General features: G+C 41.1%; 1 long non-coding RNA gene across 1 annotated transcript; it reads right to left on the reverse strand.

Moving 5' to 3' along the window:
- Nucleotides 1–569: 569 nt before the first annotated feature.
- Nucleotides 570–47,939, reverse strand: LOC144341414 (uncharacterized). The gene is made up of 6 exons (XR_013418333.1): nt 47,813–47,939; nt 44,326–44,462; nt 9,694–9,758; nt 8,592–8,752; nt 2,862–2,971; nt 570–1,814 (listed from the first exon to the last, which is right to left on the reverse strand). It is a non-coding gene; the product is annotated as an uncharacterized LOC144341414 (long non-coding RNA).
- Between the last annotated feature and the right edge of the window lie 24,150 nt (nt 47,940–72,089).

The following is a 72,089-nucleotide window of genomic DNA, read 5'->3' on the forward strand; positions in this document are numbered from 1 at the left end:
TCCATCAAAAAATTGTTAACACTAATACATGAATTTGATAAAGTTGTAGAGTACATTTGAGCTAAATACACTGTGGTATCCTGACTGAATCCTAGATATAAAAATAGGCATTGATGAAAACACTGTTCACATTTGAGTAACGTCTGTTGTTAATAGCAAAATACCAATGTCAATTTCTCAGTTTTGAAAATGGTAGCATGGGCCGGGCGCGGTGGCTCAAGCCTGTAATCCCAGCACTTTGGGAGGCCGAGACTGGCGGATCACGAGGTCAGGAGATCGAGACCATCCTGGCTAACACGGTGAAACCCCGTCTCTACTAAAAAATACAAAAAACTAGCCGGGCGAGGCGGCGGGCGCCTGTAGTCCCAGCTACTCGGGAGGCTGAGGCAGGAGAATGGCGTAAACCCGATTGGCGGAGCTTGCAGTGAGTTGAGATCCAGCCACTGCACTCCAGCCTGGGTGACAGAGCGAGACTCCGTCTCCAAAAAAAAAAAAAAAAAGAAAATGGTAGCATGATTATGTAAGATGTTAACATTAGGAGAAACTGAGTGAAAGGCATACAGAAACTCTTTGTACCTTCCTTGCAACTTTAATGTAAATCTAACATAAATTATTGCAAAATTAAAATTTTTTAATCATATGGAAATTTTATATACAATTAATGATCTTATTTTTATCTGTGACATGAAGAAAATGATACATTTTGAATATGTTCTTTTATGGGCCATGAGAACTCAACTCAGTTCACTTTCAAGCACTGACACAAATATTACATTTGAAAGGAGAGTAGTGGGGAACAGTATCAGATAAAAGTTATGTTCTTATAAAAGAAAACTTGAAGATTGTAGAAGAAATGTATTTCCAGTCCCAAATCAATTGACTGGCATTGCTAAGTGGCAAAGAATCATAGAAAGAGTAAAATAAAATGGGCTAAAATGCTTAGTTGCTGGTGCTGTTTCTCCTTTTGCAACGAAATCTCAGTATGCCCAAAGCAGTGAATGCCATGTGGAATCCCATTCCCTTCTCTTCTATAGAAAGAAGAATGTGGAAAAAAGCAGGGGTAGATTCTGCTGGTTCTAGGGCCATAACACGTATTAGTCCCAATAAGAACATCACTTCCTGTCACTGGACAGGCAATGCCACTGAACCATAAGAAAAGCTACTTTGCAAAAGCAAAATTTCAGGTGAACACAACAAGTCAAAATAACCAGGAAGTCAACATTTTCCACAAGCAAGAAGCTGTATATAGACAACTAAAATCCTTCAGGGTATTTGGTTTAGAAAAAAATTCCACCAGCACATATTTATATAACTGTTTTAAATGAAGTCAAAATATTTCTGGAGCTCTTCGCTGGATAAGAAATTGTTTGTATTTATCTGCTATTCCATATCATGTTTTTCATTTAAGAATATCAAAAGAGTTCCATTTGTATGTCTTCATCTATTCATAGAGCAGGGGGAAATGTATTCAGAGAGACTTGAAGCTAAGTGGGCAAATCTTTACAAGCTGGTATATTCCTACTGTTTGAAAAAGATTACCCAAACAATAGACTCCACACAGCCCCACATCTACTTTTTACTTGCTAGACTGCCCCTTTGGAAGTGCCTATGAACTTCATGTGACATTTTAGGGATACAAAATCAACCCTGACCCTCATTGACTGCCAAGAAAGTATGTGGAGAGCCCTATTTTTTTCCTTTGGTCATACTCCACCATGTGAGGCTGAGATTCCCTAGAAAGAAGCTCTGATAACATCATCAATGCCTGTCCCTTTTGATATCCTCTTTTTGAACAGTTGCTTCAGTTTCCTCATCTGTAAAATGAGGATAACAAATAGATCTATCTCAGGCTATCGTGTGGATTAAATAAGAGCATTATCTCAATTTTCATGGTGAGAAAGTATATAAAGTGTTTAATAAGTATTTGTCAAATGCATAGATAAATTAATGAATTCCTCTACCTCTGAAAATTCATAAGTCTCTGCCATGCTCTTCCTAATACCTGGGCCACTCTTCTAAATATTGGAGGGCTGTATAGGTAGCTGGAGTACTAATTCCAGCAATTGGGTAACCAAGCACCTATCCTCAGCCTAAAAAAAAGACTCCAGAATGTTGCCTGGCCTGCAGGTTGTGCCGTAATTTCAACCACTCTCTGCTTCAAATACAACCTTGGTTCCTTTGTCCCCAGTACTACAAAGAACTTTTCCAACTTTTAACCCCAACTGGACTATATCTTTAGAGAAATGTCTAATTAATTTGCTTCCTACGGAAATATCTGGTGCTATTAGATTGCTTAGGTCTCAAGGTGTGTGTGTACAGTCAGCTCCGATTGAAGGGGAATCGCATAGATTCTCCAGATGGTGGGTTGCATGGCTTATTCTTTAATGTGCTAAACCCCAGTTATCAACATTAGCCCCCAAAGCACAGGAAAGAAGAGAACATGGTCATTCGTAGAGTTCTGCTTTTCTCCACTGGGAGAAACACTGGTATTTTGTTATTAACAACAGACTTTACTCAAATGTGAACAGTGTTTTCATTAATGCCCATTTTTATTTCTAGGATTCAGCCAAAGTGAGAGATTTTGACACGTTGCCTTCCTCATCTAGAAAACTGGCATGCTTTTCTCTGTTTACCCTGGGCTTGCCCTGCTCAGCCAGTCGGGCCTCCTGGGCAAACACAACTCAGGGTGAGTCCCTCATCCTCAACCTTCTGAATCTAGCAGAGTCACAAACCATGCCCGCCTCCCTGCCCACACCTCAGTCTTCTCAGACCCTCCCTGTGTTGAACCCTTAGTGCTGCCACTTGCTTGCTCTTGTTCCCTGACCAGATCATATGTCCCTGCCACCCGGTCCTCTCCTCACCCATCTCCTCTTTACCTTCATTTGGTCCCCCGTCTATAAGCAGGCCAGGTTGTAGCCTCCAAAGTTCAGAACTGAGGCCTGGGCATCAGAAGGCTGCTGTTCTAGGAAATCTGAGTTTGATCCAAATATGTGGGGTGAGAGTCAGAGGCAGCTCTGGTTTCATTTTGAAGTTTCATTTTGCCAGCGACAGAAACTATGTCTGACTTACGCAGAAAATACACTTTTTTCAAAGGATATGAGGTAGCTCACAAACTCTTCAAGGACACTGGGCTTAGAAGACAGCTGGGAGCAGAGACCCAAGACCAGTGAGGCTCTCCAGTTCCCATGGAACCCAGGGAGCTGAATGTTGGCAGTATTGCCCCCACTACAACCAAATGGGTTATCTCCTGTTTCTGCTTCTTTGTGCCACTGGCTCCCTGTTCAAAGGCTGGGGTGGTGCATCTGAGGGATCCACCCTAAGGTACACACCTACACTTGAGCTGCAGGGAGGGCTAGTGAAGGGGGTTCTCTGGTCTTTAGAGAGGAAATTTCTCAGACACAAAAGGTAGTTCATATACTAGGTAGCCAAAAATGACAAATGTCAATTGCATTTGTCTCACCATTTTCCATTCTGTTTCTCATTTCTGTTTCCTGAAAACTAAAGCTATCACAATTTCCCATCCACCTCCCACTGCAAAATGGCCTGGAAATCTAGCCTCTGTGCTCCTATTTCCACCACAGCATGTGGTTCCCCAGCTCAGGATTTGTGGCATGACCTCCAATTTCTTCTCCAGAATTTTCCTTGTGCCAGTTTTGAAAGGAAAGGAACATCAGTACTCTCAGTTCATCCTGAAAGATGGGTAGGAAGGTATAAGCTGCCACTCCTTCTCCACTTTGCACATTCCTTACCCTGAAGTTTAACACATGCTACAAACTATGTACACCATCACATTAGCTTCTTCGCTTGTCTAATTCTATGATCACTGCTTTTGGAATATACAGGGTCTAAGTCCAGGTTGCTGGGAAGCCACAGGCTTATTAGAGCTAGGAGAAACCTTTCTGAGTTTGCAAAACAACAAGCCTTTAAAGAAAACATGTGCCCTTAGAGGACACTATCACACAAAGATTCCTTTTAGAGGACATTAGCCCACAAAGGCTCCTTGGATGTCAAAGTTCTTCCAGAGACTGAGAATTCAAAGGTCATCAACTGAGAGAGATATTCCTATCACCCCTCCTTGATGATCACTAGCAAAGGGCTTTGTGTTCATTCCATTCCCTTGCCAACATTTGGTTCCCAAGCTTGTCCTCTTGTATCCGTCTACCCATGTCCTGGAATGCAGCCAGCCCACCGACACTGACAGGATGGATGCGAGCTGCAGCGAGACTGCTTGTCTGCTTGAGAGGATGACAGCAGGACATCAGAACAGCTGTTGGAAGGGGAGAGGAAGTAGGCAGCTGCAAGCAGGGTGGTCAGGAGAAATGCCTCAAAGATGCCCTGAGATGCAACACATCACAAAGCACCACATCTTTAAACAGCCAACCAGGCAGAACAGCCTGTTGGGAAAAGACCAGAAACATAGTTTTCCTTTCTAAATGGAAGTCTGGGTCAGGAAGTGAGTCAAAGAAGCAGAGCAGCCAAAGGAGGTTAGGACTATTGTATGCTGAGAGCAGTTCCAGTGACCAAATCAAAGGTCTTTTTCTGTGTGGGCCTCTGGAAGGTTCTCCAGGTACTCCACAAGCACAGAGTTCTGGATGTTTTTTATTCTAAAGCAAAAGAAGTGGTTTCAGAATCCTTCCAATCCATCCAAACACTTCCTAGCATGTTTACACTCTATATACCACAGATAACATGCAAAGTCTTGATGGTAAGGTCACCACAAGCATTGGAACAGATATATCAGTACCTTGGCATGACCAAGAGCAAGTTCAAAGGGGGAAATCATATCAAGAAGCTCTGGCAAAGAAAGATAACAGCAATGGAGCCCAAATCCTGGCTTTAGATGCTAGCAAGCTCAAGTCTAAGGCAAAACACAGTGGATTCTATCATTCTTGATGTCTACTCAGGGGAGGCTAGACAAACATTTTCTTGCTCCTGAACTATACTTAGGTATGAGGCAGTAAGCAACCTCACTGAGGCAGTTCTGAGTGCACACACACAGACACATATAAAGAGAGAGAAAGAGAGCGGCGTCTTTCTTATACCGCCTCCCTTCCACCCCCACAACCCCCATAGCTTATCTCAAACTTGTCTGGTTTTGGTTTGAGATGGAGTTTCGCTCTTTTTGCTCAGGCTGGAGTGCAATGGTGCAGTCTCGGCTCACTGCAACCTCTGCCTCCTGGATTCAAGTGATTCTCCTGCCTCAGCCTTCCAAGTAGCTGAGATTACAGGCAAGCACGACCATGCCCGGCTGATGTTTGTATTTTTAGTAGAGATGGCATTTTGCCATATTGGCCAGGCTGGTCTCGAACTCCTGACCTCAGGTGATCCGCCCGCCTTGGCATCCCAAAGTGCTGAGATTACAGGAGTGACCCACCACACCCAGTCTCTCAAGCTCTTTTAAAGACTAACTCTGTAAAGTTGAGTCTCTAGGGGTCCAGAGAAATATAATACAAAAATGAAGTTTTCTGGTGATCTAGGTGCTTAACATAGGGATAGCATTTGCAAGCTCCTAAAGTCACTTGTGTTTCAGATTGGGCATATTCACCCTCAAAAACCCCTTTTATTAACTTCTTCAGATCCAACTGAGTCAATTAGTTTGAAACACTTCTTGACAACTAAACAAATGCACTTTTAAATATTTTTAAATGTTCATGTCTTATTATGAACAAATGTTTTACTGCCAACACTTTTTGAAATGTTGAAAGCCTCTCCATTGCATTAAATTCCCCTCAAGAATATCCCTTGACTTATCCTGACTTTTGACAGAAACGATTTTGCCAGAAAATATACATTTAAGGCATCTAACAAATACCATAACCCCCTCAGATTGTTGACTGAAAATCCATTGTTGTGGAGGCCCAGTGTGTGGACCATAAAGGCTGTTTCATGTGAGCAATAAAGAATCCAACTTGTATCAGCAACCTCAGGGAGGACCCCAGGCCCCTGCCTCCAGGCTGGCTAAGGCCTTTTTTCTGGAAGCCCTGCCCCATCTGTTCCTGTCCCATCAAGTTATCAGTTGAAACTTCTAACTTGCCTATGATAAGCCTTGGAAGTCAAGGCCTGGCCTAGAAGATGCTGAGGGCAGGGATGGTTTCCAAATGCCCCCAACACATTTTATTTCAAATGAGCTGCTTATCTGAGGAAGCTATCAAGAAAGTTAAGGGCAAAAATAGCTCAATTCCTAGTAGAGATTTATTGAAAATTATTCAACTGGATGTTACTGCATATTTCAATGTGATTAAAACTAGATGTTCTTTCTGACAATAATTGTCCTGACTATGATTAGGAGAAGGTAAGAAGGGAGCTGAGGGGCGAGCCATGCTCAGAATAATATGTAAAGTAAAAAGAACCAAGAAAGGGAAGGAGCCAGATGATTCTGGATCTGGCCAAAACAGGTCCCTACCCACACAAGATAGACTATAAAGATGGTAGGAGGTGTGGTCATGAAAGGTCAAAATATAGAATGAGGTGGAAGGGAGGTAAAAGAGACAAGTTCTGAAAAATGCAGGTTCTTCACAATCGTAGAAAGAGTTTTAAACAAGTGATGCTGGGCTGCTGGCTTTTCCACTCCCACTGCTTTATTTCTAAATCTACACTGCTTACAACTTTTTTCCTTTCATAATACAAATCAAGTTAAACCATAGATTTCTTTGGAAGTCACTGAGAAAGTTCTAACACTGATATTAAATTCACATATGCCCAAACATACAAATCCTATATGGAGTGATCGAGAAATAATATCTTATTATCCACCTGGAAGGGTCCAAGAGTTTGGTTAGCAAGGTACAGTAGCCCTTTGAGTAGCTGTCAGTGTGAGGGCCTGTGATGAAGACAGAGATGACAGAAGAAAGCTGCCCTGTTTCTCTTCCCTTTCTATGGCGAGGAGGCAATTGTAGCAACCTGCTGTGTAAGGATCTGTGTGGGGAGGTCCACACATGGCAGAGTCAGGCCCTTCACCTTTCTTCCCCAGTCACCAGCAGCCAAGGAGTGATTGCTTTCTCCTTTTAACAGGAAGCAGTACTGGCCCAATTCTGAATTTCTGCAAGAATGCCAACATGTGTTCACACATTTAAAAGCAAAAAGTAGTAGAGGCTGCTCCTATGTAGATATCCTGCTGGCCACCTGTGTCCAGAAGCTGGCTACCTTCTCAGATGCTCATTCAATTCCTTCACCAGTTACCTATCTGGGATCTCCTGTGTCCTCAGTTTGAGATGCTATGGAGTAGATGTTAAGCAGCGTGATCTGCTGGCCCCGCAACCCAGACTGGACTGCAGCCGTACAGGGTGATTATATAGGTTGGCACAAAAGTAATTGCGGTTTTTGCCATTGTAATGGTAATACAATCTTGAGTGCTGGCCCTTCCTAGAGAGACTCTTATCACACAAAGCCTCTGTTAAATTCCTAGACAAAACACCTGGCCTCAGGGTTTTAAGTTCCCTTTGTGGGAGTCCTTATCTTTTTCTTAACTGTAATATTAGAGGGTTGATGATGCTGATACTAGAATTTACATTCCATACAAATACCTAAGTGCTTTGTATAATGAATGCACTAGTCAGGACATGCACATAATAAATTGGAAAATTATTGAGCATCAACTCTATGCACAGTCTTGTGCTGGGCACCTTTTTTTAGCGGGTGTTTATCAAAGTATTCAACAATGGTCAGTTAGGATAAATGTGGTTGCATAATACTGACAAAAGTAGTAGTATTCGATATATATGTCATTATGCCTAGATATAATTATGCCTATTTGTTTCCTTCTGGGTTAATATTCCTTTGAGAAAAGATATTAATACACACAAGAGTGGCACATCTGTTCCCTTGTTCCCTACAGGTGAGGTGAGACTGACAACACCACAAGTCTACCTTTGCATAGTTTTATGCTTATTAACATTTTAATATATAAGTGATGCTATAACTCTGGGTGATGGCCTGGTTCCCCAGGACTGCTGTGGAGGGTGACTTCTTCGATGTAATAAAAGATATTTAAACGAGTCTAGGCACTGTACGGAAAGTTGCCCTAAAACAAGTCACCCAGAGGTCTATTTTATAATCCCTGCACATGGGAAACAGGCTGAGGCCTTGCTGCCAGCAGCCATCTGGGGTGGGGTGGGAGCTGGGGGAAGCACACACCTACTAACAGGAGCAAGATAAAGATAACCCATCCAGAGAGTGATCTATGCTGCTCAAGAATGGGTGATTTGTAACTAAGAGTGTGTGTGTGTGTGTGTGTATGTGTGTGTGTGTGTGTGTGTGTGTGTGTGTGTGTATTAAAACTATATGAGCTGTGAAAGATTTTAGTGAGGCCAGAGTTTCGATTTTGAACGGGATCAGTCTATACCTGCTGGTACAAATCAACCCCAGCTGTAGGAACTGGGCCCACAGCTGTCTCAGACACCTATTGTTGGGGTAGACTCAGGCTGACAGTGATATAAACACCACAGAAAAGGCTTTCGGGGGTAAATAGAAAGGAGGAAAAGACCCTGGCCCCCTCCAGCCAGCAGTTCTCTGAGTTCTGCCTTCAAAGGCAAAGCTGGGTTTCTGGAAGCCACAGGCTTCTCCCACCCCTGACTGCACCGAGAAATGCTCGCCTGCATCCTCAGTCTTGTCCGTCTCGTGGCATCTGCACACACAGCCCCCAGTCAGGCACTCGGCCGTAGCCTTGGAAATCCTGATTCAGCAGGCACTGTGCTTAAGAGTGGCAGGCGGGTCCCTTTGCTCCTCATTGGCGACCTCTTGCCCAGGTCATCACCTGCTTCCAAAGGGATTTAAAATGAGGCATGGGGAAAGGACCATTACAAATTCACACTTCATTCTCTTTATTTGCACCTTCTTTCTTCTTTTCTCTCATCTTTCCCTGCGTTCCCTCCCTCTAGCTTTCCCTCTCTCCTTCCACGCACTGTGTCAGGTAGGTGAAACATCCAGACTACTAGGGGAACACCTGTTTCCTTAGTTGTCTCACGGTCACCCCTAAAGCCATCTCTTCTCAAGGGCAGCTGATTTCTGGGGTCTGTGTGGCACAGCCTCCAGGGAGTGGACCAGCTCCGAACTTGTAAGGAAGAAGGACCCCACCTTCTGCTTCCAGCTTCCTCCAGTATTGAAAAGCAGTGGAATCAGTGAAGATCTGTTTCTGGCCGTGAAAAGAATCCCCTATATCCTAAGAGATCAGCTCAGCAATGAAAGGGTTACTCTCCTTGGTGTGGGGGTTGGGGGTGTAGAAAGTTGCAGGACACTTTTCGCAGCTTGTCTGATGGAGATGCGACCTGGCACCACTGAAAAGCTTTAAGATTAATGGAGAAAAGGCGAAATCTGACAGCTTTTCCACTGGTTTCAGTCCTCCTGGGTGGGCCGATTGGTCTTGAATGTCACTAGCTACTTAATCTTGTGTATCTGAAACAGACTGGCGTGTTTGGGGAGCCCTGTTTGCTCTGTATAGACATCAATTGGAGAGGCAGATAAAAGGAAACTGCATTGAATTTCTCCTTTAAGCCTTTCACCAGGCACTTTCTGACTGCAAAATAATTAGTGACCCTGGCAGACACAACCGTCCTGTGGTAGATGCTCCCGCCACACCCCTGGTGTGACTCTGACTTCCCTGGGCAAGCTGCTCCTGGTCTGTTCAGTGCAGACTCATACCCCTGTATATTCTTCCTGCTCACCAACATTTTTTTTTAACTACATGGGCTTGCTTACCATTGTAAACCATGGGTGTCTGCTTAATCTGATGGCTGAGCGAATGGATCTCCGGAGACACAGATCTATAAGCACAAATGTGGACAGGGAGACAGAAGGACAAAATAAATAAATAGATAGATAGATAGATAGATAGATAGATAGATAGATAGATAGATAGATAGATAGATGGATGTACCCATTTACCTGCATATATGTCTCAAACAAATAGGGTTGAGCTATTTTTTTAATAACTAAAACATCTACCCAGGAATGGAAATTTAAAAATCAAATGATGCTTTCTATATCCTGTTCTGTCAAACTGAACACATAAAAGAAGCCATTCAGGTTAAGTGCAAAGCATTAAAAGAGAAAGAATAAATACAATAGTGTTTGCAGAGGAGGTTACAATAGATTGGCTCCTTATATTCAAAAGATAGGAATGTTTGGTGATTACTGTGTGAAATAACTCTGTCTAGTCTGGTTTGGTCTGGTGTGAGAAGTCTCTGATGCGTTTTACACACACATAGTGGTTTATGAAGAACCTGTCATAAACCTAAACGATAGCACCAATTAGAAATGAGCTTCCATTGATGTATTTCAGATCATTTGCCCTTACCCTTTTCTCACTTTCTGATTCTTTAAACTCATGAACATGGTTGAGTGTATCATCGGGTGATGAATAGCTAGAGATGATTGAGGCCAACAGACTATATATTAATCGTCCTTAGCCTGGCATCTGGGAATCCATAAAACTCTCTGCACTTTCAAACACAAGAGAAAGCCACATTCTCCGATGTCTGAAATTTGCCACATTACAAGCACACACAGGTCTTTGCAGGGCATCTTCCTGCAATGTGCTTTTGGCTATGATGAAAAGTTTCTATGTATACATATGTAACAAACCTGCACATTGTGCACATGTACCCTAGAACTTAAAGTATAATAATAAAATAAATAAAAATAAATAAATAAAAAAGAAAAGTGTCCTTAAGGCAGAACACTTTCCAGTAAACATATACAAAATTCATCATAAACCAGACTAATTCTTCTGTCTACCAAAGGAAGATGGAAGACATAAACTGAGTCTAACACTACAGCAAGGTATCACAGGTCTCTATTATGACTTTGAAATGGCACCAGATATCTGGCTGTTTTTAAATTGCCAGTTTCTCCTCTGTGGTCAAGGATGTCTGCTAAAAAGAAGATACAGGAAGTTACTGATGGCCCTACAATGGAAAATGAAGTGAAAAATTAGTCTTCACTATACCAAAGCAACCTCATTTCAATTATCATTGCAAATATAAGGTTATACTTTATTTTGTGACTTACCTTCTCTTTTAAAGATACAGCCTCACATTGTTGAGACCACCATTGCAAAATTATAACTGAGGCAGTGAAAGATCTGAACTAACTAACTCTACCTTGCTTCTAACCTCCAAGCTGTCCTTGTTCATTTCTGGGTATAGGCCAAACTAACTCTGGGAGAAACTTACTTTATGGTTTAGCTTTGAAACAAAGATGTTAACAGCACCTTCCCAAAACAAGCCCCCTTTCTGCCTGGGGACTAGACTGCCTTTGCAAGACTAACAAATTAGCTAAAAGATTAGAAATTATGATTTAGGAGTCATGCAGCTGGAGGCTACAAGATTCTGAATCTCCCCAAATTGCTCCTGGGGATAACATCACTATTGCAAAACTTAAGATCAGTGCTTGAAATATTTTGCAGACCCTGCACTTAATGGATCAACTGGCACCACAGATTGATAAACTGGCTCATCTGGTCTTGTGACCCTGACCCAGGAACTGACTCAGTGCAAGAGGACAGCTTCAACTCCTTATGAGTTCATCTCAGACCTGACCAATCAGAATTCCCAATTCACTGACCCCCCTACCCACCAAATTATCCTGAAAAACTCTGATCCCCAAGTTCTCAGTAAGACTGATTTGAGTAATAATAAAACTCCAGTCTCCCACACAGCTGGCTCTGTGAATTACTCTTTTTCTATTGCAATTCCCCTGTCTTCATAAATCAGCTCTGTCTAGGCAGCTGGCAAGGTGAACACATTGGGCGGTTACATTATGTCAAAGCCTAAGACAAGAGTTGACTGAAATGATGTTGAGGAGACTGAAGTCAGTCTGCATGGCAGGAGAGAGGAGATGCTTCTCCATACCTCCGAAATGTGACTGGCTGTGTTCTCAGGGGACTGGGAAGTAGTTGGCCAGAGAGCATACTGAGTACAGATTTCATGAACAGGTAGGTACCGGGTACACATTTCATGAAAATCAAGAAGTACAAGAGAAGGAAGGAAATTCATATAAATACAAGGAACTAAAATAAGAGAGACCACTAGACAGAAAGGGTCATTTTTCCTGGGAATTGACTGTAGACATTTTTCAACCTTGTTTGAGATATCTGAAACAATGCCTCTCCTCTTCCAGGTTAAAAAAAATAAAAGAAAAATGTGTGTAGCTATAAACAAAAAACAGGTGAGCACACAGAGAAGGAAATTCAAGTCCCACATCTAAAGTTATTGCTATAGTCTTTGAAACCCAAGTTGTCTCTAAGTCAGTTTTGAATGAAAGGTGTAAGTCACCACAAGGTCACTACATTCATGGAGAACCAAGAGATCCAAACATTAAAAAAAAAAACACTGAAGTCACTCTGGCTATAATCGCTGGCAGATTTCAGGCAGTTTCTCCACAGCCATGTTCTTGCCACTGTCATTTTATCTTTAATGGGCTCTACAAGTGGCAGATACAAATGTAAATTAAACTATGGAATCCCCCAGAACCTTCTCAAGAGAATGAACCCAGGACTCTTTAGACAGGTCGATGAATTTGAGACATAAAGATAAGAGAACTGGGAAGAAATGAATTCAAAATGTGTTCTTGGTGGCGTGCAAGGCTCCTAGTTCCCCACTGTAATCTAGTGGGCATGAAAAGGTTCCTTACTAATTAGCCTACTTTGGTGCTTACAGGTTAGGGTTCTGCGTTACCAAGAGACCCCCATTCAAAGATAAATAACTGAGAAGAGTGTGATATACATTTACTGATCCAACAAATAATTTTTAGCATCTATTGAGTGTCAGATACTGTGTTGCGGATACAGTAATGATCACAACAAACATACCTCTTGCCCTCATGGATCTTAAGGTCTATTGGGAGAGTCAGTTGTTGGACTAGGAACTCTCCATCTGAAGAACATTAAAAAGGGGGTAGTATAGGATGCTGTGGGAGTTTAGGCTGGGGCCAGGGGGCAGTCAGAGAAGGGCTCCCTGGGACAACTGAGTGACAATGCAGGTGATGTTCCAAAGGAACCAGAGATCTGGAGGTAGAGAAGAGTATAGGATACACAAGAAACTGAAAGAAGATGAAAATAGCTAGAACATAGTGAGTGAGTGAAGAGTATTGTGACACAAGGAGGCTGGAAGGGTAGAAGAGGTCATGTTACAAAGGATCTGAAGGGTACTGTTGAAAAGTCTGGTCTCTAAGTGAATGAGAAGTGCTGAAGAATCCACTTTAAAAGGAAAGTGATATGATCAGATTCATATTTCAGAAAGACCCACTGTGACTGCCATGTAAAGAATGTGTTGGATTGCCCTAAGCCAAAAGAACAAAGCTGGAGGCATCATGCTACCTGATTTCAAACTGTACTACAAGGCTACAGTAACCAAAACAGCATGATACTGGTACCAAAACAGAGATATAGACTAATGGAATAGAACAGAGCCCCCGGAAATAACACCGCACATCTACAACCAGCTGATCTTTGACAAACCTGACAAAACAATAAATGGGAAAAGGATTCCCTATTTAATACATGGTGCTGGGAAAACTGGCTAGCCATATGTAGAAAGCTAAAACTGCATCCCTTCCTTACACCTTATACAAAAATTAATTCAAGATGGATTAAAGACTTAAATGTTAGACCTAAAACCATAAAAGCCCTAGAATAAAACCTAGGCACTACCATTCAGGACATACACATGGGCAAGGACTTCATGACTAAAACACCAAAAGCAATAGCAACAAAAGCCAAAATTGACAAATGGGATCTAATTAAACTAAAGAGCTTCTGCACAGCAAAAGAAACTATCATCAGAGTGAACAGGCAACCTACAGAATGGGAGAAAATGTTTGCAATCTACCCATCTGACAAAGGGCTAATATCCAGAATCTACAAAGAACTCAAACAAATTTACAAGAAAAAAACAACCCCATCAAAAAGTGGGCAAAGGATAAGAACAGACACTTCTCAAAAGACGACATCTATGCAGCCAAAAGACACATGAAAAAATGCTCATCATCACTGGTCATCAGAGAATGCAAATCAAAACCACAATGAGATACCAGATACCATCTCATGCCAGTTAGAATGGCGATCATTAAAAAGTCAGGAAACAACAGGTGCTGGAGAGGATGTGGAGAAATAGGAACACTTTTACACTGTTGGTAGGACTGTAAACTAGTTCAACCATTGTGGAAGACAGTGTGGCGATTCCTCAAGGATCTAGAACTAGAAATACCATTTGACCCAGACGTCCCATTACTGGGCATATACCCAAAGGATTATAAATCATGCTGCTATAAAGACACATGCACACATATGTTTATTGCGGCATTACTCACAATAGCAAAGACTTGGAACCAACCCAAAAGTCCATCAGTGATAGACTGGATTAAGAAAATGTGGCACACATACACCACAGAATACTATGCAGCCATGAAAAAGGATGAATTCATGTCCTTTGTAGGGACATGGATGAAGCTGGAAACCATCATTCTCAGCAAACTATCACAAGGACAAAAAAACCAAACACTGCATGTTCTCACTCATAGGTGGGAATTGAACAATGAGAACACTTGGACACAGGGAGGGGAACATCACACACCAGGGCCTGTCATGGGATGGGGGGAAGAAGGAGGGATAGTATTAGGAGATACACCTAATGTAAATGACGAGTTAATGGGTACAGCACACCAGCATGGCACATGTATACATATGTAACAAACCTGCATGTTGTGTACATATACCCTAGAACTTAAAGTATTTTAAAAAAAAAAAAAAAAAAAAAAGAATGTGTTGGGTTGAGTCAGACAGGATTCTGGGAAACAGGAAGGAAGTCTGCAGACATCTGAATGGAGACAATGGTAGATTGGACCAAGGTGGTGATGGTAAGATTGAAAAGAAGCAGAAATATCCTAATATCTGTAGACAGATTAACCGTGAAGATGCCTCAGGTCACAAAGACAGGGCAGAGGCATGCAAGACAGCCATGTGAGGATCACATCCCACCCTGAGAAGGTGGGTCTTGGCACATACATCCCTGACAGGTCTGACCTGAATGAGCAGTGTGAAGTGAGGGTAGTTAGGAAGAAATCCACTGAAGGTAACTGACCAACTTGATGATTTTTAATAGCTATGCTAATAGTTATGTTAGGAGGAATTTCGTTGTAGTAGAAAAGAATTCTGCAAAGGCTTCCTTTAAGAGAGGAGTCTGGGCCGGGTGTGGTGGCTCAAGCCTGTAATCCCAGCACTTTGGGAGGCCAAGGCAGACGGATCACCTGAGGTCAGGAGTTTGAGACCAGCCTGGCCATTGTGGTGAAACACCATCTCTACTAAAAATACAAAAATTAGTCAGGCGTGGTGGCACACACCTGTAATCCTAGCTACTCCGGAGGCTGAGGCAGGAGAATTGCTTGAACCTGGGAGGCAGAGGTTTCAGTGAACCAAGATTGTGCCACTGCACTCCAGCCTGGGCAACAGAGCAAGACTCCATCTCGAAAAAAAAAAAAAAAAAAAAGAGGAATCTGTATATATTTCAAATATGAATTATGAATTTTAGTTTACATGCACATTTAGAAACCTATTACACAGCCCCCTAGAACAGCCGTACATATTGTATTAAAGTCAAAGCCCTATATATGACTATATTATATATAATATAACATATATTCCACGTATATATTTCATTTTATCTCTTAATACTAGTAGCTAGTAGGCTTCTTTCTACTATACTTCTCTACTTCTGGATCTACCAACTGAACTGTAGATTTACCAAGACTTCACTTTTTAGAGTCTGTGTCCTGGCCTTGTTCCTGTAATAATGTAATTCATTTGAAATTATATGAGTGAAACATGAGAGCAAAATGGTAGTTGTTTCTATGAAAGTTAGTTTACGGCCAGGCATGGTGGCTCAAACCTGTAATCCCAGCACTTTGAGAGGCCGAGGCAGGTGGTTCATCCAAGGTCAGGACTTCGAGACTAGCCTGGCCAACATAGTGAAACCCCATTTCCACTAAAAATACAAAAATTAGTCGAGCGTGGTGGTGTGTGCCTGTAGTCCCAGCTACTTGGGAGACTGAAGTCAGAGAATTGCTTGAACACAGGAGGTGGAGGTTACAGTGAGCCAAGATAGCAACACTGCACTCCAGCCTAGGTGACAGAGTGAGCCTCCATCTCCAAAAAACAAAAAACAAAAGAAAAACTTGGAAGGATTCAACAGAGGGGAGTCTCTAAAGAAAAAGTCGCTATCAGATTAGGTATAGACAAGACAACTATAACAGAGAGTCTGGCTGTGGTGGTTCATGCCTGTAATCCCAGCATTTTAGGAGGCCGAGGCAGGAGGATCATTTGAGCCTAAGAGTTTGAGACCAGCCTGGGCAACATAGGAAGACCCCATCTCTGCAAAAATTACAAATATTAACTGGGTATGGTGGTGCATGCCTGTAGTTCCAGCTACTTGGGAGGCTGACGTGGGAGGATCACATGAGCTCAGGAGGCTGAGGCAGTAGTAAGACAAGATTGTAACACTGCAGTCCAGCGTAGGTGACAGAGCAAGACCCTGTCTCCAAAAAAAAAAAAAAAAAAAAAAAAAAAAAAATTAGAGGGGAAAAAACCTAGAAACAGATTCTGTATTCAGATTCTAGAGCAAATGCCTTTAAGTTCTGGTCCACTTCAACAACAACAACAAAAAAAAAAAATTGAAAAAAGTGTAGGTGATGCAATATGGGTGTAGCTGATAATGCAAGTAAAATGGTTTAGGACCCTGATCAGAAAAACTGTATGAAATAAAGATCTTCATTTCAGGTTGTAACCCATGAAAGTTCTATTTGGAATGTCAGAAATAGTAGACTATTCACACCTTCATATGCTTATATGAACCTAATATATTTTAAGTAAAAATAAAATGTTAAAGGTAATACATATATTTTTCTTATGTAATTCTCCTCTTAAACCAATTTTTTCAATTATCTGATAGCCACCATACTAACTATTGGATAAGAAGTATTCTTTGATGGTACCAATGGCCCGGATATATAGAAGCCACACATTCCAAGTACAGGCTGCTAGATTACAAGGACAGTGTGGGAAACCACAGATCATCAGAACTCCAACTCATCCAGAAAAGAGATTATTTTCTCAGCCACACCTGATAAGATTTCACCAGTAACTAGTGAAGAGGAATTGGAAACTCTTGCCAGAACCCTTTGTATATCATTTATAGCCTATTACACAAACATACTGTATGTGTTTATTATATAGTAAACTGCACACAGTTCTTATTTCATAGTGTGTTTAGTCATTCTCATTTAATCCTTTTGTATCTTCCTAAAGTCCATCAAGAACTTCTGCAGCTGTTGGTGGTGGTGGTGGTGGTGGTGGTGTGTACCCAGTGGCCCTGCTTGGACTAGGTTCCCAGGCAAGCTGTCTCCTTACAGATACTGCTTTAGTGGGGCCTATTTTGGCCAGAGTTACACACACATAGAGAGTACAGCACATTGAAAAGAAGTGCCATTTAAAGTCTTGTCTGACTTCTAGAGATACTTACGTTTATACATTTATACTGAGTTCTATGAATGAGCTTCAAGGGATCTAGGAAGCCTTGGAAACTGTTACATATGTATGTTTGCAGGGGGAGGAATGTTTGGCTTTCAGCAGATTTTCAAAAGACCCCTTAATCCCAAGAGAGGTCAAGAATCATTGGTGTAATAAAAAGGAATGAAGTTCTCATACATGCTACCACATGGGTGAACCTTGAAAACATTATGCTAAGTGAAAGAAGCCACAAAAGACCACATACTATATGTCTTTATTCATATGCAAATCCAGAATAAAGAAATCTATAGAGACAGAAAGTAGATTAGTGGTCGCTTAGGGCTAGGTTGGGAGTAGGGGAATAAGAAGAGGTGGGGATGATAGCTAAAAGGTACAGGGTTTTTGATGTGAGAAATATGTCCTAAAATGGACTGCAGTGAGGTCTGTACATATCTATGGATATTCTAAAACCCACAGAATGGTAGACTTTAAGTAGGTAAATTATATGGTATATTAATTATATCTCCATAAAGCTATTTTTTAAAAAAATTAATTGGCATAGACTTATCATTTACCAATCTTGTTCATATTCTTTACTTTATGAGGTATTATGAAATAAGTAAATAAACATCCAAAGTCACTACTAAGTGACTCACTCTTCTGATGCCAATTCCATTTCCCACCATGCTTCGGCTATTGCCTACTGTCAGGATAGGGTGAAAAGAGCATGGACTTGGGAGCCTGAACCACTTAATAACCCCTTGTACAGGCTGCTTAATCTTACTATCTTGTTCTTATTTTCCTGTTCTAAAACAGAATGTTACCCAACTAAGAGTACAACTGTGAGACACTCTATGTAAAGTACCTAGCACTGTGCTTAGCATATGGTAGATACTAACAAACGGTAGCATATGTTTATCATCATGTATTAACACTGATTTGGTTTTAAGTGACAGAAACTCAATCTAGTTAAAGCAAAGAAGGAAATGTATTAATTTATATCACTGGGGAGATATATATATAGTAGATACTAACAAATGGCAGCATATGTTTATCATCATGTATTAGCACTGATTTTGTATTAAGTGACAGAAACTCAATTTAGTTAAAGCAAAGAAGGAAATGTATTAATTTATATCACTGGGAAGGCCATCTAGCTTCAGAAGAAGCAATAGCCAGAGTCTCAAGTGACCTCTCAAGACCCTCCTGGCTTTGTCCTCAGGTGGAAACACATGGAGACAAAGTTGTCAAACTCCAGGCTCACATTCCACCAGCTTAGTGGCTCAAGTGGAAGAACAAACCTCTTTCTAGATAATGCCAAAAGTCCTGGAAGATTCTTGCTGGCCTGGCTAAGATGCTGTGTCCATCTCTGAGCCAATCTCCATGGCCAGGGGAAGGAATTACAATTAATCAAGCCTGAATCATGTTCCATATCTGTGGAAGGATGATGTATTAGTCCATTTTCACACTGCTAATACATACCTAAGACTGGGTAATTTATAAAGAAAAAGAGGTTTAACGAACTCATTTTGAGGCTGGGGAGGCCTCAAAATCATGGCAGAAGGCAAAAGGCACATCTTACATGGCAGCAAGAAAGAGAGAATGAGAGCCAAGTGAAAGGGGAAACTCCTTATAAAACTGTCAGATCTCATGAGACTTATTCACTATCAGGAGAACAGCATGGGGGAAATTGCCCCCATGATTCAATTATCTCTCACTGGGTCCCTCCCATAACACATGGAAATTATGAGAGCTACAATTCAAGATGAAATTTGGGTGGGGACACAGCCAAACCATATCAGAGGATAGATTACTCCCTCCATGCACCCCAACCCCAAACCAATACATGTGCTACATATCTACAGACAATTATTCTCTCCAGGGTGCGATAATCTTTTTAGGCTGAATGGTGAAGCAAAGAAAACTGACAATTCAATTCTGCATTAATGGTCACCCACTCTGGGGGAAGCACCTTCCATGTTGTGTGTGTGTATATGCACATGAACCCTCGAATACATGGTGAGCCTGTCAGATGCCAAGATGAATGAGAATCTCATATATTAATTGTTTACACATTTTATAACAACAGTAATTCCTTCCTGGTGGCTTCAACTAGATGCTGAAGTGTGGAGGAGACAATCTTTGTAAGAAATTTGGATAAAATTGTATGTTATGGGTAATTTTGCTTATTAAATATTTTCTCAGTTGTGAGTTTAGAAAATAGAACAACGTAATACAAATGAATATTTCGGGAAGCCCCTGCAATATTAGGCAGTGACTGAGTAGTGGGTTTACATTTACAAACAGCCAGATCCTGCAGAATGAAGGCTGGTCTAGCTGAGGTCAGCTCTCCTAGGGAGCTGACACGGGTGTAAATCAGATGTATGCCATTGCTCATTCTTCAGGCCATTTTTTTTTTTTTTTGGACATTTGGATTTAATTTGTGGGTGCCTCTTCCTTTTCCAAAAGCAGTGTTTAAAACATAGAGGAAATTTAAGGTTCCAGGATGCACAGCTGGGTTGTGGCCTCCCCTGGGCCATTTCTCGTCTTTATGTATTTTCGTGGGTGATTCTCATCATGTTCAAGACATGTTACATGTATGTGTCTCCCTCACATCAGAAACAGTTCAGACCCAGTTGTTTAGCATCACTAATGAGAAGTTTCTCTGTAGATTTCCCATGGTCAAAAAACTAAATAGAAAAACTATAGTGTAGTGGTTAAGAGTGCAGGTTTTGAATTCCAATCTAGCTTTGAATCCTTATGTTTTTTTATCACCAGATCATATTAAATCACTTATTATGTTTATTTTTTATATCTGTTTTCCTTAGTTAGAATATGAGCTCCAGGAGGGCAGGCATCACTGTTTTGTTCGCTGATATAGGTCACACACCTAAAACAGTGTCAGGTACTTTGAAGGCACTCAATAAATATCTGTTGAATGTGTGAATCGTGTAATTAACCATGTTAATATATTATTTAACACGGTTTCTGTTCTCACCCTTAAGGTTTCATCCTGAGTGTGCTGAATTATGAGATTGACAGGGAGCAATGTTTAATATCAGCATCTGAATGTCCTCTTTTCTTTCCATCTTCTCCCTACTCCATCTGCCCAGAGAAGGGTTTCATCTTTCTGTATGAACTGTACACCCGTACTTGGGTCAGCATGCATTCTTTCCTACATTAAGTTTAATGTATAAACTCTATGTGGTAAGTTCTCTACCTTAGCTCTTGATATAAAAAAACTAGATTTTGGAATCCCAGAGGAAATTCTCTCCCACCAAAGCCTGCCTAGTAATAACAAGTCAAAAGCACTTTGACTTTTAGATTACTACGTCTCTTGTGAACTTAAAAACTATTTTGAAACTCAGAGCTGAGCAATGACTTCTTTTTCTTAGACTATAACTCTTCTCTCCCTGAAACAGGACAGACAAAAAGCTGTCAGTGCTGCCCAGGAAATAGTGACTTCTCAGCATCTCAGCATAGTTCCCTGCTACATCCACTTCCATAAATGATCAACGTCCCTTTTGTTGGGCTCTTCTCTGCCTTGTAACGCCTATATGTGATTACCAAACTGGGGGTTCTTTTCTCATCTTTAAGATGCCATTATGAGTCTTTGCTTGATTCACAATAACTGATTCCCTTTTCCAGCTGTAGAAGGGCAGTGTTCAACTAGAGGCTCATAAGCGACTCCTCTCACGGGAAATGCCACTGTCTTCATGCTCAGATCCCACTATCTAAATCCTGTTTCCTACCTGGTCTCACGTTAGCTGATATTCATCAACAAACGCTTGCCTGGGAAGGACAGTTTACTCTTACGTCATTTGAAACTAATGCAGGTCCCCAAAAGTGTATATGGAGGAGGCATATTGAGTTAAAAGTACAAGTAGAGTTTCTGAAACCACCAATTTCCTTTCCAGTAGTGATAAAAGATCTTAAACATAGTGAGACAAATTTAAAGGAAATTTATCAGAGAGCAAGAGAGAAAATTATTTCTCCCCAAAGAAAGCATCTATGTGCAAGCAAAGCCACTAGCTGACAGTCCAGGGCTGTGGCCCCTGGAGTCAGGGATGGAGGGAGTGGTAGCCTCTCTCTCAGCCCTCCTTGTGCCTCCCCATACCCAGAGTGTGGAGAGCTGGGAAGACAGGTATGTCAGAACCCTGGCCATGGCATCCACCAGACAGAGGAGGCAGTCCTAAATAGACTGTGACTTTAGAAGACTGGGAGAAATCCCTTAGTTCTCAGGGCTTAAATCCCCTCAAAAGATTCTTAAATTCCAAAAAAAAAAAAAAAAAAAAAAGGATTTCAATTTGGCAGTGTGTACTGTGCAGAGTCCAGGGAAAAAGACAGCTCACCGGAAGACTTGACTGTCTGACCCTATGGAAAAATGGATGCATCAGAGATCTATGGACTATTTGCCATTGAAAGTATTCAACTGACTCCCTTCAGTCTGAATATTTGCCCACTTGGCAATCTCCTGATGAGAGTTGGCTTCCTCATCTTTATTTTTTGGCTGTATGTAACAGACTTAACCAAAACTGGCTTAAAAACTAAAGAGTATCATTTTCTCAAAGGAGGAGCAGTCTGAGGTACCGTGGGTCTAGGGTTGGTAAATTTAGGGGCTCGACAACATCAGCAAGGATGAGATTCTTGTCATAATTCTACACTGCAATACTTAGGGTGTTGGCTTTGGTCCTCTAGCTTGTCTCCTTATGGTCAAAAAACAGTGACAACGACCTTCACCATAGCAACCTCGCACAACAAAATGTGAAGTCCATAGTGAGAATGATATTTCTTTGTCAACAAGAAAACTTTCCCAGGCCTCCCCCCATCCCTTTTCAAAAATCTTACCTTTGTGCCTTACGAGTCATAATTGTTCCCAAATATTTTTCTAAGTCAATTGTCAGCAAGGAGAATGCAGTCACCATGATCAACTTGGAGTAGTCAAGAATAATTGCCTTTTGGTCCTGAGGATGGGCCCAGCTTTCCTAAAACACAAAGTCACATGAATGTATCAGAATTCTACTAATTACAAAAATTGCTGTTACACACACAATGCAACCAAAAATATCTACTGCACCATGAACGTTTCCTGCAAGGAAAGACACAGAGAGAGTTCAACTGTCTGGTCATTATGGCTATTTGTCTCCTTATTTAAAAAATAGTATCCAAGGTCAGGCATGGTGGCTTATGCCCGTAATCCCAGCACTTTGGGAGGCTGAGGCGGGTGGATCACCTGAGGTCAGGAGTTCGAGACCAGCTTGGGCAACATGGTGAAACCAACCCCTCTCTACTAAAAATACAAAAATTAGCCAGTGGTGGCAGCCACCTGTAATCCCAGCTATTCAGGAGGCTGAATCAGGAGAATCACTTGAACCCAGGAGGTGGAGGTTGCAGTGAGCTGAGAGTGCACCATTGCACTCCAGTCTGGGCAATGGAGTGAGACTCTGTCTCAAAAAAAAAAAAAAAAAAAAAAAAAAACTCTTTACTTAAACATTTGTCTTCCTCTTCAGAAATAACAACAAAAAAAGCTCCAAGAATGAAGAGGTGACCTATTAAACTTCAAAGTGATGATGACTTATGCCCACTTTCTTAAGGTATGGACAGACAGATGCCTGGCAATCCCAAGGGCTGTGTGGGGTGACCAGGAGTAATGGAAAAAAATCTTATCTAGTTAAAGATTTGGCAAATATCCACTGAGGGATCTTGATGTGCCAGGCATTGTGCCAAGCAGGATACCAAGGAGATAGGGCATAGTCTCTGCTCCTAGGAATCCACAGTCAGCCTCATGACTTTGCCTGGGGATACTCTTTGTTACGAGACCTAGATCCAACCAGTCTGGGAGTCCAAGACTGTCCAGATGGTTTGGGCTTCTGGCTGCCCAATCAGTATGGCTAGCTTGCCACCAGCACAGAGACAGAAGGTAGTCTCTTAGCTGTCCTCCTTAGCTGACCAGGGCCTGGAGGGTATATACATCTCGTTTCAATCCCCGGATCTGTGGTTCTTCTTGTCAGCAGACAAGGCCAGCAGTGTCTGCCTGGTTCTACACTATGAGTTGGGTTCAAGCCTCTGCTCTCCAGAAAAGCACTGAAACTATTTCTTAGGAATAATATCTATATAAGAAAACCCTCAAGGAAGGCAAGAAACCAAGCTTGGTAATGGGCTGAAGGGAAGAACGCAGAGTTCTCGGAGGGAATGAGCAATGCTGTATATAAGAAAGCATAGGATAAGGAGTTGAACATGCAATAAAAGGTAGTGCACCAATTTTCCTTGTAAAGCAATGGTGACGTATAAAGAATGAATTCCACAATCTCAACACCTCAAACCCTATAAGAAGCAATGTGCAGACACCATGACCCCTTATTTAGTAGACATTATGGGGCTCTGTGGGTATATCAGATTAAGCAGATGGGGTAGAATTTTGTTATTGTCACTATGGTTAAAAGTAATTTGGGGTGTCCATTCCAAGATGGCCAAATAGGAACAGCTCTGGTCTGCAGCTCCCAGCATGATTGATGCAGAAGACAGGTGATTTCTGCATTTCCAACTGAAGTACCTGGTTCATCTCACTGGGACTGATTGGAAAGTGGGTACAGCCCAGGGAGGGCAAGTCGAAGCACAACAGGGTGTCACCTCACCCGGGAAGCACCAAGTGTTCAGGAGATTTCCCTTTCCTAGCCAAGGGAAGCTGTGACAGACTGTACCTAGAAAAACAGGACACTCCTGCTCAAATACTGAGCTTTTCCGACAGTCTTAGCAAATGGCACACCAGGAAATTATATCCCCTGCCTGGCTCTGCAGGTCGCATGCCCACAAATCCTTGCTCACTGCTAGCTCAGCAGTCTAAAATCAACCTGCCAGGCAGTGGCCCAGCAGGGGGAGGGGCATCTGCCCTTGCTGAGGCTTCAGTAGGTAAACAAAGTAGCCAGGAAGCTCAAGCTGGGCAGAGCACACCACAGCACCACAAGGCTTGCTGCCTCAATAGACTCCACCTCTGGGGCGGGGCATAGTTGAACAAAAGGCAGCAGAAACTTCTGCAGACTTAAACATCCCTGTCTGACAGCTCTGAAGAGAGCAGTGGTTCTCCCAGCACAGTGTTGGAGCTCTCAGAACAGGCAGACTGCTCCCTCAAGTGGGTCACTGACCTCCAAGCAGCCAAACTGGGAGACACCTCCCAGTAGGGGCCAACTGACACCTCATAGAGCCAGGTGCCCCTCTGGGATAAAGCTTCCAGAGGAAGGATCAGGCAGCAACATTTGCTGTTCCGTAGCCTCTGCTGGTGATACCCAGGTAAACAGGGTCTAGAGGTCACCTCCTTGAAGCTCCAACAGAACTGAAGCTGAGGGACCTGTCTGAAGGGAAACTAACAAACAGAAAGGAATACCAGCAACATCAACAAAAAGAACGTCCACACCAAAACCCCATCTGTCAGTCACCAATATCAAAGACCAATGTAGATAAAACCACAAAGATGGAGAGAAACCAGAACAGAAAAGCTGAAAATTCTAAAAACCTCTGCTCCTGCAGAGGATGGCAGCTCCTTGCTAGCAATGGAACAAATCTGGATGGAGAATAACTTTGATGAGTTGACAGAAATATGCTTCAGAAGGTCGATAATAACAAACTTCCCCGAGCCAAAAGAGGATGTTTGAACCCATCACAGGGAAGTTAAAAAACCTTGAAAAAGACTAGATGAATGACTAACTAGAATGAACAGTGAAGAGAAGACCTTAAATGACTGGATGGAGCTGAAAACCATGGCATGAGAACTATGTGACACACGTACAAGCTTCAATAGCCAATTTGATCAAGTGGAAGAAAGGGTATCAGTGATTGAAAATCAAATTAATGAAATGAAGCAAGAAGGGAAGTTTAGAGAAAAAAGAGTAAAAAGAAATAAAACCTCCAAGAAATATGGGACTATGTGAAAAGGCCAAATCTACGTTTGATTGGTGTATCTGAAAGTGACAGGGAGAATGGAACAAAGTTGGAAAACACTCCAGGATATTATCCAGGAGAACTTCCCCAACCTAGCAAGACAGGCCAACATTCAAATTCAGGAAATACAGAGAACACCACAGAGATACTCCTCAAGAACAGCAAACCCAAGACACATAATTGTCAGATTCACCAAGGTTGAAATGAAGGAAAAAATGTTAAGGGCAGCTGGAGAGAAAGGTTGGGTTACCCACAAAGGGAAGCCCATCAAACTAACAGTGGTTCTCTTGGCAGAAACTCTACAAGCACAAAGACAGTGGAGGCCAATATTCAACATTCTTAAAGAAAGAATTTTCAACCCAGAATTTCATATCCAGCCAAACTAAGCTTCATCAGTGAAGGAGAAATAAAATCCTTTACAGACAAGCAAATGTTGAGAGATTTTGTCACCCCCAGGCCTAGCTTACAAGTGCTCCTGAAGGAAGCACTAAACATGGAAAGGAACAACTAGTATCAGCCACTGCAAAAACATACCAAATTGTAAAGACCATTATGCTAGGAAGAAACTGCATCAATTAAGGGGCAAAATAACCATCTAACATCATAATGACAGGATCAATTTCACACATAACAATATTAGCCTTAAACGTAAATGGGCTAAATGTCACAATTAAAAGACACAGACTGGCAAAGTGGATAAAGAATCAAGACCCATCAGTGTGCTGTATTCAGGAGACCCATCTCACATGCAGAGACACACATAGGCTCAAAATAAAGGGATGCAGGAAGATCTACCAAACAAATGGAAAGCAAAAATAATGCAGCGGTTGCAACCCTAGTCTGTGATAAAGCAGACTTTAAACCAACAAAGATCAAAAGAGACAAAGAAGGCCACTAAACAATGTTAAAGGGATCAATTCAACAAGAAGAGCTAACTATCTTAAATATATATACACACAATACAGGAGCACCCAGATACACAAAGCAAGTCCTTTGAGACCTACAAAGAGACTTAGACTCCCACACAATAATAATAGGAGACTTTAACAACCCACCACCAATATTAGACAGATCAACAAGACAGAAGGTTAACAAGGATATCCAGGGCATGAACTTAGCTCTACACAAGTGGACATAATAGACATCTACAGAACTCTCCATCCCAAATCAACAGAATATCCATTCTTCTCAGCACCACATTGCACTTATTCCAAAATTGACCACATTGTTGGAAGTAAAGCACTCCTCAGCAAATGTAAAAGAACATAAATCACAACAAACTGTCTCTCAGACCACTGTACAATCAAATTAGGACTCAAGATTAAGAAACTCACTCAAAACCACTCAACTACATGGAAACTGAACAACCTGCTCTTGAATGACTACTGGGTAAATAACAAAATGAGCACAGAAATAAAGATGTTCTTTGAAACCAATGAGAACAAAGACACAATGTAACAGGATCTCTGGGACACATTTAAAGCAGTGTGTAGAGGGAAATTTATAGCACTAAATGTCCACAAGAGGAAGAAGAAAAGATCTAAAATTGACACCCTAACATCACAATTAAACAAACTAGAGAAGCAGGAGCAAACAAATTCAAAAACTAGCAGAAGGCAAGAAATAACTAAGACCAGAGCAGGACTGAAGGAGATAGAGACAAAAAAGCCTTTCAAAAAAATCATTGAATCCAGGAGCTGATTTTTTGAAGAGATTAATAAAATTTATAGACTGCTAACAAGAATAATAAAGAAGAAAAGAGGAGAATCAAATAGACACAATAAAGAATGCTAAAGGAGATATCACCACCTATCCTACAGAAATACAAACTACCACCAGAGAATACTATGAACACCTCTATGCAAATAAAAGAGAAAATCTAGAAGCAATGGATGAATTCCTAGGCACATACACCCTCCCAAGACTAAACCAGGAAGAAGTTATAACAGGCTCTGAAATTTAGGCAATAAATAATAGACCACCAACCAAAAAAAGTCCAGGACCAGACGGATTCACAGCCGAATTCTCCCAGAGGTACAGGGAGGAGCTGGTATCACTCCTTCTGAAACTATTCCAATCAATAGAAAAAGTGGGAATCCTCCTTAACTCATTTTATGAGGCCAACATCATCCTGATACCAAAGCCTGACAGAGACACAATAAAAAAAAAAAAAAGAGAATTTTAGACCAATATCCCTGATGAACATTGATGCAAAAATCCTCAACAAAATACTGACAAGACAAATCCAGCAGCACATCAAAAAGCTTATCCACCATGATCAAGTCAGCTTCATCCCTGTGATGCAAGCCTGGTTCAACATATGCAAATCAATAAATGTAATCCAGCACATAAACAGAACCAAAGACAAAAACCACATGATTATCTCAATAGATGCACAAAAGGTCTTCAACAAAATTCAACAGCCCTTCATGCTAAAAACTCTCAATAAACTAGGTAAACATGAAACATATCTCAAAATAATAAGAACTATTTATGACAAACCCACAGTCACTATCATACTGAATGGGCAAAAACAGAAAGCATTCCCTTTGAAAACTGGCACAAGACAGGGATGCCCTCCTCACCACTCCTATTCAACATAGTGTTGGAAGTTCTGACCAGGGCAATCAGGCAAGAGAAAGAAATGAGTGGTATTCAATTAGGAAAAGTTGAAGTCAAACAGTCCCTGTTTGCAGATGACATGATTGTATGTTTAGAAAACCCCATCATCTCAGCCCAAAATCTCAAGCTGATAAGCAACTTTAGCAAAGTCTCAGGATACAAACTCAATGTGAAAAAATCACAAGAATCCCTATACACCAATAACAGACAAACAGCCAAATCATGAGTGAACTCCTATTCACAATTGCTACAAAGAGAATAAAATACCTAGGAATCCAACTTACAAGGGATGTGAAGGACCTCCTCAATGAGAACTACAAACCACTGTTCAACGAAATAAAAGAGGACACAAACAGATGGAAGAACATTCCATGATCATTGATAGGAAGAACCAATATTGTGAAAATGGCCCAAAGTTATTTGTAGATTCAATGCCATCCCCATTCAGCTACCAATGGCTTTCTTCACAGAATTTGAAAAACCTACTTTAAATTTCATATGGAACCAAAAAAGAGCCCACATTGCCAAGACAATCCTAAGCCAAAGGAACAAAGCTGGAGGCATCATGCTACCTGACTTCAGACTATACTACAAGGCTACAGTAACCAACACAGCATGGTACTGGTACCAAACAGAGAGTTAGACCAATGGAACAGAACAGAGCCCTCAGAAATAACACCACACATCTACAACTGTCTGATTTTTGACAAACCTGACAAAAACAAGAAATGGGGAAAGGATTCCCTATTTAATAAATGGTGCTGGGAAAACTAGCTAGCCATATGTAGAAAACTGAAACTGGGTCCCTTCCTTACACCTTATACAAAAATTAATTCGAGATGGATGAAAGACTTAAATGTTAGATGCAAAAACCATAAAAGGCCTAGAGGAAAACCTAGGCAATACCATTCAGGACATAGGCATGGGCAAAGACTTCATGACTAAAACACCAAAAGCAATGGCAACAAAAGCCAAAATTGACAAATGGGATCTAATTAAACTAAAGAGCTCTGCATAGCAAAAGAAACTACCCTCAAAGTGAAGAGGCAACCTACAGAATGGGAGAAAATGTTTGCAATCTACCCATTTAACAAAGGGCTAACATCCAGAGTCTACAAAGGGCTTCAACAAACTTTCAAGAAAAAAACAAACAGCTCCATCAAAAAGTGGGCAAAGGACAGGAAAGGACACTTCTCAAAAGAAGACATTTATGTAGCCAATAGACACATTAAAATAATGCTCATCATCACTGGCCATCAGAGAACTGCAAATCAAAACTACAATGAGATACCATCTCATGCAATTCAGAATGGCGATCATTAAAAAGTCAGGAAACAACAGATGCTTGAGAGGACGTGGAGAAATAGGAATGCTTTTACACTGTTGGTGGGAGTGTAAACTAGTTCAACCACTGTGGAAGACAGTGTGGTAATTCCTCAAAGATCTAGAACAAGAAATACCATTAGACCCAGTGATCGCATTACTGGACATATACCCAAAGGGTTATAAATCATGCTACCATAAAGACACATGCACACATATGTTTAATGTGGCACTATTCACAATAGCAAAGACTTGGAACCAACCCACATGTCCATCCATAGACTGGATTAAGAAAATGTGGCACATATATATCAAGGAATACTATGCAGCCATAAAAAAGGATGAGTTCATATCCATTACAGGGACATGGATAAAGCTGGAAACCATCATTCTAAGCCAACTATCACAAGGACAGAAAACCAAACACCACATGTTCTCACTCATAGGTGGGAATTGAACAATGAGAACACTGACACAAGGAGGGGAACATCACACTCTGGGGCCTCTCATGGGGTGAGGGCCTGAGTGAGGGATAGCATTAGGAGAAATACATAATGTAAATGACAAGTTAATGGGTGCAGCAAACCAACATGGCACATGTATACCACTGTAACAAACCTGCACGTTGTACACATATGCCCTAGAATTTAAAGCATAATAATAAAAAAAAAAGGAATTTGAATAAACTAGAAATACTAAGGGGAAAAATAAAGTGAATTCCTGGAAAAAGTAACTCCATCTATTATTAATGCTCAGTGGGAAAATCATTTCAGTAATTTACTGCTGCCTATATGGATGCAGACATTAATCGGTGCAATGCTGATTAATAGCATTGTTCAGAGAAATTCACCTCTACAGATGCAAAGAATGAAAATTTAGGGAGGCTTCTAGTCAGTCACAAACAACTATTGCTCTTCATATTCTTTCTTGATTAAAAAAATGTACTGAACAAAGATTCTATCACACAAACCTATAATCATCCTTTTTTTTTTTTTTTTTTAGAGAGAGAATCTTGCTCTGTTTCCAAGCTAGAGTGCAATGGCATGATCTCAGCTCACTGAAAACTCCACGTGCTGGGTTGGAGCAATCTCCTGCCTCAGCCTCCTGAGGAGCTGGGATTACAGGAGCCCGCCACCAAGGCCGGCTAATTTTTGTATTTTTAGTAGAGATGGGGTTTCACCATCTTGGCCAGGTTGCTCTCGAACTCCTAACCTCGTGATCCACCCTCCTCGGCATCCCAAAGTACTGGGATTACAGGCATGAGCCACCACACCTGGCCAATACAGTCTTTTTTTTTTTTTTTTTTTAATACTTTAGGTTCCAGGGTACATGTGCACAATGTGTAGGTTTGTTACATATGAATACACGTGCCATGTTGGTGTGCTGCACCCATTAGCTCGTCGTTTACATTAGGTATATCTCCCAATGCTATCCCTCCCCCCAACCCCTCCCCACAATAGGACTCAGTATGTGATGCTCCCCTTCCTGTGTCCAAGTGATCTCATTGTTCAATTCCCACCTATGAGTGAGAACATGCGGTATTTGGTTTTCTGTTCTTGTGATAGTTTCCTGAGAATGATGGTTTCCAGCTGCATCCGTGTCCCTACAAAGGACACAAACTCATCCTTTTTTATGGCTGCATAGTATTCCATGGTGTATATGTGTCACATTTTCTTAATCCAGTCTGTCACTGATGGACATTTCGGTTGATTCCAAGTCTTTGCTATTGTGAATAGTGCCACAATAAACATACCTGTGCATGTGTCTTTATAGCAGCATGACTTATAATCCTTTGGGTATATCTCCAGTAATAGAATGGCTGGGTCAAATGGTATTTCTAGTTCTAGATCCTTGAGGAATGGCCACACTGTTTTCCACAATGGTTGAACTAGTTTACAGTCCCACCAACAGTGTAGAAGTGTTCCTATTTCTCCACATCCTCTCCAGTACCTGTTGTTTCCTGATTTTTTAATGATTGCCATTGTAACTGGTGTGAGATGGCATCTCATTGTGGTTTTGATTTGCATTTCTCCGATGGCGAGTGATAATGAGCATTTCTTCATGTGTCTGTTGGCTGTATGAATGTCTTCTTTTGAGAAATGTCTGTTCATATCCTTTGCCCACTTTTTGATGGGGTTGTTTGTTTTTTTCTTGTAAATTTGATTGAGTTCTTTATAGGTTCTGGATATTAGCCCTTTGTCAGATGAGTAGATTGCAAAAATTTTCTCCCATTCTGTAGGTTGCCTGTTCACTCTGATGGTAGTTTCTTTTGATGTGCAGAAGCTCTTTAGTTTAATTAGATCCCATTTGTCAATTTTGGCTTTTGTTGCCATTGCTTTTGGTGTTTTAGTCATGAAGTCCTTGCCCATGCCTATGTCCTGAATGGTATTACCTAGGTTTTCCTCTAGGGTTTTTATGGTTTTGGGTCTAACATTTAAGTCTCTAATCCATCTTGAATTAATTTTCACACAAGGAGTAAGGAAAGGATCCAGTTTCAGCTTTCTACTTACGGCTAGCCAGTTTTCCCCACACCATTTACTAAATAGGGAATCCTTTCCCCATTTCGTGTTTTTGTCAGGTTTGTCAAATATCAGATAGTCGCAGATCTGTGGTATTATTTCTGAGGGCTCTGCTTTGTTCCATTGGTCTATCTCTCTGTTTTGGTACCAGTTCCATGCTGTTTGGTTACTGTAGCCTTGTAGTATAGTTTGAAGTCAGGTAGTGTGATGCCTCCAACTTTGTTCTTTTGGCTTAGGATGGTCTTGGCAATGTGGGGCCTTTTTTGGTTCCATATGAACTTTAAAGCAATTTTTTCCAATTCTGTGAAGAAAGCCATTGGTAGCTGAATGGGGATGGCATTGAATCTATAAATTACCTTGGGCAGTATGGCCATTTTCATGATATTGATTCTTCCTATCCATGAGCATGGTATGTTCTTCCATTTGTTTATGTCCTCTTTTATTTCACTGAGCAGTGGTTTGTAGCTCTCCTTGAAGAGGTCCTTTACATCCCTTGTAAGCTGGATTCCTAGGTATTTTATTCTCTTTGAAGCTATTGTGAATGGGAGTTCATTCATGATTTGGCTCTCTGTCTGTTACTGGTGTATAAGAATGCTTGTGATTTTTGCACATTGATTTTGTATCCTGAGGCTTTGCTGAAGTTGCTTATCAGCTTAAGGAGATTTTGGGCTGAGATGATGCGGTTTTCTAAATATACAATCGTGTCATCTGCAAACAGGGACAATTTGACTTCTTCTTTTCCTAACTGAATACCCTTTATTTCTTTCTCTTGCCTGATTGCCCTGGCCAGAACTTCCAACACTATGTTGAGTAGGAGTGGTGAGAGAGGGCATCCCTGTCTTGTGCCAGTTTTCAAAGGGAATGCTTCCAGTTTTTGCCCATTCCGTATGATATTGGCTATGGGGTGTCATAAATAGCTCTTATTATTTTGAGATATGTTCCATCAATACCGAATTTGTGAGAGTTTTTAGCATGAAGGGCTGTTGAATTTTTTCAAAGGCCTTTTATACATCTATTGAGATAATCATGTGGTTTTTGTCTTTGGTTCTGTTTATATGCTGGATTACGTTTATTGATTTGCATATGTTGAACCAGCCTTGCATCCCAGGGATGAAGCCCACTTGATCATGGTGGATAAGCTTTTTGATGTGCTGCTGGATTCGGTATTCCAGTATTTTATTGAGGATTTTTGCATCAATGTTCATCAGGGATATTGGTCTAAAATTCTTTTTCTTTGTTGTATCTCTGTCAGACTTTGGTATAAGGATGATTTTGGCCTTGTAAAATGAATTAGGGAGGATTCCCTCTTTTTCTATTGATTGGAATAGTTTCAGAAGGAATGGTACCAGCTCCTCCTTGTACCTCTGGTACAATTCGGCTGTGAATCTGTCTGGTGCTGGACTTTTTTTGGTTGGTAGACTATTAATTATTGCCTCAATTTCAGAGCTTGCTATTGGTCTATTCAGAGATTCAACTTCTTCCTGGTTTAGTCTTGGGAGAGTGTAAGTGTCCAGGAAATTATCCATTTCTTCTAGGTTTTCTAGTTTATTTGCGTAGAGGTGTTTATAGTATTCTCTGATGGTAGTTTGCATTTCTGTGGGGTCAGTGGTGATATCCCCTTTATTATTTTTTATTGCATCTATTTGAATCATCTCTCTTTTCTTCTTTATTAGTCTTGCTAGTGGTCTATCATTTTTGTTGATCTTTTCAAAAAACCAGCTCCTGGATTCATTGATTTTTTTGGAGGGTTTTTTCTGTCTCTATCTCCTTCAGTTCTGCTCTGATCTTAGTTATTTCTTGCCTTCTGCTAGCTTTTGAATGTGTTTGCTCTTGCTTCTCTAGTTCTTTTAATTGTGATGTTAGGGTGTCAATTTTAGATCTTTCCAGCTTTCTCTTGTGAGCATTTAGTGCTATAAATTTCCCTCTACACACTGCTTTAAATGTGTCCCAGAGTTTCTTGTATGTTGTATCTTTGTTCTCTTTGGTTTCAAAGAACATCTTTATTTCTGCCTTCATTCCGTTATGTACCCAGTAGTCACTCAGGAGCAGGTTGTTCAGTTTCCATGTAGTTGAGCAGTTTTGATTGAGTTTCTTAGTCCTGAATTCTAGTTTAATTGCACTGTGGTCTGAGAGACAGTTTGTTGTAATTTCTGTTTTTACATTTGCTGAGGAGTGCTTTACTTCCGATTATGTGGTCAATTTTGGAATAAGTGCAATGTGGTGCTGAGAAGAATGTATATTCTGTTGATTTGGGGTGGAGAATTCTGTAGATGTCTATTAGGTCCACTTGCTTCAGAGTTGAGTTCAATTCCTGGATATCCTTGTTAACTTTCTGTCTCGTTGATCTGTCTAATGTTGACAGTGGGGTGTTAAAGTCTCCCATTATTATTGTATGGAGTCTAAGTCTCTTTGTAAGTCTCTAAGGACTTGCTTTATGAATCTGGGTGCTCCTGTATTGGGTGCATATATATTTAGGATAGTTAGTTCTTCCTATTGAATTGATCCTTTTACCATTATGTAATAGCCTTCTTTGTCTCTTTTGATCTTTGTTGGTTTAAAGTCTGTTTTATCAGAGACTAGGATTGCAACCCTTGCTTTTTTTTGTTTTCCATTTGCTTGGTAGATCTTCCTCCATCCCTTTATTTTGAGCCTATATGTGTCTCTGCACATGAGATGGGTCTCCTGAATACAGCACACTGATGGATCTTGACTCTTTATCCAATTTGCCAGTCTGTGTCTTTTAACTGGACCATTTAGTCCATTTACATTTAAGGTTAATATTGTTATGTGTGAACTTGATCCTGTCATTATGATATTGGCTGGTTATTTTGCTCACTAGTTGATGCAGTTTCTTCCTAGCATCGATGGACTTTACATTTTGGCATGTTTTTGCAGTGGCTGGTACCTGTTGTTCCTTTCCATGTTTAGTGCTTCCTTCAGGATCTCTTGTAGGGCAGGCCTGGTGGTGACAAAATCTCTAAGGATTTGCTTGTCTGTAAAGGATTTTATTTCTCCTTCACTTATGAAACTTAGTTTGGCTGGACATGAAATTCTGGGTTGAAAATTCTTTTCTTTAAGAACGTTGAATATTGGCCCCCACTCTCTTCTGGCTTGGAGAGCTTCTGCTGAGATTTCTGCTGTTAGTCTGATGGGCTTCCCTTTGTGGGTAACCCAACCTTTCTCTCTGGCTGCCCTTAAATTTTTTCCCTCATTTCAAGTTTGGTGAATCTGAAAATTATGCGTCTTGGGGTTGCTCTTCTCAAAGAGTATCTTTGTGGCGTTCTCTGTACTTTCTGAATTTGGATGTTGACCTGCCTTACTAGGTTGGGGAAGTTCTCCTGGATGATATCCTGCAGAATGTTTTCCAACTTTATTCCATTTTCTCCATCACTTTCAGGCACACCAATCAGACATAGATTTGGTCTTTTCACATAATCCCATACTTCTTGGAGGCTTTGCTCATTTCTTTTTACTCTTTTTTCTCCACACTTCTCTTCTCGCTTCATTTTAGTCATTTGATCTTCAATCGCTGATACTCTTTCTTCCAGTTGATCGAGTTGGTTACTGAAGCTTGTGCATTTGTCACATATTTCTCGTGTTATGGTTTTCATCTCTGTCAGTTCTCTTAAGGTCTTCTCTGCATTGATTATTCTAGTTATCTGTTCATCCATTCTTTTTCAAAGGGTTTTAGTTTCTTTGCACTGGTTACGTAGTTCCTCCTTTAGCTCTGAGAAGTTTGATCAATTGAAGCCTTCTTCTCTCAACTCATCAAAGTCATTCTCCATCCAGCTTTGTTCCCTTGCTGGTGATGAGCTGCGTTCCTTTGGAGGGGGAGATGTGCTCTGATTTTTTGAATTTCCAGCTTTTCTGCCCTGCTTTTTCCCATCTTTGTGGTTTTATCTGCCTTTGGTCTTTGATGATGGTGACGTACTGATGGGTTTTGGGTGTGGGTGTCCTGTTTGTCAGTTTTCCTTCTAACAGTCAGGACCCTCAGCTATAGGTCTGTTGGATTTTACCTGAGGTCCACTCCTGACCCTGTTTGCCTGGGTATCAGCAGTGGAGACTGCAGGAGATAGAATATTGCTGAACAGTGAGTGTTGCTGTCTAATTCTTGCTCTGGAAGCTTCGTCTCAGGGGTGTACCCCACTGTGTGAGGTGTGAGGTGTTGGTCTGCACCTAGTGGGGGATGTCTCCCAGTTAGGCTACTGAGGGGTCAGGGACCCACTTGAGCAGGCAGTCTGTCTGTTCTCAGATCTCAACCTCCATGCTGAGAGATCCACTGCTCTCTTCAAAGCTATCAGACAGGGGCATTTACCTCTGCCGAGGTTTCTGCTGCTTTTTGTTTAGCTATGCCCTGTCCCCAGAGGAGCAGTCTACAGAGGCAGGCCAGCCTCTTTGAGCTGCAGTAGGCTCCACCCAATTCGAGCTTCCTGGTGGCTTTGTTTACCCACTTAAGCCTCAGCCATGGTGGGCACCCCTCCCCCAGCCTCGCTGCCATCTTGCAGTTAGATCTCAGACTGCTGTGCTAGCAATGAGGGAGGCTCCATGGGCCTGGGACCCTCTGGGCCAGTTGTGGGATATAATCTCCTGGTGTGCCATTTGCTAAGACCCTTGGTAAAGTGCAGTATTAGAGTGGGAGTTACCTGATTTTCCAGATGTTGTGTGTCTCAGTTTCCCTTGGCAACAAAAGGGATTCCCTTCCCCCTTGTGCTTCCCAGGTGAGGCGATGCCTCACCCTGCTTCAGCTCTCACTGGTCGGGCTGCACCAGCTGACCAGCACCGATTGTCCAGCACTCCTCAGTGAGATGAACCCGGTACCTCAGTTGAAAATGCAGAAATCACTCATCTTCTGCGTCACTCACGCTGAGAGCTGGAGGCTGGAGCTGTTCCTATTCGGCCATCTTGGGCACGCCCCCAATATACTCATTTTTAAGGCAACTGTGATTGCCCTTTCTAACAGGCTAAAGTGCTTATACAATTAGGACAAAGTTACTACCTACCATAAAATGTATTTTAACTGAGATACTATGAAATGAAACCTCCAACCAAGAGAAAGCTCAAAGACTGAAGATGACCACTAAGTTAAATATAGAAATCACAGAGGGTAAAAATTTGGAATGAAACACCCAAAAATTCCATTTAAGGTGAAGAAGACAAGATAATAAATTCCTTGATATATTCCAACTTTCCTGGGTTTACAATCTGAAACAAATACTAATATCAGTAGCTATTACCCCACCTCACAGGACTGTGAATCTTGGTGATGACCATCGTGGTATCAGGATCTTTGTTTTTGAGAAGAGCAAAATCTGTCAAGAACTCATAGGTCCAGGATGGTTAATGTGAAAATGATATCAGATGTAAATATATTGTAGCAGTATGGCTTAAAAATAGGATGCTGGCTGTGATATTCAGATGGGAGGCAAAGATATTTAAGATGCAGGAATGGGCAGGACACAGTGGCTCAGGCCTGTCATCCTAGTACTTTGGGAGGCTGAGGTGGGCAAATGACTTGAGCCCAGGAGCTCGAGACCAGCCTGAGCAACATGGAGAGACCCCACCTCTACAAAAAACACAAAAATTAACGGGGTGTAGTGGTGCGTGCCTGTAGTCCCAGCTACTTGGTAGGTTTAGTTGGAAGGATCACCTGAGCCCAGGGAGATCAAGGCTGCAATGAGCCATAATCATGCCACTGTACTCTAGTCTAGGCCAGAGTGCAACCCTGTTTCAAAAAAATAAAGATTCATAGATGTAGGATGCTCACATGAAAAATGGTGTGAGCTCCATGAGGGCAGGTGCTTGGTCAGTTGTGGTCACTGTTGTATCTTTAGTATCTATAGCTGTGCCTGGGATACAACAGATGCATGATAAATAGCTGTTGAGGGATGAATGAATGCTGAATGTTGACTAATTGGCTGGCCCAGCCATCCCTGCATCTTGTCTCTCAGCCTTTTTTTGCAGGGTACTTCCCTCCAACTTTCTTTTCACACAGGGCCATGTAGTACCTCACCTACCCCATGTCTCTTCTTCTTATTTACTTTTGTCTAGCCAATTTATGGGGTTGCTCAGCAAATGTTTTGACTCCAATTGGGAAAACAAGCTCTTAGTGCCAACATTGTCACCTGGCCCAGACTCCCAAAACAAGCCTGGTGTTGAAGGAAATGTCAACTGAAATGGTTTGGTCTGCCCCTCTGGTAGACCAAAAACAACACATCTGGATATTGAATCTGAGTTTCTTCATTGTCTTTCCAGAGAAACCCCTCTTGATCCCCCACTCAGAGCCACTTCCACCTTCAGTGGCTGTAGAATTCTGTAAGACAGCAGCTCTCTACTACCTAAAACAAAAGTGGAAAATTTAAATGATACTTAAACTGGAGTCACTCTCTCCTGAAAGTGAAGAATGAGAAAACTAGACACAATTTCTTTATCTGTAATATGAAAGAGTTTTAGATTAATGGTATTCCTTGGGTATAATCTGTCCTCAGTGTGTTGTGATTTGCCCATTGTATCAGGGTTCTCCAGAGAAATGGAACCAATCAGATATATATGTAGATATGTCAATATCTATAGATATGTAAGAGGAAATTATTATGGGAATTGGCTCATGTGATTATGGAGGTAAAGAAGTCCCATCCTGTGCCACATGCAAGCTGTAGAACCAGGGAAGCTGGTGGTGTAATTCAGTCGGAGTCCAAATGTCTGAGAATCAAGGAAGCTGATGGTATAACTTTCAGATCAAGGCCAAAGGCCTGAGATCCTAGGAGGCCACTGGCATAAGTCTGAGTTTGAAGGCCCAAGAACCTGGAGTTCTGATGTCCAAGGGCTCTAGAAGATGGATGGTCCACCTCCAGCAGAGAACATGAATTTACCTTTTCTCTGCCTTTTTGTTCTATTCTGGCCCTCGAAGGATTAAATGGTGCCCACTCACTTGGAGTGAGGTTGGCTCTTCCTTACACAGTTCACTCATTCCAATGCCAGTCTCCTCCAGAAACACCCTCACAGACACCAAAATAATGCTTTACCAGCGACCTGGTATATTAGTCCATTCTTGCAGTGCTATACAGAAATACCTGAAACTGGGTAATTTATAAAGAAAGAGGTTTAATTGACTCACAGTTCTGCAGGCTGTACAGGAAGCATGGCTGGAAGTTTCAGAAAACTTTCAATCATGGCAGAAGGCAAAGCAAATGCACCTTACCTGGCCAGAGCAGGAGTAAGAGAAAGAAGGGTGAGGTGCTACACACTTTAAAACAACCAGATCTTGTGAGAACAAACACACTCTCATGAGAACCGCAAGGGGGAAGTCCGCCGCCATGATCCAATCACCTCCCACCAGGTCCCTTTACCAACATTGGGGTAGAGACACAAATCCAAATCCCTTAACCCAGTAAAATCAGATCTAAAATTAACCATCACACCTATAGAAAAAACTTTTAAAACATAAATTAGTTGCCAACATTTAAAAAACAGGAAATTTCAGAGAAACAACAGCTAGAGTCAAGTTGTAACTCCAGCAGAATCAAAGTTGGAGCGGAGTCAGATTCCTTCTCTAGTGGAACTGTGTGCTTTCCCCCTGTCTTCACTACTCCCTACCTTCTCTCGTTTTGTTTAGTCTTCAAGGCCCATGTGAGCTGCTGGGGTGGCAGGCCTGCCTAACTCACTGTTCTGCCTGATTCCTGTGGGGACATTGGGATCTCTGAATTCAGTGACTAAAATCAATTCTAGCTCTCTGATTCTGGAGTATTTTAACAAGTCACTGCTGAAACCTTGCATAGGATTACTCTATCATGATACTCAAAGTACCTACAAATGCTCTGAAGACATTGTTAAGATGCAAATTCTAATCCAGTAGGTCTGGTATGGGGCCTGAGAGGCTGTATTTCCATCAAGCCTCCCTGTGATGCTGATATAGAGACCACATTTTGCAGCAAGGCCCCCTACTTGCCTCCGAATTCTCTTCCATTAGAGTTTTGGAGATTAGAGTCAGCCAGGGAGTGTTTTAAAAATATACCAACACCCAGTCTGCATGCCCAGAGATCTGAATTATTTAGTTTGGGGTGGGTCCAGGGATTGGTTTTTTTTTTTTTTTAATGTCTCAGATTATTCTAATGTGTCTTCAGGATTAAGAACCACTGCACTGGGCTGGGTGTGGTGGTTCATGCCTGTAATCCCAACACTTTGGGAGGCTGAGGCGGGTGGATCACAAGGTCAGGAGATCGAGACCATCCTGGCCAACATGGTGAAACCCCGTCTCTACTAAAAATACAAAAATTAGCTGGGCGTGATGGCATGTGCCTGTAATCCCAGCTACTCAGGAGGATGAGGCAGGAGAATCGCCTGAACCAGGGAGTTGGAGGTTGCAGTGAGCCGAGATTATACCATTGCACTCCAGCCTGGTGACAGAGTGAGACTCCATCTCAAAATACACACAAAACACAAACAAACAAACTACTGCACTAAGTGGCATTCATCCTCAATGTCAAACTTCACCTTCTAGGCTGAATCTTAGCTTTAATATAAAGGCATTACATTTGTGTTGTTTTCAAAGGATAGACCGTAATGGTTACTGAGAGAGTTGGTGTGTGCAGAGGGGCCCCTTGGTACCTCAGTTGAGTCCCCCTTTCCCACCCATCTAAGTACCTGCAAGCTGCTGCTGCTCAGATTTCTGAGCCAGTTCTCTCTGTCACTTCATCGGCTGCCCTTGATTTTGAGCCCCCATGAACAAAACCTGGTTACATCTCTCATGCCTTGGCTCACTGGCCTGAATTTCTCAACTTCAAAGTGAAAACCTTCTAACAAACTTTTAACACAAGCCTCCATGTCTATCTCCAAGGACTCCTGAGGTCTGGCACACCTTTTCAAGTTTATTTACTTCCACCTACATCCCTACAATAATCTGGGAGGGCTCAAAAGAGGGACTGGAGGTCAGGAGCGACTACAAAGAGAAAACATCTAGATCAAGTCTTCAAGAATAAAAAGCAGTCATTCTTTTAACTGAATAAGGTGGAGGTGGCCATTCCTATATCTTAATAGAAAAAAACATATAAAAACAAGGAATTGTGTCTTTGTCCTTAGTTCCCAGTATGGAAATGTCCCATATTTGACACATGCTTGATAAACCCTGGTAAGTTTATTAATGGAGTGGAGTTGCTTCTGTGAGACTGCTTGTTCTTACCAAGTGAAATGAGGTGTGGAAGGCAACTACGACTTAACTGCGTTTAAGTGAGACTCCCTGAACCTGCTCACAGCCTGGGCCTGGCTGTCCCTATTTCTCCTTGGCTCTCTGAATGCATTTCTTTCTTTCTTTCTTTTTTTTTTTGAGACGGAGTCTCGCTCTATCGCCCAGGCTGGAGTGCAGTGGCACAACTTTGGCTCACTGCAAGCTCCGCCTCCTGGGTTCACGCCATTCTCCTGCCTCAGCCTCCCGAGTAGCTGGGACTACAGATGCCCGCCATCATGCCTGGCTAATTTTTTGTATTTTCAGTAGAGATGGGGTTTCACCATGTTAGCCAGGATGGTCTTGATCTCCTGACCTCTTGATCTACCTACCTCGGCCTCCCAAAGTGCTGGGATTACAGGCATGAGCCACTGCGCCCGGCCTGAATGCATTTCTTTCAGTGCACTGAGGGAAAGGTACACGAATGACTGTTCCTTCTTGCCCCATGCCTTCTACACATACACATATCTTTCCTCTTCCCTGGTTTCTAGGCTTGGGTTCCGACTCTTAGTATGAAGACCATTCATGAGCATACTTCGCTGAAAAATGTGGTGAAAATCATTCCACACACAACATCACTTACACCTATGTACCTCACTTCCTCCAGGATGTGGGGCTTTGTTTTCCAGAAACTGCTGAGAATTTATGACCTGGAACTTGTTGATAGGTAGTTGAGGAATGGGATCTTAGAGTCTGTAGGAAAGGAGTATGCCACTCCCTGGACCACTCTGGGCTCAGGACACACCCTCTATACTTCCCCCATGCCCCAAGGCCTTTCAGAATCTGAGAAACAGCCAGAGGCTTGATAGTTGTCCTATTTAGAGACAGGCTGGACTCTTCCCACCCCTATCTTCAGAGGAATGGAACTAGAACTTACTACATCTTGGTGCCTATAAAAACAGGCACATGACTTTTTTGGTCTCTTAGAACTACCGCCTCTTTCCTGATGAAGAAAAGAGGGCAAGATGACTTGGCTCAGTGGGGGAGTTTGCTCTCTCCTCTGACAGTTTTGTAATATTTCTCTTCCCTCATTTTGTTGTCCAAAATCTTCCATCTCCCAGCCAGAATGTTATGATAGAATTCATAAGGCCTGTCTGCTGAGAGTTTAAAAGAATACTCACGTAGGAAGTCCAATAAATGTTTAATAAACATCACTACAAGCTAGGAATGGACACTGGAGACAAAGTGGTGAATAAGGTGGCATGGCCCTTGCCCTCTCCCAGCTTACAGTTTAGGGAGAACTAATTTGCATTATTAGTATACCAGAGCCCATGCAACTGAAGACAATATTGTTTGGAGTGGAATTGACCAACAAGCTTCAACTCATTTACAATTATATAGATAAAACTTTTTGCTTTGCCATTTTCAATTCTCCCTGCTAGTCTTTATACTAGGATTTGCTTCTTTCTTCTTGGGATCTTAATTTTGATTCATCAATTAGTCAGCCAGAGTACATCCTCAAATGATTTTTTCAAGATGAAATACATAGGAGGTATATTTTTGAAATCTTTGTCTAGAAGTGTACTTCTGTTGCCTTAAGAGATGAAAAACAATGTGTATAATATTCTTAGTTTATAATTTTCCCTTCAACATCTTGTAAACACAGCACCATTATTTTTCTGGCATTTACAATTGCATAAACAAGTTGAAAGTTTGTCTGATTTTGTTCATTTGTGGTTATATTTTTCTGGTTAGATGCATGCAGATTTATTCACTTATCCTTGTAATTCAAGGTTTTGTTAGATTTTTTATTTTTTATTTTTTTTTTTAGAATATTCTTTGGCTGAACCAAGGGGGCCCTTCTCATCTATGAATTCAGGAACTTTTTTCTTCCTGGAAAAGTTGTCTTTTTCATCATGATTATTGCTTCTGTTCTAACTACTCTAGTTTTTACACTTAATCTTAGCCCAAAGGTTGAGAAGCAATTAACTTCTTAGGGTTTTTTTAATAAAAGAAATCTGCAGTTCTTGGTTGGCTCCCTGCATCCTTTGAATAATACTTTCTTACCCACCATTTCTTTATTCATTTTAACGTATTTCTTTTCCCCTGCTTTTCACTATCTTCTGGAACAATTTCTAGGCTTATCCTCCACATTACTGATTTAAATTCTACCCTGTTAGTTCTGCTGTTTATTACTCTGATGCAGATTTAAATTGTGCTACTCCAAGTGTTGTTTCCTTGCAGTCCTATTTTACCACTCCCAGTTCCCTTTCTTCTCAACATTTTCATTTTCATGTTGTATCATGTGGTATGGTTGTTGTACTATTAGCCCTTCACTTCACAGTGTCCCATATATGGCTTTCTGTTTTTGTTTCATTAAAGTCATGTATTATTGAGGATGCTATTTTCTAAAAATGTATTTAACTATTTTCTAAAAATTTATCCTTCCAGTAAGTCATTTCTATTATTACACAGTCCCTCTAAGTCATAGTTCTAAAGGTCTCTGGGGAATGTGTGAGATTGATTTCTGGCCCCCTCCTGAGAGATACCGATTCAGCAGGCATGCTGGCACAGATGGTGCCCAGAACTCAAGCAGTTCCATGGTCCACTGGATTGCAGATTCCGTTACCTTAGGTCTATGAGACAGGTGTGCACAGCATACAGCACAATTCCTGGTTGCTCGCAGGCAAGCATTACATTGGCTCTGCTGGAAAGATGTGTAATTTTTTTCCCTGCTTCCAAGCCTTGATCTTCGACATGCTAAACCAATCAAATACATTAAAAACTCAGATCCCCTGCAAGCATACTACCAGAGATTTTTGTCTCTGCCCTTGTCTACAGTGCTTTATGTGAGGAACCTAAATCAGCAATGCTCTACCACTGTCAGTCCCCAGCTGGGCTCTACCTGAATAAGCATATGTTGAGGTGGAGGAGGGAGCCAGGAGTTCCATGCTCAGCAGAGTACCTACATCTTCTGTCTCTGAACAAAGCAGAAAAGGAAAGCAGAGAACAGTGTGTGAGATCTTCCACCCCATCTCAGGTGAGTGAATAGAGCTGCCTTATGTTACAAAAGGAAGTACAGCTAATTTGTGGATATTTTGCTAGATTATTCCCCCCTTCAATTTGGATCCAGCAGCTATATTAAAAATGCCTATTTATCAAGCTGGAGTGCACATTCAACAGGAAAGGAAACTTATCAAGAATAATCCAAAATGGAATATAGGATGCTTTGGAAAGGGGGAAAAAGGGATGGTAAGAAAATGGACTCTTCTTACCCAGTTCTCACAATTGTGCTCCAGTATCCAGGTGGTTTCAGATCATTCCTTTTACTTGTCTTTCTTTTCCTTTCGTCTTGTATATTACAACGGAGCCTTCTCTTATTTCTCCTACTCCCTTTCCAACCAGACTGTCCCTGGAAGGCAATTTCATGCTCTACTTTCTCCAGTGCTAGAACCTCAGAGCCCTTTGGAAGACTCTATCTTGGCCCCGGGGAACTTACTTAAACCTGTCTCAGCAGCAAGTGCCTTTCCTCGGGTAGATGCAAACACTGCTGCTGTCTATCAAGTTCCTTTCTACCCACACACTTTTCCAATTACCTCCCTGAGCCTTCTTCTCTCCCCTACGCTGCCCGGCTCCTTATACAGCTGTCATCACTTAGGTATATATTTTGTGCTTATGTGACTTATGTTATTGTGTATTTCCATTATATCTGTCCTATTTCCAGTTATATTGCACACTCCTTTGGTCCTCCATCTCCTTTGTAACTTCTCAGTCTGTTGTGTTTGCTGCCCACACATGGCGGTCCCTCAAATTGAGATGATTACATATTTCCTTTTGCACACACACCCCCAACTATAATGACAGGTCTTTTTCTTCTGCAGTTTCTTGTTTCTTAAGCATTTCTAATTTCTCTGGTACTAGAAGTCAGAAAACCTTTGTTCTTCTCCACTTGTTTCTACTGCCCTGTAACTTTATTCGAGTCATTTAACATTGGTGAGCTGTGGATTCTAACATATCTTTGCAGGGTGGGGTGGGGGTGGGGTGAGGATTATAATGGCTTCCCCTTAGGGTCGCTACTGCTAATGAGTTCCTATTGTGTTCCTGGGTAAGCTGAGGTTTCAGAATTCCTGATCAGCAATTGTTTTGTTATTTGACATTCCCCTGCTTCTGGGTCACTAGAGTACATATTGACTGAGACGTCTTCTTGCCTTCACAACAGGTGAGCATAGCTCTTCAAATAGGAAGCCCTTGGCCTTATAAAAGTCACAAGAAACATTATCTGCAGGGTGTTTGAGATCTCTGGAGGCCAGCAATACCTCTTCTGAGCACACTGCTTTAAAGGGCAGGATGGGAAAGGACATCCTAAATGATATAGGCAAAGCCTTTCCATATGGAGAGGAGGAATACAGCCCATGGTTCAAGCTCCCACTTACATCCCCTGCCCAGAACCGAATCATTCCCAAATTCTCAAATTGGTTATAGTACTAAACCCCCAGTGCAGTCATACAATATCTTCTATGGCTGCTATTTCATTGCAAAATATTGTGTACTTAGCCTTTATCCTAGGGTAGCTCCGTGGTGTCAAATTCCTTCCAGTAATAGCATTGGCTTTTCCAGTGCCTGATTCCAAATGAATCATATATAGTCTTATTTCCGAAATTGACATCAACTGATGTTAGGCCCAAGGTTTATATAATAGCTAAGTTGTTTATGGACACTATCCCAATATAACCTTCTCTCAAGCCACAGTGTCCTCTCCAATGAGGGTTGAGTTGCAATTCTAGGTGTCTACTGCTGGCTGGAGCCTCACTCAGTTTCTAAACATTCAAATCTAAGTCCTAGCATACTACCTGGTACAAAGTAGATCCTCAAAAATATATGTGGAGTAAAGGAATACACAAGCCCCAAGAGGAATCTTATGAAAAATTATCTAATTTCAGTGTGAAGTATATGGAAAGACTGGTTCTCTCCTCCAGATAGCAAGTGATTAAGAACAGCCAATTCCCTCATTCTCAAGTGTGACTTGGGCTGGAATACAGAGAGGGTTCCAACTTGCTAAGCAGTCTTGTTAACTCGATTCTCCCATTGCAGTTTCCTTTGGTGCCAGCTCCAATTGGCAGTTCCTGGAAGTTCCCAGCAACAGCATCTCCTGATGGTGGTAATTACTGTTGACTGTTCTGGGAATGGCAGCCACTCCTATAAAATCTTCAGTGTCTGTTATGTCCCTGAAGATGCACCATGCAACATTTTCAGCACCATTCCTACAGAGCAGTCCAAAGCTGGAGCAGTGCTCTTTGAGCAACTTCCATTTGTGGTTGCTCCAAGTCCTCAGCTGCCTTGCTGCTCAAAGTGTGGTCCGTGGATTGGAAGCACTGGAATCACTTGGGAGATTGTTAGAAATGCAGGACCTTGGAGTACACCCCAGACCTACTGAAACAGAATCTGCATTTTAACAAGATCCCAGGTGTTTCCTATGCGCATTAAAGTTCAAGAAACATTTCCCCACTACAGTTCTAATTCAATAGGTCCAGGTCTAGGGTGGGGCCCCAAATTCTGCATTTTTGAACAAGGTCCCAAGTGACGATGCAGCTAGTCCAGGGACCACCCTTCAAGTAGCAGAGCTTTAGATTTGTTAGGGAAGAAAGAGTATGTAAATTCCCCACTCACCACCACCACCACCATCATCACCATCACCTGTGGCTGCTCCCAAAGGCAAGGGACAGATGACCAGTGCTTCCTTAGCCTACTAGGACACTGTTTTTCAGTCCCAGCTGCACACCAGACAGAATCACCTGGGCAGTTTTTAACAATACCGACTCCTTGGCTCATCACCAGAGTGTCTGGTTTGAATGACGTGGGAAGGAACCCAAATGTTGGAATTGTTCCGCAATTCCTTAGGTGATTCTAATGGGTGGAAAACTACTGGCCTTGGGTGAGCTCTTAAAATTAGTCAAGGTGCTCTCTGCTTCCCGCTTCCACCAAATTCTCTTACCTCTCCTGCAGGTCTAATCTCTTGTATCTGAAAAGTTTTAGCTAAATTCCTAATTCTGCTTCAAGTGCAACAAGAACACTTGTGTAAATCAATTTCTACCAGCGCCTGGGTAGTATTCTAAGAAAACTCTAATAATGACTTCATGGTGCATTAACAGATGATTCCCTTTCACAAGCTTCATGAAACTAATTCTGTAAAGTGCCATTCTTTCAACAACTCTAGGAGAAACCCTCAGTCTTCCTGTTTCACATGTTGAGAGGAATTTCCTAAGAGAAAAACATGAGATTCAGCTTTCCTGTATCCTTGAGTTTCATCCTCAATCTGCATGCTGGTTTATCAATTTTTTTCCCCACATCACTTCATTATATTTTATATCCCTGTGGTCTTCTCAGGGAATTCCCGCAGGAGTTCCCTGGCTCCTCTCTTCATTCCTGAGGGCAGTGCTGGAGTTAGAGGGTGACAATTACTTCCCTGCTTTTCTGCTCCAAGCCCCAAAGCAGTTGACAGGTAGACAAGGGAGGCTGGGGCTCTGAGCTGGGGCCAAGAATGTCTGCTCTATTGCTGATAAAGCTAGACGAAGAGCCCCAGTCTGCACCTAAGATTTCTCACACAGCCCTATTTAACATTTCCCAACCAAACTGCAGGCTCTCCCTTTGCCAAGACAAAGTCCAGTCCCAGGAAACTTCCAGAGACAGAGAAAGCTTGCTTCTTGGAAAGTGAGAATGGAAGGGGTTGAACTGCACGTGTCCATTTCTCCATCTCAAACTCACCAATTAGAGAAGCAGGAAGAGAAGAAAAGATGTCATATTCCCAACACACAAAGAGGTGGTGGCAAAATGTCCCGCTGTAGGGCTAAGATGGGAACTCCAGGAGCAAGCCTTAGCACGATGAGACGGCCATCTTGCTCAGTGTGCCTCAGAAAGCAGGTGGCTGAGATGCAAAGCCTGATTGGCCCTCAGAGACCCGGCAATGAAACAGCCAGCCAATCAGGCTCTCCCCTTGGTGCCACGGCCAAGCCCCTGCGAGGTCGCCCTGAGAGCACCATGAGTCCACTCTCCAGCCTGACAGTGGTTATCACCAGATGTGATGGACTTGGGGAGGGTTCGTATTTGCAGTAGAAATGCAGAGTGTTTTAAAAGAAATGTATTTCTCTGACACTTACACTCGGCCAGTGGCATTCTGTGTGGGTCAATGAGACCTTGAAAAGCTGCTATAATTGAAAGAAGAGGTGCTCGGTGCCAAGCAGTTTTCCAGTAAAATGACTTAACAAGGCGTGGGTTTGTGGTGGGGGGGGAGGTGTGCATGGGGAGGGGACAGGGGGCAGAATACAATGATGACCAGAAGAAGGGACAGACTTTTAAGAAGTCACTGGAAAAGACTGTCGCGCCTAATTCCAGAGAAACAATACGAGTCAGAGGCCTTCTCTGCTTTGCTAACTGGAACAGTGACTGAGGGTAGGAAAGGAGGGAGGGAGACTGGTGCCCACAGAGTGGGGAGGGCTTGAGGTTCACAGTGGATACATTGCTGACATTAAGCCAAGACTCAGCTAATTGCCTATGATTGTTTTCTCTTTTCACATTTATTCATCTAAGCTGGGGATGTCTCCCAGGCACCACAGATATAATTAGAGTTGGGTTTTTGTCTCTCTCAGACTTGGACTCCTCTTTAAAAAGTTAGCAGAAATATAGAAATCTTTGGTTTTAAAAATATTCAAATGATTTTCTAGAAGCATCCTCAAAGTCAATAGATGTAAGTTTCATAGCAACTTATTTTCTAAAAATGAAAACAGAAAGTGGAAAGTCAGTACCATGAGGGGTGCATAAAAATGGAAGCTAAGTAACTGTTCTATATAAATAATTGCAGAAGGTATGGCTGTTTTCATTACCTAGTAGCCCTGAAGCCCCTTTAAGCTAATTAATGCAGCTAGAAGCAGTCAGGGATGTAGTAAGGGGAATGAGACCTGCCTCATCCATTGCTATAAACAGGCCCTGTGTTAGGACTTATGTGCTTGTTTTCTTTTCTTTTATCCCTCTGAACAAAAATACTTAAACTCTAAGTGGAGACTTTTCACAGCACAAAACTTGCGTCATATGTTTAAAAGCCGTGGCAAAGTCATCTTTCGGCAGAAGTTGTGTAGCCTTAAACAAGTCATGCCCTGGTGTGCGTCCTTCAGTAGGGGGATGGTTCTCAGGTTTACCATATGGTGCATGCAGTCAGTCTCATGACTCATTTTGGACTTGGCACTGGGAAGGGTTCAGAAAGGTGCAGAACATGCAAATGGCTTTGAGGATGAGTGCTCACTCCCCAGTAAGGGGATATCCCCACCTGCATACAAATAGTCCAGGCCACTGTTTTCCAAACATAATGAACCTACAATGCTGTCCCCTCTAGAAGCTTCTGGATGCTCAGCAGTTTGCCTCCTGGTTTAGTCCAAAACACTATGTCCAAAGCATAATCTCTTTTTCAAGGACATTTAAGAAAATATATTTTAAGCTTCACATTGGCCTCTTGATTTGTAATGATTTTCTCAAATGTGTTTGAGAGGAGATGAAAGGAATTTTAAACTAGGTAGATTTCACATATAAAGTGAATTGGCTTCATCTGTGTACTCATGAAACAGAACCATGAGCTTGAAAAGATCCTAAATGTCAACCAAAACACCACTGCAGATATGGAAGATCCACTGCATATATGGGAAACCCACATTGGCATACAACCTATTCTTGAACAGGCCTGAAATAGCTCAACTTCATGAAGCACTTCAAAGCACTGCTGCAATTTTCTAAAAGTCTTTTGGTTAAGTAGCAATGCTAAAGAAAAATAGAATTTTCCATGAACAGAAAAATAATGTTCAAGTTTATATCAGAGCAGGAATCAGCTTTTCTCTTCTGTGAATAACATTTGGGCCTGAAGCCAATAAATGTACCATTTGAGTCCTGGTTTATAAACACACACACACACACACACACACACACATACACACACACACACACACACAGAAGGAAGGGTTTGTTACCCTGAGTATGAATCCCACTGGCTTGTCTTCAGAATCAAACTGTAGGTCTAATAAGTCATATGGTTTAATTTCAAGAACCTACTCAGGGTTGGGCTGGGATGTAATGTACATGTTTCCCTAATCCTGTTTGGTTTTGCTAATATATATAATGATATCTTTAAGCTTGTTCCTAAGTTATGCCCACTGCTGGGGGTCCAGTGAACAGCTAGGGTGGCCTAACCAAGCCAACATGCATAAGAACTGTGGACGCTACTGAATGAGTGAAGGGATCAAGGATCAGGAAGAGTTTGCCCCAATTAGAAAAATCCTAGTTGTAGAATGGGAAGGAGGAATGTTGAACCACCCACTGTTTTTATTTTATGACATTCCCCAACTGGACTCAGGACTCACTAATGGGGAAAATCGGCTGAAGGTTAAACACTGAAAGAGATCTATGTGGTGGGCATTTGTTGTTTTGTTCACCCGGAACAGCACTGTCCTCTTTTTAGTAGGATGCTGATGGGGCTGCCAACCATAGTTCCTCATACTTTGGCCACAGTGAATGGTTCAGTGATGCACATATGACCCAACCATAGTCAATAGGCTCTTCCCTAAGATATTCCCAGTAAGAGCCCTCTGAGTTTTGTGGTTCTGAAGCTTTGAGGATGTAGGCCCAGGGCTGGTGTTAATGTTGAAGCTTCCAGCCTCATGGGGACAAGTCTAAGGGAATAAATTTAACACAGAGAAACAGAGACCAAAAGAAAAAAAAGAAAAGAAAAGAAAAGAAAATGAAATGAAAAATGAAGAGAGAAGGAGTGAATTCTCTAACATTTGATATTCTGAATCCAGTGGTTGCTGAGGCGCTCTACCCACTGCCTTTTCCCTACTTTGGTTACATCAATCAATAAATAGCCCTCCCTTTGGTTAATTTAGGTTTCTAAATTTAAAATTGGGTTTCTCTGCCCCTCTATAAAATGTTGAGAGCACAGATGGTGCTTTTTGGGAGCTTCTCTAACAGAGGATTCACAAAAACCTCCTTGCTTGGGACTATTGTAAAACTTATTACGCTTTTCTGAGAATAAAAGAGGGTGCTATTAACAATTAACAATTATATCAGGACAACAGGCATAAGCTAGAAATATATGGCCACTCTTAGTGAAAGATCAAACTTGGCCTGTTGTTGTGGTTGGTGCCCAGCAGAATAGTGGCAAAGACTGTAATACCTGGTGGGGAACTGAGGTATCTGGTGCACTCAGCTGGAGTGGACCATTCATGAGCTTGGAAGAACACTAAAGAAAAATCTTGGTCTGGCTGGGCACCGTGCTACAGCCTGTAATCCTAGCAGTTTGGGAAGCCAAAGCAGGAGGATTGCTTGAGCCCAAGAGTTCAAGACCAGCCTGGGCAAAGTGGCAAAAAAAAGAAAAAAGAAGGCCGGGCGCGGTGGCTCAAGCCTGTAATCCCAGCACTTTGGGAGGCCGAGACGGGTGGATCACGAGGTCAGGAGATCGAGACCATCCTGGTGAACATGGCGAAACCCCGTCTCTACTAAAAAATACAAAAAACTAGCCGGGCGAGGTGGCGGCGCCTGTAGTCCCAGCTACTCGGGAGGCTGAGGCAGGAGAATGGCGTGAACCCGGGAGGCGGAGCTTGCAGTGAGCTGAGATCCGGCCACTGCACTCCAGCCCGGGAGACAGAGCGAGACTCCGTCTCAAAAAAAAAAAAAAAAGAAAAAAGAAAAAAGAAAGCCAGAAAGCCAGGCCTGGTGGCATGTGCGTATAGTTTTAGCTACTCAGGACGCTGAGATGGGAAGATCACTTGAGCCCAGGAGGCAGAGGTTGCAGTGAGCTAAGATCATGCCACTACACTCCAACCTGGGGGACAGAGCAAGACCCTGTCTCAAAAAATTAGATGAAAATAAAATAAAATAAAACCCGTGGCAGCATTTGTGTGAAGTTTGAGGTCCCCTATTATTCTGGTGTTATGAGCATGACGTGACTATTTGTGCCTATAGCTGACGAAACCTGGAGACATTAAAGTTACAAACAGTAAACACAGAAAACTATGGCTCATTTTCTTTTGAAAGCTCAGCATGTGGACCATGCTTCTTCTCTGAGAAGGTATCTCTGATGCCCAGAGTAAGCCCCCAGCACCCACATTTATAGATTGTGAAAATTGCCCTTTGTTTATAGTTCATTAGGCCACTGTAGACCCTGATTCAGGTTCCTTCTCCCAAGAATTAGGACTAATTAATAGCTAGTTAATCTTCATGTGACTGGGAAGATAATATGTTGATCTAGGAGCCTTGGGGTAACCACATTCTGCAATGTGACCAGAGAACTAGAGAAAGGTGGTCTGCAGAGAGAGAGAAAAGGAAAAACAGATGTTCTGAGAGTAGCAGAAACGAGAGGCCAACTTCACTCCTGGGTTGCTGACAAGCTATTCCTGCTCTTGGGCTCCATGTGATACCTCTTATACCAACCCCCCACCACATTTTGCTTAAACTAGCTCAGATTGATTTATATTTCTTTCATCCAAAAGTATCTGAACTAATACCAGGAACTATCTTCTTGATGATGTTAAAGCTCATATATTCCCTCCACAGTTTATAGGCCAATTTCCCCTCTGTATGTAACTTTCAAATCCAAGTATTGATTTGTTCCTTCTCTAATTAGACCAACACATTAAAGGAAAAATACCTCCCCCCCACCAAAAAAAAAGTCAACATGGCCTCCATACTTTGAAGTCACATGGGATCCACATGGACTTAATTAGAGACAAGAGACAAACAGACAAATTCAGGGATGCCTCCTTCCCATACAATATTTCATAACATGGTACCAGCCTGTAAAATCAAGACATCAGGAATGATTTGGCTGACTTGCTCAATCAATTTTTCCTAAAATAGACAAGCACTGAAATACAAAGATTCATGAGATTCTAGCTGAAACATATACAAAGCTGATCTTAGGAAAAATTGGGAAATAAGTGGAATTTGTTAATGTTTCTCCCAACTCCATTTTCTGCATTTTTCTCCCATTCAAGCCTTCACATTTCCCTACCCACTTGCCCCAGAAGGAAGCCGTCTGACAAACTGAATTATAGTAAAGGGTTAGTGGCAATTTGTTACTCCCAGTAGGTGTATTTGCATTTTAAAAAAAAACTAGAAAGGGTGATTCAAAACCAAAGAAATGATTATCTAATGTTGGCTTTTTGCTCCAATGCAAATTGGAAAGGAGCTATTTTGTGGCATGTCTAATTGCTCTAAAAACTTCTCTACTTGCATATAAAGCCAGCAGTGACTTTGGTAAATAAGGTGAACACAAAATGGAATGAAAAAAATTGGTAGCTAATCTTAAGGAATTATACCTTTTATTTCCTTTTTGGAGGCCCAAATTCCAAGTCAGAAGCTGGGAATGGAATGAATGATTGGAAAGCAAACCACAGGCTGGAGTGGACAAGAACCTTTGGTGCCTCTGTTTGTCTGCATGTGTGTGTGTGTGTGTGTGTGTGTGTGTGTGTGTTAGAGTTGGCTAAAGGGGCGTCTGAGTCGGGGCCAGGGGAAGCAGAGGAGACACACATCTCATCAAAGGTATAAACTCCTAGACCAGAAAACCATGTCACCCAGAGCCAGTTAGGAAAAAGAAACCAGTCCTACAATTGCCCTGCAAGTCTTGACTCTTTCTTCTGTAGCACAAAAGAGATGGGCTCTTCTGTAAAAGATCAGAGCCCTTCAGCATGGGTGGGCAGCCAGCAAACCGCTGTCCCTCCTCCACTGCCAGGCTGTCTCACAGAAGTGACCAAGAGGCATTTAACGAGCCATCACCACCACAGGGAAGAGAGCCAGAGATGCCGGCCTGCCTTTAATGTAGGCATGAGGATGGGAAATGCCTACTAAATGACACTAAAGAGCAGTGGAACCTCACCCCACATGAAGGGAAGTGCTAGAGGCTCCAGAAAGGGCCATGTGGTGATGGAGGGTGTTTGAGCTGAGTGCTTGCATTTGCCTGTTATGGTAAGGACCCAGTGTAGCATCAGATTAGAAATGAAAAGTCCATGTTTTACGTACACTTGGGACCAGGGTAAGGTCTGCTGTTTGTTCCCTGCTCTGTGGGATTGACCTTGGAGAAAGGTTACATGCTACAACTAATTGCTATGGGTGGGTGATGTGGAAAGAATGTAGGAATATCAAAAATGAATCCAAGAGTGGAAGCCTGAGGCCTGAACTTTATGCCCAGGGCACTTCAAAATTACCCTCAGACAATATAAAATTGTGCAGTTGCTATGGAAAACAGCATGCAGATTCCTTACAGTATTAAAAATAGAATTACCCTATGATCCAGCAATCCCACTTCCAGTGTGTTTCCAAAAGAATCAAAAGCAGGATCTCAAAGAGAAGTTTACACATCCACGTTCATTGCAGCATTATTGACAATAGCCAACAGGTGAAAACAACCTAAATCTCCATATACATATGAATGAATGAACCAAATGTGGTACATACACACAATGAAATGATTTTTAGCCTTACAAACAAAAGAAATCCTGTCACATGTTACTACATGGATGAACCTTGATGACATTATGCTAAGGGAAATAGGCCAATCACAAGAAGACAAATCCTGTATGATTACATTTATATGGGGTATCTAAAGTAGTTAAACTCATAGAAATAGAAAGTAGAATGGTAATTGTCAGGGGCTGCAGGGAGAGGGAAATGGGCGGTGGTTCAGAGAATATAGAGTTTCAGTTTTGCAAGATGAAAAAGTTCTAGAGGTCCAATGTGCAACAATGTGATTATAGTTGACACTGAATTATGTTTAAAAATAGTTAAGATGGCAAATTTGATGTTATGCATTTTTACCACAATTAAAAACAAAAGCAAAAATCCAGACAGGTGATCTGTGAGTAGTAAAGGAAGTTTCGTTTTTTGGTGAGGAGAGCTGGAGTGGGACCACCCGGAAGTATTTTCCCCAGGAGTAAGGAGGCTGGAAAGGGTCAGCAGGTGTCAACCTGATGTGGGAAATGTGGCACATTTAGCAAAACCAGGGCTGACTCTGGGGCGGTTTTTGTTTCAGGAGCAGCCCCAGAAGGCGCCCCATTCTTGGGCCTCCTCCTGCACTCACTGGGAAGTAAACAGAGATGTGAGGCTCCCTGTTCTGGGAAAAAGCTAATCAAATGATCCAACTGCTCCTCATCTGCAACCCCGAGAGAGGTACCAGGAAATAGTTTTGGCTGAGAGGAGGGTAGCCACGAATAAGGGAGGCTGTCACGGAAAACTGCTTTCCCACCTCCCAGCTCCATCCAGGCCTTAGCCTCTGCACACTGCCCCAGAGCAGGTATCAGCCAGGGGCTGGCGCTAGACCAGCTCCTGGAGCAGTCATCCAGCCTCCCGCCTCTGCACTTTGGAAAAGAAACTGTCTTCTATCCCCATCCCATTATTTAGTGTTTGGGAAAGGACCCAAAATTAGCTAGGAGGCTGTGGCTGCGAATCACTCACTGCAAAGGTGGGTTGCAGTGTTAAGAGAACAGTTATGAAGCTTGTAAATCCAAACCCCCATGAACAGTTTTCTGGAATATTCCCCAGTGTCACTCTTGGCTGAGACTGGGGGAGGAATAGGGGCTGCAGGGAGATACACTTCTCTCTCACTGGGAAGCAGCGTTCCTGTGACCCTGTTTCAATCTTTGGTAATGAACCATTTCAGAACAACTTTAGTCACTGGAGTCACTAATAATTACATAAATTTTATTTTCATTTTTCACTTAAAATGCTTAAGTCTTCATCCACAAGGGCCCATTTTTAGTAACACACTGAATCCTGCCAACATCCTGGGACTGATTTGGTCTTTACACTTCTAGGAATTTCCAAGGACGTTGGGGGTTCGGGCTGCCAAGATGGATGTGAACATGTGTGACCAGCAAGGAGCTTCTAAGGTCTGAAGATTGAGAAGGTCAAGGGTCAATCTCTCCTAAGCTCCAAAGAGTGAGTGGTCTCCTCTCGGGTCCTTTCCTCTGAATTCTTCTCTTCCAGCCTCTTGAAAACAAGATCCCCATTTCACCTCAGCCACAAGGTGATCCAGTGCCAGGATTGGTTTTAGTCACTCTAACCAGTCCCCAGGGCCACATCAATGCACCGTCCAAGAAGGCAAGCATTTGGAACTCCAAAACCCCCCAGAGATGGCAACAGGATTCTGTGATGATGTGGTTTATGGAGTCTCATTTTTAAAAATCCGGCATAATTACAATGAAAGATGCTGTGGAAAAATCACTGGACTTACCCCAACTCCTTTGCTATTTATTGCCTTGGATGGCACTAAGGTTATATCAGAACATAGCAGTAAAGAAGCCGGAAGAGGCTTCAGAACAACTAAAACACATTTTCCCCCAAAGTGAATCTCTAGTTAACCCTTTATACAACATAAGCAAGGTACCTCTTGCATAGTATTCTTTGAATATTGAGACAAGATTAGCAAACAAAAGCAATTTCATGCCCTGAATTGAGGCTACACTCATGTTTTGTAGTGCCTGCCATTCTCACAACAGTAGTCTCTGATAGCCAAACTCTACTTTTTGTTGCACTCCAGGTCTTAAGACTCAGACCCTTCTTTCCCTTCCATGGCTAAGGGCCCACCATGCAGAGGTAAGGATAATTTTCCTTTTGGCCTGCATTCTCTGCAGGAAGCCAGCTGAGGGAGTCATGTTGCCCTAAGTCTTGTTTTACTGTGGCTGACTTTACTGTGTGTTTGTGTTCCAGGACTCAATATTTGCAGCTCCTAAACTGTCATCTCAAATCCGTTACAGCTATGGGTGAAGCTAATAAAACTATTCAAGAATCAAGGCAGTTGACTGCAGCAGGACAAAATCTGGCACGCATTTCACAGGCAAGATTGTTCAATTAAAACTTTTATTCCAGCTGACCACGGGTCAAACCTGGTTAGCCTCTTTCAAGGCTCTCCTGAGAAGTTTGTAGAGCTCCCAAGGCCAGTGGATCATGGCTCAGTCAATGATATCAGATGTGAAGCTGCTCTTGCTGCCATGAATCTAGCTGTCATTTAACAAAATGGTCTAAACTAGGCCAATTATTTGCTCAATTTTGCACAGCCATGTTTAAGGATACAAGAAATCTGCTCTCAGATCTCTGGGGAACATTCAAATCAAAGATTGCAGACATCAAAAGTCCTTGAAAAGCCATCTGGGAACTTTTGTATGCTGACAAGCTTGCTCTTGAAGCTCACACACGCACTTGCAAGATGACAAGCAGATATCATAGACTTCTGGGAAAATTCTTTACCACACTATAGCCTGACAAAAAGTCACAGGCTTTTTAAGGTCATATATCACCTACCAAGGCAATACCAGCACCTATTCCCCAACCACACGGCCAATTGCTTTTAGGGGGAATAAAGCCAACATCTCTGTAATGATGGTCTAGTGATATGCTAGTTAACAAAGAAGTAAAATAAGCAACAATAATAAAAATAGCCACCATTTGTTAAGTACTTGGCATATATGATTGAACTTTTAACTTACACTATGCAATTGATCTTCATAATAATTCTATGAGGCAAGTATTAAAATTTTTACCTTATAGATAAAATTGATGCTGAGAGAAGTAACTTTTCCCAAGACATAAAGCTTTTAAGAGGCATGGCTTATGATCCCAGGACTGATATAGCATTTGGCACAGTTAACTAATAGGATGATTGTCAGATGGATTGACAAACAGCTCAGATCTCTGAGAAGAAAAGATGATACTTCATCTTTTCAATAGTGGCAAAAGTATTACATGGAACCATATGGAATTGCAATTTTTACAGGTGAAAATGTCAACTGTGGGTACTTTTGTACATTTTAATTTAATAAATCTATTATACAAGGTGTGACTATTCAGAAATGGGGTTGGTTTTCAAACACATGTATTAAAATTTACACATCTAAATGAATGCTTTAAAAACCTGTCATCACACTTATTGAGAATCTCATTTATTTTAATAGTTCTAAAATATTTAGTCCTACATATTTATTCAAAATCAGCTGGTCTTTGGAAGTCCTCATGACAAGGCATTTGTCACAAGGTGTTTGGTATGCTTGCAAGGGCAGTATTGTATAATGGCTAAAAACAACTTTCTAGATATTTATCTTAGGCAAATTACTTAACTTCTCTATTCCTTCCTTATCTGCAAGAGCAAGATCATAATCATGTCAGTCTCACAGGCTTGTCATAGGAATTAAGTGAGGAAATAGTGCTTAGAACAATGTTCAGGACATAGTAAGAGTTCAGTTAGTGTTAGCTATTTTTATTACTACCACAGGATTTAGTCTATATGGAATGCACAGACATTGGAATAGCAATAGAGTGCATGAGTAGCCAGTAATATAAACTTTATTAGTCTGTTTTCATGCTGCTGATAAAGACATACTCGAGACTGGGTAATTTATAAAGAAAAAGAGGTTTAATGGACTCACAGTTCCACGTGGCTGGGGAGACCTCGCAATCATGGTAGAAGGCAAAAGGCACATCTTACATGGCAGCAGGCAAGAGAGAATGAGAGCCAAGTGGAAGGGAAACCCCACATAAAACATCAGGTCTTGTGAGACTTATTCACTACCATGAGAACAGTATGGGGGAAACTGTCCCCATGATTCAATTATCTCCCACTGGGTCCCTCCCACAACAAATGGGAATTATGGGAGCTACAATTCAAGATGAGATTTGAGTGGGGACACAGCCAAACCATATCAGAAACCAAATAAATGAGTAAAGTGATCAAAACACTGTTTTTCCTATCTAGATGTTTCTCTGATAGAGTTTGCAAATCAGGAAATTTTCCTATAGAAAATAAGGTACATTAAGAGTGAATGAATTTTGAAGTTTCCCCGGTGTCTGAAGCCATTTCATTTATTCCTCCATGTGGTATTTCAGAACTTAGATTTCTGCTAATGTCCTTTACAACTCAACATACCCTTATTGTACAAATCCGAGTCCAGCTGTGGTATTTGAAAATAATCAAACTGGCGTCACCATCCCTTTCTTCCTCTCTTTCTTCCCAAAGTTCCTTTCTTTCAAATGGTCTGAAAATTACATAACTAAATTTCCTCTTGCCTTTTAAATATATGACACCTTGTGTTACATATTTGTGGTTGAGATAATCACATGAATCCATTTGTTTTAAATTAAATCAGTTTAAGCTATAAAACTCTTCTAGTGTCCTGGTAAGGGCTGCTCTGCATGCAATATGGGCAGAGCCTACAGCCAAATAATTGTGAACTAATTTGTCAGAATCATAACCTGCTTGCACATTTTGAATACTAGCCATCTAAATTCCTATGTAGAGATAAAGCTGATTCCTGGAATTTCAACACAACTCAGTAGCAAAGGAGTATGTTAAAATTAATGGCACCACTTCTAAATTATAACCAGATACAGGACCCTTTCTTTGTCTTCCATGTTGAGTACTGTCTGACATTGTTCCTAAACCAACTGCCTGTTTGGTTTAAATAAATAAAGAAATTAGGCCCAATGCGTCCTCTCTCGCAGGTTATGAAATGAAGGGAAAATGACAAGATCTGCAGAGATATAGGATAGAAACCAATTATCAGGAGCAAAGTAGAACTAACAGTCTAAAACCTCCTACCAACTTCATTCAAATCTATATGGGAAAAAAAATGGTATGTGTATACAAATATATGTATAGATATATTTTATATAAATTTATATAACTTACTGTAGCATCAAGAGACTTAAAGCACCCTACCAACTTTATCCAAACCTATATGGAAAAACACTGTATATTTATACGTATATATATGTAGACACATTTTATATAAACTTACATAACTTACTGTAATGCAGAGAGTTGTTCAGAGCCAATATTTGAAGTTTAATTTTAAAACATATGCCTCATGTAGAAATTGGAGTTAAGAAATTGGGGGAGGTTACATACATGGTTACTGTTATGTTACTTTTTGAATTTTTTAAAAAAATATTTTTTTAAATACTCCATGATTTAATTAAAAAAACAAGTAAAAAGTAAGTATATTAACCCAAATATGTGAAATGAGTACAGTTCATTTGACTGACTTCACCTACCAAGCAAACAGGACATGTGAAGAGACAGAAATGTGGACTACTATGCTATTACCTTTACATAATAGTCAGCATGCCTACTGCCTTTATAAAAATAAAAGAAATACAGCATTATCCATGACACTGTGAAATTCTCACTTTCAAGACCTGATATGTTTGTTTCATTCTGCAAAAGAAGCCCCGATGGCCGGGCGCGGTGGCTCACGCCTGTAATCCCAGCACTTTGGGAGGCCGAGGCGGGCGGATCACAAGGTCAGGAGATCGAGACCACGGTGAAACCCCGTCTCTACTAAAAATACAAAAAATTAGCCGGGCGCGGTTGTGGGCGCCTGTAGTCCCAGCTACTCGGGAGGCTGAGGCAGGAGAATGGCGTGAACCCGGGAGGCGGAGCTTGCAGTGAGCCGAGATTGCGCCACTGCACTCCAGCCTGGGCGACAGAGCGAGACTCCGTCTCAAAAAAAAAAAAAAAAAAAAAAAAAAAAGAAGCCCCGATGAAAGCCACAAGTAGCTTCTAAGAAGAGGGATATGAGTTTAAGAAAACATCTCTGTTCTCATAGCAGTGGCTTTAAAGGGAAATACGTTTGTCAGCCACATTTTGCACTGTTTGGGGGCCCCCAGCTCTATCCGAAGCTTTCCCTCTTTCAGGATCCTCCTCCTTGTCCACTCTCTGACATTATCACTTTCATCCACCCACGTCAACAAGAGCCCTGTGAGGAAAATAGATTTTAAGTAAGAGAAAGAAATATTACTTGGAAATCTGTGGTTTACCTGGGAACAATTGTGTTAATAATGATCAGAAAGACAGATGGGCGTCAGTGGCTCTGAAATGAGTCATTAGTGTGAGGTCTGGGTGTTCAGCCACTGATTTCTTTGGGTTTGGGCTGCTCTGAATCAGGGTTCTTTCTAAGTGAATCTTATGCCTGTGCTTAGTTCAGAAATGAAACGTAAAGGATATGTTGCAAAAATTAAGAATTAATCCTTTTGCACAGTAGGAGAAAATACCATAAGAATTATTTTTAAAATGTTAAACAAGGAAAACATACTTGCAATTTAAACTACAGACAAAGGTTTTTAATACCCTTAATATGCAGAAGTCTCTAAAAACAGAAGAAAAATTTCAACTATATTGTAGATAAATGGGCCAGAGATATGAACAGATAGCTCATAAAGAAAAATCTGGCCCTTAACCATATGAAAATATGCTTAAACTCACTCATAATGAAGTAAATACAAATTAAAACTATATAGGGTCACCATTTCTCAATAAGCATGGTTACTAAAATGGCAAAAAAAAAATAATAATAATAACAGGCAGGATACTTTGTTGGTAAAGCTGTGACTCTTTTTAACAAAATGCAAAATCGTTCAATCCCTACAGAAGGGAATTTGGCAATATCTAGCACAGTTCCACAAGTGTTTACGCTTGTGGAAGTAAAATTGAATCATCAATCTTACTTCTGAAAACTGCACCTCAGAAACACATGGAAAAATAATAAAAACACATATTATTAGAGGATGTCACTGCAGTCTGTGTTTTAATAGCAAAAGACTGGAAACAATTCAAATAAAAAACTGGTTGAATAAACATTGGTACACATACTCAGTGGAGTACTATAAAGCTATAAAAAGGAATGAGAACACAAAAATATGGACACATATTTTGTATGTATAAAATGAAAAGGCTCTTCCAAAAACACAAAAAAGGGGAAATATATCCCAACTCATTCTATGAGGCTAGTATTGCCTTGATCAAAAAACCAAAGGCATTACAACAAAAGAACACTATAGACCAATATCTCTTGTGAATATAAATACACAAATCCCTAACAAATACCTGTAAATTAAACCCCTCAAAATATAAAAAGAATTATACACCATGACCAATTGGGATTTATCCCAGTAAGGTAAGGTTGGTTTAACATCTGAAAATCAATTAATGTAGTGCACCATATCAATAGAATAAACAACAAAAGCCACATAATCATTTGAATAGACACAGAAAAGCATTTTACAAAATCCAACACTCTTTTGAGATAAAAACACTCAACAAAATAGAAATAAAAGAGAATTTACTCATTATGATAAAGAGATTCATGAAAAACCTACAGATAGCATCATACTTAATAGTGAAAAACTGAAATATTTCTTCCTAAGATCAGGAACACCACAAGGATATCTACTCTTGCCACTTCTTCTCAAGATTATATTGGAGATTCAAATCAAGCAATTAGACAAAAAGGAAAGAAAGAAAGAAAGAAAAAGAAAGAAAGAAAGAAAGAAAGAAAGAAAGAAAGAAAGAAAGAAAGAAAGAAAGAAAGAAAGAAAGAAAAGGCATCCAAATTAGAAAGAAAGAAGTAAAACTATCTCTATCTCTATTCACAGATAGTGTTATATTGTACATAGGAAATTGTAATGAATGCAGTAAAAAACTATTAAAGCAATAAATAAATTCTGACCACTTTGCAAAAATGGAAGCGTAAGACATTTTAATAATAATCTCTAAGAGAAGGAGGGGACAAGGTGGAGAATACAGGCATAAAAGCTAGATTTCCATGATTATACCTCACATTGTAGATTCGGCTGTGGAACTCTAAACTCTTAAAAATATTTTACATATTTATAAAAGCAAAATTTAATTTAAAAAGACAACCCTCTGGATACATGTCATTGTACATTTGTCCACACCCATGCAGTGTTTAATACTGAATAAACCTTAATGTAAACTTATTTATTTATTTATTTATTTATTTATTTAGAGACAGAGTCTTGCTCTGTAGCCCAGGCTGGAGTGCAGTGGCAAGATCTCAGCTCACTGCAACCTCTGCCTCCTGAGTTCTGGTTCAAGCAATTCTCCTGCCTCAGCCTCCTGAGTAGCTGGAATTACAGGAGGGCACCACCATGCCCAGCTAATTTTTGTATTTTTAGTAGAGACAGGGTTTCTATGTTGGCCATTTTAGTAGAGACAGGGTTTCTATGTTGGCCAGGCTGTTCTTGAACTCTTGACCTCGTGCTCTGCCTGCCTCAGCCTCCCAAAGTGCTGGGATTACAGGTGTGAGCCGCCGCGCCTGGCCAAAAAATTATTACAGGGTGATCATGATGTGTAAATGTATGTTCATCAACTGTAACAAATGTACCAGTCTGGTGGAAGATATGGATAATGAGAGAAGCTATGCATATGTAGGGATGGGATATGTTATAAATCTCTGTACCTTCCTATTAATTTTGCTGTAAACCTAAAAGTATTCTAAAATCGAAAGTCTATTAACAAAAGACAATCCCTAAAAACTGAAAATAAATGAGAACAAATGACCTAACTGTCCACAAAACTGGTAGCATAGCATAGCTAAACAGAAAAACTATTTCATTATGAAATAATTTTAGTGTATATCCTGACTGGAATGTGTGCTGAGGAAAAAAAGAATTACAAAGATAATTTTTAAACTACTAAACTATGTTTAGTAATCATATTGTTTGTAGTAGCATTAGTTTTGTTATTTTTAAACAGTACTGTATATGTTATGAAATAAAATAAAAGAGTAATTGTACATAATTTTTTTAGAGAGATGAGGTCTTGCTACATTGCCCAGGGTAGCCTGGAACTCCTGGTCTCCAGCAATCCTCCTGCCTCAGCCTCCTGAGTAGTTAAGAGTACAGGCACGTACCACTGTGCCCAGCAGAAAAAGAATAATTATATTGTATCATTGAGAACCAGGACTTGCTAATGCGAGAAAAGGTAAATAGGTGATAGCTTGATGGGGTTAAGTCTTAAAGTCTAATATTTGAATTTGAAGTGTGAGTTATACATTTATAATGTATTTTTTCTGTAAGAAATAAAATCATTTCCAACTTCTGTCCTTTGCAAAGGCCTGGAAGTGATGACTAATCCAGTAACAACGAGCACTCCCAGTGCTCAGATTATGGTCCCTAAATATCATTTCCAACCTAAAAGGGTCAATTCTGGGTCTGCAACAGGAAAGATAAAAAATGAGTCTGTAACATTTTGTCTTAACAGAAAGCAATAAACCCATCAAAGATTACTGGGGCTGCTGTGGGTTGAATTGTGTTCCCCCAAAATATGTGTTCAAAGTCTAACCCCTTGTACATGTGAATGTGACCTCATTTGAAAATAGAGTCTTTAAAGATGTAATCATGTTAAAATTAGGTGATATTGGACTAGGGTGGGCCCAAATCCAGTGACTGGTATCTGTATAAGAAGAGGGAAATATGGACACAGACACAGAGAGGGAGAGAATGCCATGTGATAATGGAGACACAGACTGGAGTAATATCCACAAGGCAAGGAACATCAAGGATTGTGGCAATGGCCAGATGCTAGGAGAGAGGCATGGAACAGATTATCTGTCAGAGCCTCCCAAAATAACCAAGCTTACCAACGTCTTGATTTCAGACTTCCAGCCTCCAGAGCTGTGAGGCTATACATTCTGTGGTAAGCCACCCAGTTTGTGGAATTTGTTACAGCAGTCCTAGGAAACTAACACAGAAATTACGTCAAGAAGACTCAGAAGCCAACTGGAAGGGGCTGTCACTAGCCAAATATGGGAAAATTTGGGCATCAACCATAATAATTCCAATGAAGTGAAACAAATAGACATGTTTAAATCCAGAGAATTATTTTTTTGTTTTGTTTTTGTTTTTTTGTTTTTGTTTTTGAGATGGAGTCTCACTCTGTCGCCCAGGCTGGAGTGCAGTGGCACAATCTTGGCTCACTGCAAGCTCTGCCTCCCAGGTTCCAGTGATTTTCCTGCCTCGGCCTCACCGAGTAGCTGGGATTACAGGTGCCCACCACCATGCCTGGCTAATTTTTTGCATTTTTAGTAGAGACAAGGTTTCACTGTGTTAGCCAGATTGGTCTCGAACGCTTGACCTCGTGATCCACCCGCCTGGGTCTCCCAAAGTGCTAGGATTATAGGTGTGAGCCACCACGCCGGCCTATATTGTTATTTAAAAAATTTTAAAACCTAATTGGATAACTTTGGAGTATACTAAAGAACTAACTCAATATTTTGATAAAATATGAGGGAAAAAAATCAAGCATTTATTCTGACTTATATAAACTGTATGACTGGGTAATGAAAAAGTAGACGAGGGGAACTGTATCTTTATAGAAGTGTTCCAGCTAATATGTGATAGAATATTGCAATTTTGGCCGTGCAGTGGCACATGCCTGTAATCCCAGCACTTTGGGAGTCCGAGGCAGGCGGATCATGAGGTCAGGAGTTTGAGACCAGCCTGGGCAACTTGGCGAAACCCCGTCTCTACTAAAAATACAAAAATTAGCCAGGCGTGGTGGCGGGTGCCTGTAATCCCAGCTACTTGGGCAGCTGAGGCAGGAGAATTGCTTGAACCCAGAAGGCAGAGGTTGCAGTAAGTCGAGATCATGTCATTGCACTCCAGCCTGGGACATAAGAATGAGACTCTGTCTCAAAAAAAATAAAAAAAAGAACATTGCCATTTTACAACTTGTAATTAATTAGCGGGTCCAGACAACAGTCACTGATGGCTGCTAATGAAAAGCCCAGGGCCATCTGATGGAAGCATCCAACACCATGATGCACTCTTAGGGGGAAAAGAAATCAAACCTAATTTGATCAAGTCTCTAGATTCAACCACCAATTTGTAGAGAACACAAGGGACAAATGACATTATTAAAAATATTATGGGTATGCAAAAATAAAAAAGAAAAGCCAAAAATACTATGGGTATGCAATCAGCAATATGCAGAACAAAATCTCACAAGAAAAAAAGATTTGATTTTTTAGACAAATAAATTGTGAGGAGGAAAAAAAAAATCACAAAAGGGAACCCCTAGATTAAAGGAGGCTTGAGAGACATTAACCAATTGTAATGTGTGGAACTTAACTTGAATACTGATTCTAATAAAGAAACTGAAGAAAAAATATTTATGAGATGTTTAGAGTAATTGACTGGATATAAAAAAAATTACTGGCAATTTCTTATGTGTGATAATTGTTTTAAAAGAAAATCCTTACTTTTTAGTGATCAAAACTTACAGATTAAAAAAAAATATGTGGTCTGGGGTTTGCTTTAAAATAATTCACCAGGGTGAGGCAAGGTGGGTGACCTAGATAAAATTAGATTGGCCATGTCTCTGTAATTGTTGAAGATGAATACATAGGAGTTTACTATAACTTTTCTTCTACTGTTGAATATTTTAAATATTTTTTATACTAAAAAGTTCAGAGGGGAAAAAACTTCACCAAAAGAACTGGGTCCTACTGGGCGCAATGGTTGACACCTGTGATTACAGCACCTTGGGAGGCTGAGGCTGGTGGATCACGAGGTCAGGAGTTTGAGACCAGCCTGACCAGCATGGTGAAACCCCATCTCTACTAAAAACACACACACACACACAAAATAGCCACGCATGGTGGCACGCGCCTGTAATCCCAGCTATTTGGGGAGGCTGAGGCAAGATAATTGCTTGAACCCAGCAGGCAGGGGCTGTAGTGAGCTGAGATCATGCCACTGTACTCTAGCCTGGGCAACAGAGCAAGACTCCGTCTCCATCTCAAAAAAAAAAAAAAACAAACAAAAAGAACTGGCTCCTCTGAATGCCAAAAACTCATACTTCATAATTCAAAATGTTAGTGGAGACCAAAGGCCCAGCAGAGAGGGAAACCCTGACTACCACCTCCTGGAGGCTGTTTTCTCCCTGTGAGCCACCTGTGAGTCCTGCCCTAATTCACAGGGCTGCAGTGAAGAGTAAGTAAAAGTTGAAAGCATGTCACAAATACAAAATGCTAAGTGTTTAACAATGGTCATTGGAGGGCAGTTCTCTTTATCTTTTTGTTGGGTTTAGGTTCAAGGCCACATCACCCCTTTGGAATTATGTATTTATTGCCACTGCCTTGGGTTTTTGGACACAAAGATAGATCCAGACCCCTGGCTGCCAGTCCCTTAATCTGATATCTAAACCACCAACCCATTTCCCATGGCAACTTCCATTTCAGGAAAATATTTATGGGAAGGCACCTGCTCCCAGGATGAAAAAAATCCAGCATTTGAACTGAAATCATTTTCTCCCATCCTCATTTTAACCCACTATGTCATTTGTTGAGGGCATGTCATGTTGAGGTTGCCTTCCATGGGAGAGGAGTCATAAATCCCACAAAACAATGACATTTCATCATATAAGGCCTTGGTCTGTAACACAGACTCATCATTACCAGAATAGTACTTTGAAAGTAATGAATCACTAATGGAATAAACGCCTCTAGAGTTAGACATTGTGGCTGCCAAAGCAATAATTATGATTAATATGCTCACAACACATGCAAATCAATGGACCTTTTATTACTGATGTCATCTGCAGGCCTTTTAAATTAAGAATTAGTATAATTAGCAACAATCACAATTAAATTTGGGATCCTTATGGCCCCTCTACAAGATTTCTCAACTAGTCTACACAAACCTGTAAAGTAGCTTCATGTCAAGTATGATTACACCCATTTCACAGATAATGAAACAGGTTTGTAGTTTTCTCAACATCTAGTCAGTTAATCAAGAATATCCAGAGAAGAGTTCTTAATCTAGTTGATCACATGAGTATTTTTCTCTCCTATAGCATTTGTGATCTGAATAATTTCAAAATTTATTGAAATGCAAACCTTTAAATAACAAAGCTATGCTAATTCTCACCCATCCCCTTCCCAAATGATAGAAGACATGTTCCTATGTGGGTTCTCCAAAAAATAATTTCAAGCTTTCCTACAGGGCTCTGGTCTCCATTCTAGAAAGTATGTCTTTTTGTTTCTGAGTTAGATGTTTGATGGTTGTATTCTGGGACACATAGGTACACATCAAACAGTATATGTTTCCTTAATCATATGCAAAAATTAACTAGACATGGATTACAGACCTAAATGTTAGAGCCAACCGTATAAGACTTTCCATAAGAAAAATAAAACTTTCCATTAGCAAATACAGGAGAAAAATTCTTGTGACCTTGGGTTAGACAAAGATTTCTCAGAAATGTCACAAAAAGTATGGTCCTGGAAAGAAAATCTTGATAAACTGGACTTCATCAAGATATAACATTTCTGCTCTTTAAAAGACACTGTTAAGAAAATGAAAAGTTAAGTCACAGATTGGGAAAAAATATTTGCAAAACACAGTTGATAAAGGATTCCTGGAATATGTATATTTATATATCTTTTGATTCACTAGTAGGAAAAACCTAATGTTTAAAAAAATAGGTAAAAGATTTTAACAGACACTTCACCAAAGAGGACATACCCATGGCAAATCAGCACACTGAGAGATACTTAATACATAATAGATACTTGATACATAATTTGCCAGAGAGAAATGCACATTTAAACCATAATGGGATACTACCACACATATAACATAGCTAAAATTAAATTTAAAAGACTAATCATATGAAGATTTGGTGAGAATGCAGAGCAACTTGAAATTTTGTAGTTTGTTGGTTGGAATGTAAAAATGGTAGAGCTACTTTGGAAAAACAATTAAGCTGTTTCTTACAACGTTACACATACACTTACCATATGACCCAGCAATCCTAAACCAAGGTATTTACCCAACAGAAATGAAGACATATCCATACAAAGATGTAAATGTGAATATTTATAGCAAAGACCTGTTCATGAATTATATATAAGCCTATTTATAATAACCCCAAACTGAAAATGCCCAAATATACACCAATTGGTTAATGGATAAACAAACTGTGGTACATTCACAAAAGGGAAACAAATCACCGGTACATACAAATAGATGGAATCTCACAAACATTATACTAAGTGAAAAAAGAGAAACAAGGAGGTACATTTGTTTAATTCCACTTATATGAAATTCTAGAAAAGGCAAAGCTATAGGGACAGAAATCAGACCAGTGGTTGCCAAAAACTAGGAGTAGGAAGAAGAGATTGACTGTAAAGAGGCACAAGAAATCTTCTGAGGTGAAGGCAATGTTCTAGATCTTGATTGTGATGGAGATACGCAGCTGTATGCATTTGGCAAACTCATTGAACTATACGCTTAAAAAGGGAGATTATTAATTTCTGTAAATTATACCTCAATACTATGCAAGGTGCTTTAGAAAAGCTGATAAGCTTGCAGTGAGCCGAGATTGCACCACTGCACTCCAGCCTGGGCAACAGAGCAAGACTCTGTCTCAAAAAACAAAAAAAAAAAAAAAGAAGAAGAAAAGCTGATAAATCAGAGAGAAACAATTCTGTGTTCTGAGGGATTTCTAATTTCGGTGAAGAAAAAAGTAATATTTAAAAGACAATGAATATATTCAGTTCTGCATGCAAGGAGCTTGAAAGCAGCCAGGCACGGTGGCTCATACCTGTAATCCCAGCACTTTGGGAGGCTGAGGCAGAGGAATTGCTTGAGGCCAGGAGTTCAAGACCAGCCTGGTCAACATAGTGAAACCTCCATCTCTATTAAAAAAAAAAAAAAGTAGCCACGCAATTCTAACAACAAGTAAAAAACTGGATAGACTAAAAGAATAAAGAACTCAGACTTTGTTTCACAGGGGTCACTGGGGAGGACTGCCAGAGGAACTGGGAAAAGACCACAGGGAAAAGAAAACCTTCAGCTAAACTTTGTAACAATTCCAACTGAAAATGCAGATTCTTGGACAGAAGTCGAGGGAGTGGGTATATCTGAAGTGCAGACTTGGGAAGGCGGTGAGGTGTGAAACTTGAAAGCCTTGTGCTGTTTCTCAGCTGAGAGGCTGGTAGCCTGGGGCAAGTTCTCAGACCTGCTCACCCACTGTCTGGAAACAAACTCAGTACTGTTGGGAGTTGGGGGCACGATGGGAGTGAGACTGGCCTTTTGGGTTGCATGGGACCTGGGTGAGGCCTGTAACTGCTGGCATTCTCCCACTTCCCTGGTGACCTGTGTGACAGAGTAGAGGCAGCTATAATTCTGGGAACATAACTCCATTGACCTGGGGAATCCATCCCCCACAGCAGCTGCAGCAAGCCCTGCCCAGGGAGAATCTGAGCTCAGACATGCTTAACCATGCCCCAACCTGATGGTCATTCTCTACCCACCCTGATAGCTGAAGACAAAGGTCATATTCTCTTGGGAGTTCTAGGGCCCTGGCCACCACATGATCCTCCCTATACCACAGTTGATGCTCTCCTGAAAGTGCCACCTTCTGGCAAGAAGCCAACCAGCACAAAACTAGTGCAATAAACAAAAATAATACAACGAAGGACCCTCACAGTGTCCATTTCACAATCCTGTCACCTCCAGCAGAGCAGGTGCTGCTATCCGTGGTTGAGAGACCAGAAGATGGATTACATCACAGGACTCTGTGCGGACAGCTGCCAGTACCAGCTTGGAACCTGGTAGCCCCACTGGGTGGCTAGATCAGAAGAGAAATAACAGTCACTACAAGTTAGCTCTTGGGAAGCCACATCCCTAGGAAAAGGGGAAGAGTACTGCATCAAGGGAGCACCCCATAGGACAAAAGAAGCTGAACAGCAGCCTTGAGCCCCAGATCTTCCTTCCAACATAGCCTATACAAATGAGAAGGAACCAGAAAAACAATTCTGGTAATATGACAAAGCAAGGTTTTTTAACACCATCAAAAAATCACACTAGCTCACTAACAAAGGATCTAAACCAAGAAGAAATCCCTGATTTGCCAGAAAAGGAATTCAGAAGGTCAATTATTAAGCTAATCAAAGACGTACCAGGGAAAGGTGAAGTCCAATTTAAGAAAATAAAAAAAAAATTATACAAGATATGAGGGGAGAAACCTTCAGTGAAATAGATAACATAAATAAAAATATAATCACAACTTCTGGAAATCAAGGACACACTTACAGAAATGCAAAATGCACTGGAAAGTCTCAGCAATAGAATCGAACAAGTAGAAGAAAGAACTTCAGAGCTCGAAGACAAGGTTTTTGAAATAACCCAATCCAACAAAGACAAAGAAAAAATAATTTTTAAAAAATGAACAAAGTTTCCAAGAAGTTTGGGATTATGTTAAATGAACAAACCTAAGAATAATTGGCATTCCTGAGGAAGAAGGGAAATCTAAAAGTTTAGAAAATATATTTGGGGGAAAAATCAAGGAAAACTTCTCCAGCCTTGCCAGAGATCTAGACTTCCAAATACAAAAAGCTCAAAGAACACTTGGTAAATTCATTGCAAAAAGATCATCACCTAGGTACTAGTCATCAAGTTATCTAAAGTCAAGACAAAGAAAGAATATTAAGACTTGTGAGGCAAGGCTGGGTGCAGTGGCTCAAGCCTGTTATCCCAGCTTTGGGAGGCCAAGACAGGCGAATTATGAGGTCAGGAGTTTGAGGCCAGTCTGACCAACATGGTGAAACCCATCTCTACTAAAAATGCAAAAATTAGCTGGGCATGGTGGTGCATGCCTGTAATCCCAGCTACTCAGGAGGCTGAGGCAGGAGAATCACTTGAACCTAGGAGGTGGAGGTTGAGTTGCAGTGAGCCGAGATCACACCACCACACGCCAGCCTGGGCAACAGAGCAAGACTCCATCTCAAAAAAAAAGAAAAAAAAAAGAGTTGTGAGACAACAGCACAAGGTAACCTATAAAGTTAAACCTATCAGATTAACAGCAGACTTATTAGCTGAAACTGCACAAGCTAAAAGGAACTGAGGCCCAATCTTCAGCTTCCTTAAACAAGTATCAGCTGAGAATTCTGTGTCCAGTGAAACCAAGATAGAAACTAAGTTTCATAAATGAAGGAAAGATAGAGTCTTTTCAGACAAACAAATGCTGAGAGAATATGCCACTACCAAGTCAGCATTATGAGAACTGTTAAAAGGAGCTCTAAATCTTGAAAAAATCCTTGAAATACATCAAAACAGAACCTCCTTAAAGCATAAATCTCACAGGACCTATAAAAGAACAACACAATAAATAATTTTTTAAACAACCAAGGTATTAGGGCAACAAATAGCA

This window comes from Macaca mulatta, chromosome 6 (assembly GCF_049350105.2).
Source record: "Macaca mulatta isolate MMU2019108-1 chromosome 6, T2T-MMU8v2.0, whole genome shotgun sequence".
Taxonomy (NCBI): domain Eukaryota; kingdom Metazoa; phylum Chordata; class Mammalia; order Primates; family Cercopithecidae; genus Macaca; species Macaca mulatta.